General features: G+C 36.9%; 1 protein-coding gene and 2 pseudogenes across 1 annotated transcript; all 3 read left to right on the top strand.

The window, feature by feature from the left end:
* The first annotated feature begins 48,199 nt into the window (after nt 1–48,199).
* On the top strand, nt 48,200–54,050 carry LOC113356549. The gene is made up of 3 exons (XM_026599710.1): nt 48,200–48,548; nt 48,642–48,852; nt 49,134–54,050. The coding sequence occupies exons 1-3, from the start codon at nt 48,357–48,359 to the stop codon at nt 50,738–50,740; spliced, it is 2,010 nt and encodes a 669-aa protein (XP_026455495.1). The 5' UTR covers nt 48,200–48,356; the 3' UTR covers nt 50,741–54,050.
* A 749-nt stretch (nt 54,051–54,799) lies between these two features.
* LOC113361385 lies at nt 54,800–56,333 on the top strand (annotated as a pseudogene).
* Nucleotides 56,334–60,391: 4,058 nt separating this feature from the next.
* Nucleotides 60,392–70,064, top strand: LOC113359639 (annotated as a pseudogene).
* The last annotated feature ends 2,025 nt before the right edge of the window (nt 70,065–72,089 follow it).

Here is a 72,089-nt window from a genome sequence, read left to right as displayed (position 1 = left end):
CATAAAAATAGGGAAAACGCACGGGACCGGGCCCCAGCCGGCCGTCCATGCCTCAGCCGGTCCCACACGCCCTTATTTTAAATTTTTTAATATTATTTGCTTCCTTGATCCCATGGAAACTCTTTCACTTCAAGGAAACTCCTTAATTTCAACAAATTCCTTTATTTCATGATATTTTCATAAATTCATGAAAAATAATATAAAATTAGGAAAAGCGGCCGGCCGGCCATGCCTTGGCCTCAGCGGTCCCACGCTTAAACATTCCTTCATTTCATAATTACTTTCCTTCATCTCATGAAATTTCCTCAGTTTCAGCAAAACCCTGATTTTGTCATATTTTCTCGAATGGTTGCTCAAAGGCACGCCAGAAAATATCAAAATTCTCAGGACTGAGACACGGACGTGTTGACGATGCGAGCATGTTACCTTGACCGACCAAGGTTGGCTCTTTGGCTCGCAATGAGACAGTCCCGCATATTTTCATGATTTGACCTAATTTGCGCAATTGCACGTATTAGGTCCAAAACTCTTCCAAATAATTTTGGAATTTCATGGAGTGATCGTCAGTCGATCCCGTGACCACCCAGGGCCGGTTTCATGACCCCTTGGATGATCCCTCACCTCTTCATAATTAAATAGGTTTTATCACCTAAGGCTCAGACGAGCATTTTTCGAATAAATGGTTAAACCAGCATTTGATCATTCTTTCATCAAAAAATCACCAACTCTTCAAGAGATCTTGGTATTTTGCTCACGCGAGCATATGGAAGTTACATAATAGACCCACGGTCTCATGTAGCCGGTCCTCCTTCGTTCCATGGTTAATTCTCAAATAAACCATCAATTGGTCATCAATTGATCAAATTAGGGTTTCTGAGTCCAAGGATCATAATTCCAGATTCGAACACTAATAACTTTACGATGATCTCATGATCAGTATTCTTATTTATTATGCTCGGTTCAACTACCAGTATACTAATTAATGTTTCATTTTGGTCACGCTACCAATAAATTCATCATACGAGCAACACTTGCTCAGATGAGCAATATTTGCTCAAACCAAGAAATACTGGTTCAACTATCAATATTCAACAATTCATCAGATGAGCAATACTCTCTCACCTCAACGTGAGAATTATACCTCTGTCTCAACAGACACGTTCAATTCATGAGTCTCAGAACATTTTGCAAAATCATGTTCAACTCAGCAAATACATGGACTCGTTGTCCCATAAAGTCATGAAGTCAGCAACTGACTAATTAACCACGAGACATCAATCGTGTCACTTGGGGGGGATATCAACTATGGTTTTGGTCTGGCGGTCTATGGCACGTGTGTTCATATACACGATGAAATGTGAGCAAGTCGTGCAATCAGTTGAAGGAGTTAACAAAGTAGTGGATGGAAAATCGACCAAGTCTCCGCACGATGAGCAACTGGTTTCAAACACGATTTCCATTTCCCCACTCTTTGATTCCATCAACTGTCACACTTCATGGGATCATGGTGTCTACAATTCCAGCAATATAAATAAGTCTCTGAAATCATGATTGAATATACAAGAACAACGATCTCACGTCTCATAGACAACACGAGATTAACTCAATATCTGAGTAATTACTCTCAACAGAGATTCAATCATTCAGAACTTATCTTATTCAGAATTCACAACACACCCACAATCTTTGATTACCATTGATTCCACACATTTCTCAGCTTCCATCCTACAGATCAACCCATCCTCTTTTGTGATCGAATTTACTCTAGAACGGCCATTGTCTTGGTTTAAGCCGGAGTACTAAAGATTGATCTCTAGAATTCAAAGCACTCCCTTATTGCAGTGCATCTGTATGAGGTTGAATATTTCGCTCGGTTCAAGGAGTCCCCTCCGTACGGTCGTCTCCTCAATCCCGTGAAAACCAGCAAATCGTTTTGCCCCATCTACGACATCATAATCATCATTATAATAACATGAAAATGGTTGAACCTCATCTACACAAGTAGTGTTACCAATTCTAACCTCATCATCTTGATAAAAATTGTCCTCATTTTCATGGGTGATATTGGAAAGAATGTATGGGCAATCAAGAGTAATTCGAGCACTTCTTTCTTCCGTCTCTAATTCAATCCTACGTGTTGACTCAGAAAACTCACGTGTTGACTCATTTAACTCACATATTGACTCGGCTAACTTCCTGAGGTTATCTTCTAAAGAAGTTTCACTCATTGTTATAGTTCTTTCGTCCATAACTAAGTCATTTGTGTCTGCTAACTTATGTGTCGACTAAGTAACTTATGCGTTGACTCAAGTATCTAACGTGCCTCATCTAGAGGAGAGGAATTATAAGAATTTTGCTCGTATGACCAGTGGGCATGTGGATAATAATTGGGATCGCCATGGTATGGACCATAACCGTCAAAAGTTTGGCGTTCCCACCCACTATTCACATTATGGTCATAAAAAGAGTGATGTCCATATTGTTCAGTTGGATAATCATTATATTGGCTATTGTTATACCAGTTTGACATCCAGAGTCTCAACACAAAATAAAACCCACTGACAGGGGATTCGTGGGTGGATAGAGTCTTACCTCCCGTACCAGACGGGCGATGAACCGTTGAAGTCGACTCAGGCCACCGACTCCTGTGTCAGTGTACGAACCTGAGGGGCCTAGACATTATCGTAACTGTTTTCCTTCCCTGAAGTAGTTTTATATTTAAAATTTTTACCCTTCCTTAGGGTTTAAAATAATAAAGTCCAATGTCCCAAAAATAAAGTTCAAAAGTGTCCAGAAATAAAAGATTACAAAAATAAAATTCTAATTACAGTTTCTAAAAATAAAAAGAAATAAAATCTAAAAAATAAAATCTAATAAAAATGAAATAACTATATACAAAAATATTTTTCTTCACTCCTTTTGGATTTCTCTTTTCTTTCCTTCTTTGGCTTTGCTTTTCTTTTCAGCACTTCATCTCTTTTTCTTTAGCTCAACTCCAAGTCTGAAAGCAAACAGAAATCCAAAACGCATAAAAAAGAACAAAAATAATAAAAATAAAATCTAAAATAAATCTATAAACAAGTCCGTGTCAGCGGCGCCAAAATTTGATGTGTTCTCAATAATGTTGTAGAAATAGATTCGTTGAGACTTGTAAAAGCAATAGATTTTAGACTTATAAACTTAAAAATAAAGAAAACTTAATGCAAAATTGATTTCAAGATATTAAAAATAACCAAGACACTGACTCCACTATTACACATGAATGAATGATAGTAAATAATACAAAACTCTAATTATCCTTTAAGTCCCTTATTTCTTAATTCACAAATAATCAGGCAAATTCTCAAATATTAATTGTACTCCCTAAGCATAGATTATCAATTGACTAAACAAAGTATAACCTATCAAATTGAATCACAACTGATTAAGAAAATTATGCAAACAATTTAGAACTCTGCAAAACCAGTGATTGAGTGAATTATAAATTATAAATTAGAGTAAATAAAATAATTACAGATTATTCATGCATAAATAGCTTCCTCATTGCCTTGGTTGTGGGAGAATTAGCTCATCATCATGTTGGAAACACACTCAAAAGTCGATTTCATTGCTCAAAGTGTTTACAAATGATGAAAATGGGAGAAAATGATTAAAACCGGGTTTGTAACAATTATATTTGTTACAAACTTAATTGTTACAGAGAACGACAAAATCTAACCGTCGCTGTCACTGTAGCACAACGACTGTCCTTGAGCGTCTTATGTTCTTCGTATGTTCTTCACCAGCAGCAAACTATACCTATGCAACTTGAATTTTTTCGGCTCTGTTATGCTGTAAACTGCTCCCAATTCTCTCTGTCCCCTTTTCTGCTTGCAACCACTCTATTTATACTCCACAGCTCGAGAAAATCCTTGTAGTAACTCCATATATTCTTTCTTTACTTCGTTGCATGGATACGAGATTTTATTTCCATTCTTCTTCTTTATTCTCTTCCCACGCGTCTCTGTAGATGTTAACACACTCCAACACGCTGAATTCCTCTAGAAATATGAGTTAAGCTCATGCTGTCCACACACCAACTTCAGTTATACTCGGGAACACACAAAAATAACCGAGATGTTTTCTTCTCTGTTTCACTAATACTCCACGTACCTCCTCTTCATTTTCTTTCGAAAAAAAAAGACTTACCATCTCTGTTTAGTCGTAACAGGGTGGTATCAATCCAAAACAATCATCAAATCCGACCAAATCATGTCGAATTTCAATGCAGAAAATCTCAAGAAATCCCGTGAATACCCACTGCTCTGTTTTCTTCGGACCGAATCTCCAGCCAATTCTAATCCAAGCCATCGACCATACCAACCCTGTTTAGTCCAAAAACGCCCAAACAAACCAACTGCACTTTCCCGCCAAAAGTACTTTTTATGCTTTGATTTCAGATCGATCCTTGTAGCCAAATTCGTTCCACTAGAAAGACCTTACTAAGCCTGTTTAACCCAAAGGAAGATACCCATTAAATTTCAGCCATTGAGTCTCAGTCGAACAACTCCAAAATCCAAACCCTAATTCTGCCACCATTTTTCTCGCCAAATCTGAAAATTCAAATGAAGAAGAAGGTCGTTACTTATCCAAAGTGCTTGGGTGCCGATAGTAATTAGTGTACCCATTATCAATGAGGTACCCCTTATACAAAATTGGGAGTCCGAATAACACGTGTCCTCTGGGTGCAAAAACCACTTTTCGAGCAACTTTCTCCATAAGAGCTTATTTCCTTGAAAAGACTTAAAACATGTTTATTAGTGATAAATGAGTCCCAGCTAATGTATTTATTGGTGAAAATGCGTCGCACTTTCGTGCTTATCAGCTGGAGGCAATATTTTCTCTCAACTGCATGGAATAGTTAGAGCATTGCTCGGTTGAACCCACAAAGTGTTGGTATGTCTGATGTTTGATACTTCATTACCGGTTCCAACAATCTTAACAATGGAAAAAGATGTTGAAAGACCAGAAAACTTCAATGAAGGATTTTAAGATATTTATTTCTGGGTTAACATAAGCTAAATAAAATTATTTTGCATGATCGAGTTAGGCAGAATTATAACTGAATTATTTAAGGGATAACTTTAAGGTTATAATTTGGGGTATGCTTTAGAGGAAAAGTACCAATCTACGGGAATGATATTTGACGAGAAGTTTCAAGTGTCTGCTGTGATTGAGAAATTATTGTCTTCCGATTCAGAGTACAAACGAAAATTATGCATAAACCAGAGAGAATAGTTTGGTCGTATTGGGTAAAAAGATTCAAGTAGAATAGTTGTTTAGCATCGAGAGAAAGAATGTGTTATCTGCAAGGTACATGATGAACATGCGCATGTGGATGAACACGAATATTTCAAAGCTGACAAAGGTGAGAACATAAAATGCAACTCTAAGCGTGGTTCTCATAAGAAAGGTATGTTGCATAAACCTGAATATAACATTACTTTAATTTAGGGTGATTGTTATGTTTGTAAAATTCTTGGCCATGTGGCAATAAATCGTAGACAACATAAAAACCTTAATAAGTAGAAAGCTAATGCTAATTTAGGTGAAACAATTAACTAGAACGAGTTCAGTGGCATGTTGTTGGAAGTTATTTTAATAACCAATGTGAGAGACTGGTGGGTAGACTCTGGAGCCACCAAGCATGTTTGTAGAAACATAGACCTGTTCACCTCATGTCATAGGATAGGGGATGTCGAGAAAATATATATGGGTAACTACACTGCAACAAAGGTTGCATGAAAGGAAAAGGTCAAGTAGAAGCTCACATATGTAAATACTCTCACATTAAGTGAATTTCTTCATGTTGTGGACATACGCAAGAATCTTGTATCTTGTTCTGTTGTAGATGGTAAAATATATAAGATAATAATTGAATCTGGAAAAACTTATTGTAACTAAGGGCATTGTTTTTTAGGAAAGAGTTATAAGACTTGGTGATACAGGACGTATTTTGGCAAGTCTCATATATTCCAAGATTTGGCTAAATCTTGGATATCTATTAGGTTTGGTATTTTAATTATTAGGATAATTAGTTTTTTTTTTATATTTATCCTGTTTTTATGAGAATAAATATTCTCTTAGGCTAGTTTAGTAATTTTAGTCTTTTATGTTTTACATTTGCAGGCTTAAATAGCCATGTTTATTGTCATTTCTCTTTAGCTGCGGCTCGCTATTATTTGATTAATGAAACTGTTAAGTTTGTTTGGTTAAACACCATTGTTATTATCCTTTAACTCTTGGATTAAAGTCTTTGCTCCTGGATTGGAGTCTTCTATCATCACCTGAAGGAGTGGATTCTCCTTGTCATCATACCGCTTCCGCTTGTGCCATACCACTTAGGGTCTCCATAAGCTTCAACAAAAATTCTGATAAAGTGAACTTAGTCGATTCTTGTGCTTTCTTTTGTTTGCCATTGAATGTTTGGCATCTTAGACTTGGACGTATAACTTTAAGTCAATGTATAAACTGGCTAGCGTAGGATGCGTACCCAAGTTAAGTTTTGAGAATGAACACAATTATGGAATCTGTGTAGAATCAAAATATGTTATAGAACCTTTTAGCAAAAATGTTCAGAGAAGTTATAGATCCTTAGAATTAATTTCTTCATACCTAGCTGACCTGAAATCAACCCAACTGGAGATGGTAAGAATTGATTTGTAACTTTCATAGATAATTGTACGAGGTATTGTCACGCATATTGATCATGTGATGATGACTAGTGGGTTTAAAGTTAATGAATCTGACAAGTGTGCTTATACGAAACTTGTCAAGGATGCCCATGTGATTGTATGCTTGTGTGTTGATGATATGCCTACACTTGATTCAAGCATAAATGTGATTAATTCCACTAAAAGCATGTTGAATGAGAACTTTGACTTAAAAAACTTAGGCCATGTTGACGTGATCTTAGGGATGCGTATTAGAAGATATTCTAATGGTTATAGTCTTAGTCGTTCTCATTATGTTGAACCTGTGCTTAAGAGATACAATATGTTTGATTTTAGTCCATCTTGTACTCCGTACTATCCTTCTTGTAGACTTAAGAAGAATAAGGGTAATTGAGTATCACAACTTGAATACTCAAGAGTTATATATGGAGTCTGATGAATATAATGAACTGTAAGAGACCAGACATTGCTTATAATTTGAGTAAGTTAAGTAGGTATACTTGTAATCCATAGCAGGAGCATTGTAATGCAATTAGTAGAGTATTACGATACCTAAAATTAATACTATATGGCCTTTTGTTTGATTTATAAAAGGTATCCTTCTGCCCTTGAGGGATATTGTGAAGCAAACTAGATAATTGACTCGGAGGAGTCTAAGTTTACGAATGGAAATGTTTTCACTCTAGTAGGTGGGTCTGTTTTTTTAGAAGAGTACAAAAAAGACATGTATTGCTCGGTTCACTATGGAATCTGAGTTTACTGCATTAGATAAATCACGGGAGGAAGCCGAGTGCCAAAGATGATTTTTAGAATACATTCCTCTCTGGTATAGGCATGTGCTAGCTATATCTATACATTTTTTTATTCAAGCTGTAATAATTAAATTTAAGAATAATTGATATCAATTGGCGTTATTTCCATTGATTGGATAAAGTCCAAGGAGAATAGCGCAAACCCCTAATTTGCGAAAGGTTTGTCCAAAGAGATAGTTAGTAATGCATCGAAGGGGATGAGGTTTGAGCTCATCAATTAAACTTTCCATGAAGGATACCCAACCTTGCTGACCGGAGATCCCAAGATCAAGGCTTAGAATAATACAATTAATTTGTGGTGGATAAAGGTAAACGCTATCAAACAATTTCATTCTATGATGACCCTATTATGTAGACGTGATAGTGTGGCTGCATGTGGAAGATGACTTTTAAATAAGCTTTAATGATTTCTATGGTTTTACTTTAAGATTAAAGTGGGGTGTAACAGTAAACACTCTTTGTTAGAGCACTGCTCGGTCGAACTTGCAAGCGTTGCTATCTCAAGCTTATTTGTCAAGTTTAGTTGATCAAAACTATATACTTGATTTCTAGTCTACTTATATATATGTCTCAGATTATGATAAAATGTGTAGTTGAGATTTAGACTTCACGGTGTTCACCAATTGAAGAAGAAGATCTACTGAGGAGCTTGGAGGAACTTCATCAACAAAAGGTATGTGGAGACTAAAACTTATCTATCACTCAGAAGTCTATTATATTCTATCATCTTATGAGACTAAGTCGTATAACTACATAGACTTTTACATTATACACATTTGATATTTCGAGCCGAGTTTATCTCGCTTATCTGTTTCTCGAAATATGTATTTGAAGTTTTTTTCTTTATCTATGTTCATCATATTCTTGACGAGTTTAGTTGGAAATAACTTATTTGTTGGAAACTAAATATTAAGTCAAAAGATGATCATGTGAAAATTACCTTGAACATCTTATATGATTTGTGTGAGACAATCATTTGATGTTAGCTTGGGAAGTTTCGTATTGATCATTCGATCACTTGGAAATTACTTGAAGCTAATGGTATGTGTGAGATTACCATTGTCGTCTTTCAAGGATGTTTCAATGATTGAAACGACAGTTTAGAACAATTACCAATGTCTGGATACAACACGATATGCATACCAGGTATGCGAACTGTATTGTGATAATTCAGGTCTGGAACTCTTGTTTGGCGTACCTAGCATGTGAACGGATTTACCTGACAAGGTACAGAACTCTTGTTTTCGTACCTAGTATGGGGACGGGTTTACCTAAGTTGGGTCCGGAACAGTTTTTCGCGAACCGAGTTTGCGAACGGCTTGACTAGGCCAAGGTCCGGAGCTGCTGTTCGCGTTCCTAGTTTGCGAACACAGTGGTGAAGTTCTAAAATCAGTTATGTATGATTCTCATACTCATGAACTAAATCATTTATGATTTAAGGAATGCAAATTAACTTTGCAAACCGTGGCTTAATGTTCATGAATTGATTCTTGTATAAGAACTTTGTACGATTACGAATCAAACCGATTTCGATTCAATTTGTTCATATATATTTCTATGAGATAGTGAACAATTGAACAACTCTATTTGAAACACAATTATATTCATTTGATTATCTTTTATGATTGATTGATCTTCATATTTGATCTACAAATGTTAGATGAATACGGCTAAGACAAAAGTGTTCATATGTCTAATTTCGGTTAATTGTTATTGAGCCAACTCAATATACACGTTTAGGTACGGTAACCCATATCTAAATATAAGTATATTTCATTTGTATGTAACAAGCTAAGACCATCTAACGTTGGAGATTGATTGCTTAATTTCTAAGCAGACTTAGCTTGAATCTTAAATCAGGAGTTCATCTAACGGTGAATATTGAATCCTTTGTTACTAAGCTATCTTAGCTTTGATTGTAAGCAACCCTGATTCGAAATACTATATAATGGAGAACTCTAAAAACTAGAAAACCTAATCCTGGTGTAGGATCAAAATCTCGCAACAACTATGTTTCAGCGAAATTATCAATGACACAACACTTAAGCGTCGCAAAACAACTCCAGAAATAATAAAATAAACGACGTCAGCTAAGAACAAGAGAAAGGTATGATAGTCCTGCGAAAATTAGAGAGTTTGCGAAAATGAATATTTGTAAGGTTGCGAGAATGTCGCAAACCATATCCGAAAATAAATGACATATTAGCTGTCATCCACTATGTATTTCCTTATAAATAGTCATTCGAGTTGTAAAGAAGAGAGGGATCTTTTTGAGTAAGAATTAAGTAAATAGGAGAGAGAAAGTCCAGAGCAGAGATCATTCTTGACTTCTTTATCTTTTTTGTAAGAACATTCAAAAATTAATCAATAAAATTAAGAGTGTAAACCTAAAAATGAGTTGATCAACAATGAAATCATATGAGGGGTGTAGTGTAGGATTTCCTGCAACTACATAATGGCGCTAGAAACAGGGAACTGAAGATCGAAAGTTGAAGATTGTTGATTGAGAATATTTAAATCAAGAAAGTGATTAAATAAATCAGTGAATCAGTTGGAAGAAAGATGAATATAATTAATGGAAATGGAAAAAGATTGGAGTGTAATATGATAACAAAAAGATTGATTAATGAATTCCATGAAAACATCAAAGGAAGAATACATAAACGAAATTTTGAAGGAAAGAAAGTTATGGCGGTAGAAAAAACATCACCCTTGAAAGATTGGGAAAAGAAAAAAATTACATTCATGGCGGAAGAAATACCAAAAGAAATTTTGAACCACACATCTCCGTTGGTCATTACAGTGCCTGTTACACGAAAAGAGAAGGAGACAACAATAAAATCCACATGAGAATGGATGTTGAACAGAACTTTAATTGATGCAGGAAGTTCAGTTGATATAATATTTTATCACGCATTCCGGGGAATGGGATTTAAAGATGAAGAAATGTCCAGTTCAACATATTTTGTTCACGGCTTCGGAAAATCCACAACAAAACCTAAAGGAGAGATAGTGGTACGAATTCCACTTGGAGAAATCGAAACACATGTAATATTTTGCGTGGTGGATATGGAATCTCCATATAATATGTTATTAGGAAGATCATGCATACATGCGATAAAATCTGTGGTATCAACATTGCATCAATGTATTAAATTCCCCACTCCAAATGGAATAGGTGAAATCACAGGAGATGTTGACAATGCAAAATTATGTCATCAAATTGAGGTAAAACACTATGAAGAACAAGCAAAAAAGAAACAATTTCGCAGAAAATTGGCAAAAGAAGCAAAGAAAGAAGAAGAATTTAGAGTATATATGATAAGGGCAAAAGAAGGCAAAGGAATACCCAGCGAAATCTCGGAAGAAGAGGAAGAACCCATAAAAGAAATAAAAGAACCAACACCAATGGGAGAACCTAAACCCAGTTACATTGCCGCAGAACCAACAAAAGAAATAAATGTTGGGACTGTGGAGGAGCCTCTAATATTGAGAATTTGGATATAGAAGAAGAAGAAAGAACTGTCAACTTGTTGCGAGAATATAAAGATATTTTCGCAGGAAACATGGATGAGATATCAGGAATAGATCCATCAATTGCTTGCCAAAGATTGGAGATTAACAAAAATGTGAGACCATTTAAACAGAGAATAAGAAAAATCGCAACAACTTACCATTCCCAAATAGAAGAAGAATTACAGAAAATGCTGGAGGCAGGAATTATAAGAGAAGCTAAATACCCAGAATGGATAGCGAATATGGTCATTGTACCAAAGAAAAACAAGGGAATCAGGATTTGCATAGATTTCACTGATTTGAACAAAGCTTGCCCCAAAGATAGTTTTTCGTTACCCGATATTCCTCAAATGGTGGAATCTGCAGCGGGAAATGATAGGGTATCATCTTTAGATGGGTACAAAGGGTATAACCAAATTCCTCTCGCTGAAGAAGATCAAGAACATACTGCTTTCTTTGCCCCAAGAGGTTTATATTGTTACACGAAAATGCCATTTGGTTTGCGAAATGCGAGAGCGACATATCAAAGAATGGTAGAGAAGATGTTCGCAAAATGGATACACAAAAAATTAGAAGTATACGTGGACGACATGTTAGTAAAGAGTAAATAAGCTAAAGACCATGTACAAGATTTGAGGGAGATTTTTGAACAAATGCGGCAGTATAACATTAAATTGAATCCTGAGAAGTGTACTATTGGAGTTGCATCGGGAAAATTTTAGGCTACATTGTATCAAAGGAAGGAATACAGGTTGATCCAGAAAAAGTGCAAGCAGTTCGTGACATGCCAACACCAGCAACAATAAAAGATGTACAGAAGTTGAATGGGCTTCTAGCTTCGCTGGGGAGATTCATTTCGCGATCATCAGACAAATGCAAATATTTTTTCGATATACTCAAGAAGGGTGCAAAATTTAAATGGAGTGATGAATGTGAAAAGGCTTTTCAAGGAATCAAAGAACATCTTATGAATACAACTATTTTACAAAAGGCAGAACCAGGAGAAGAATTATTGATTTACCTTGCGACAACGTCGCATGCATTAAGTGTTGTGTTATTGCGAGTAGACGCAGGAGTGGAGAAACCCATTTATTACATTAGCAAAACTTTTAATACTGCTGAGAAGAATTACTCAAAGATTGAAAATTAATCTTAGCATTGGTTATGCATCATTTAAGCTCCGCATATACTTTCAAGCACACAAGATAAAGGTATTAACAAAAGCCAATTGAATCAGTGATGAAGAATTCTAAAAGATCAGGAAGGGTAGAGAGATGGAATGCACAAGTAGGCCACTTTGATATTAAATATGAAATTTTGTCTTCACCAAAATCACAAGTTGTTGCGGATTTCTTGGCAGAATTTCCTTTAGAAGAAGATGAAGCAGTAGAAGAAATGATGGATGTAGAAGAAGAACATGGAGATCCAAAAGATTTATTAACAGAACCAAATAGATGGGAAATATTGGTAGATGGATCATCAAATGGAGAAGGAAATGGAGTTGGAATTGTTTTAATTTCGCCAGAAGGAATAAAGATGGCTTTTTCATTCAGATTGGAATTTGCATCCACTAATAATGAAACAGAATATGAAGCTGTGATACATGCTTAAAATTCGCAATAGAAATGAAACTAGAAAATGCCAGGATCACTAGTGATTCGCAGCTAGTTATTCGCCAAATAAAAGGAGAGTATACTACAAATGAACCATCCTTGAAGAAATACAAGAAAGTTGAAGAATTATCAGCGAAAATCCCAAAGATAAAATGGAGGCACATTTCAAGAAAGGATAATAGACTCGCAGACGCTTTTGCTTTCATCTCAAGCATGATGACAGATCCAACTGCGAGATGCATAAAAATACAAACACTTCTGTCACCATCAATAAATAAAGAAGAGGATGTGGATGTGATGTAATAGATAATGAAAAAGAAGAAAAATAAACAATGTCGCAGACTGGAGAATGGAACTTCATGCATATTGGCGAAAGGAGAAACACCAAGAAATAGATTGGAAACACACAAGTTAAAAACCGAGCAACGAATTATGAATTAAGAGATGGGTTGCTATACCGAAAATCCTTTAGTGGACCATCACTCAGATTGACACGAGAGGAAGGAGAAAAGGTGCTGAAAATGTTACATAGTGGAGATGCTGGCAATCATAGTGGAGGAAGATCTTTGGCACATAGAGCAAAAATGCAAGGTTATTATTGGCCATACATGCATGAAGATGCAAAACAAATATCAAGACGTTGCGAAGATTGTCAGCGACATGGAAAGAAAATACATGCACCAGGAGCACCATTGTCATCTTCAACCAGTGTGTGGCCCTTTGGAAAATGGGGCTTAGACATTGTGGGGCCATTTTTACCAGGAACTGGACAAAGAAGATACTTAATAGTCGCAACAGATTATTTCACAAAATGGACAGAAGTGAAGGCAGTACAACATATTCGCGACAAAGATATCTTTACATTCATATTCGAAAATATCATTTGCAGATTTGGAATTCCTGCACAGTTGGTATCTGATAATGGGAAACAGTTTGAGGGGCAGAATATAGAAATGTTACTTAATGCATTCAAGATAAAATGTGGAAAGTCCACTCCTTTGTATCCACAAGCTAATGGGCAAGTAGAAGCAACAAATAAAACAATTGCAGATATATTAAAGAAGAAATTGGAAGGACATCACAGATCATGGTGCGAACAAGTACATAATGCAGTATGGGCTTATAATACAACTAGAAGAGAAGCTACTGGAATGTCACCTTTTTGTTTAACATACGGAGTTGAAGCGGTGTTACCAACAGAAGTTGTTATTCCGACAACAAAAAGAGAAGCTTGGGAGAAAAATCTTAGTGCGGGTTTAATTTTAAACAAACTTGATGAATTAGAAGAAAGAAGAGAAAAAGCTTTACAACATATGGAGAATTATCAGCGAAGATTAGCTCGAGAATATAATAAACGTGTCAAAATACGAATTTCAACCAGGAGATTTAGTTCTGCGAGAAACACCAATATATCAGCGAGAAAATGGTGGAAAATTAGCAAAAAATGGGATGGACCTTACATCATTAAGGAGATAGTTGGAACAGGAGCTTATAGATTAATGGATCCAGAAGGAAGAGATGTTGGTCATAGATTAGACAGACCATGGAACAGGTTGTATTTAAAAGATATTATCAGTAAGAAGCTTTGAGAAGTTATGAATTCTGAAAGAATAATTGCAGAATTACTCATATCAAAAGAAGATCATGATGTGCGAAATTGTCGCAGAGATAACCACAGAACAATGACATAAAAGAAAGGGGCGAACCTTTATGGCGTACACCCTAGTTCGCGAATAAAATTTCGCAAGAGGCAAATGTAAGACCTAAAGTACGTCATTAGGGGTACCTGTTGCATGGCTCAGGGAAAGGCTACACCGACACCGGAACCTGAGTCATGGAGATTTGGGGGTCAATAAAGCCCATACGGGAGAGGCCTGGATTCTCACTTAAGGATGCTTAGGTTAGGGACTAGGTAATAAGGACTCTCTCAAGGTGCAGAATCTGATCAAGGCGCCGAGGTACACGGTTGAGTCAAGGGTTCCGGGGGCATTTGAAGCGTCCTTGCCATTCTTGACAAGTCTTGGCTTATATTGCACTCGGCCTGAAGAAAACCCCACTTAGGGTGCAGTCTCGTAACCATAAGCCCTATAGGAAAAAGGGATAAGAGGCTGTGAAAACAACTGGTTGTTGTTAAGACTGGATGGGAGGAGCTAACCTTGTATGGTAGAAGTACGCCTCCTTGAAGGGGCAACCAGGGGAGAGATAAGGGCGGCACCCTCCATTAGGGAGCTGATAAGTGTCTTAAGACGCAAATGTGATGAGGCTTTTTATTCTCAAGGATATTAAGTCTTTTCATATTTGTGCAACAATCCTGAAAAGGCAATAATAAAAAAGAAAAGATAAGACGAGATCAATGAGTTTTCGCATGAAAGTGCGAAGACGTCCTGCGATTTCGTCGCAAGACGGCAATGTCATGGGGCTTTATTTTCGCAAGAATATTTAGGCTTGTCATATTGTTGCAACATTCCTGAAGAGGCCATAATACAAAAGAAAAGGTTAAGACAAAATCAATGGGTTTTTGTATGAAAATGCAAGGACGTCCTGCGATTTTGTCGCAATGAAAAGAGATGGCATAATAAGACCTTTAATTAGGAAGGAAAAATAAGACCATATGATAAAACAAATTAATGATAAGCATTCACAAAAAATTATTTTGTGCAAGAAAGATAATGAGAGGCAAGTATGGGAATCGATATACAATAAACATTATCTTTCTTATCAACAAAATATTAAAAGGAAAAATTAACTTCAAAGTTATTGAAAAATGTAGCTCTCAAAAGTGATAAAAAAAAAGACAGCTCAAGAAAACAAAGCTAGAAAAGAAGCTCAAGCTTCAACATTAATATCAATAGCGGGAGATGACAGAAATTCTTCGCCAACATTCTCGCAAGCTTCTCCTTCATTTCGGCTTTGATCTCCGCCATGACTAGAATTTTGATTATCGCCAGCAATTACTTCTTCAGGAGAAATTTCTTTCTCATTCTGATTAACACCAACAGATACTTCTTTAGAAGGAACCGCTTCTTCATCCTCCAGGAAATTATCCTCCGCACCGCTTTCGTAATCATAATCACTATCAGCAGGACGAGGAACTTCATCATCGTCTACTTCTAGAGGATCAATTGATGTAGGAGGAAGAGAGTTGTACAGTAAGATGTCATTTACAAGGACTTCAGCTCAGAGATGAACTTGGCGGAGAAGTGATCTTTGATGATTCCTATCTTGAATATCTTTAAAATAAGCAAGATAATCAAGTCTTTTTTCTGCTCGATCACGAGAACCAGTAAGGGTAGAGACGAGCAAGGCATTCTCTTTGCGAATTTTAGCATACTTAGCTTCCAAGTCAGAAATAGAGGAATGAAGATTCTTCTTAGACTCTGCGAAAATAGAATACAAAATTTTGTTAAAATAAGGAATTCAGAGAGATATGACAAAGAAAAGATAATTAAGGAAGTCAAACTTATGACTACCTTACTTTTGCGAAAAAAGGTGTTGAATCAAGGATAGACAACTATTCTCCCAATGGTCCATTGCGTCATCAAATTTATCTCCAACTAAACCTTTAAGTCGAGACTGAAGATTTTTCTCTTTAGAAACAAGGAAGGCATTTTTCTTCGCAAGAGAAGAATAAGATTCTTCTAATTTGGAATATTGTTCTTTAAGCTGATTTTCCTTCACACTTAAAGCTATTCTACCTTGAATGAGTGTATCTCTTTCAGCGATAGATGATTCTGTTACTTCTTTAAGTTCATTTCTTAAAGAGCGAAGAGATTTCTCTTGGTCAGCACATACTTTTTGGAGAATATTAAGTTGTTACGAAGATATCGCCATCTTGTTTAAATAAATTCGCTTCTCTTGAGATAAGGTTTTATTCTCATCTGATAAAGTTTCCATCCCTAAATTAGATTTGGTTAAAGAATAAGAAAGACAAGATACTTCATTACTTAATAGATCTTGTCTTTGAACTAATTGGGTATTTTCATTGGTAAGATTATTTATTTGATCAAGAGAATATGAATAGAGGTTATCTAATTGGTTATATTGATCCATTAAGACTTCTTTATCAACATGTGCTTCTTCAACAACAGATTCAAATTGATATCTCTCCATTACTCGTTTCTGATTTAATGCTTAACATGCGAAAGAGGGATTTAAAGGATAACTAAACATGGGAAGGATAAAACCATCGAAAAGGAAAATTAAAGACATAGATAAGGAAATCATACCTCTTAATTCATCATTCTTTTTGCGAAGATTGTCGCGATCCAGCAAAACATTCTGAAGTTTCTGATTTTCAAGACGAAGAACATTACATTCCCTTTCTAAAGCTGTCTGCGAAGCAGCTCTGCCAGAACCCAAATGCTTGCTCAGAATCTCGCAAACATTAGATTTGATGGGATCAGTAAAAGACTTCTTGACGTCATCCAGAATTTCATATCAAACTTTGAAAGCAATATATATTCCTTCTAAGGTTTCTTTCGACAAAGGAAGAGACTTGGGTAAAGAACTGGTAGAGGAAGAAGGCTGAGAAACATTCTCAATGGGAAGAGAAGAGGTTTCAGTCACAGAAGGATCCACAAGGGGAGTTTCAATCATAGAAAGGTCAATTGAAGAAATGAAATCAGGGGCAACATTTTCGCGAGTTGGAGATAAAGGTTTATCTTGCGAAGAGATCGCATGATATTTGGAAGAAATGAAATCAGATGCATCATTTTCGCGAATTTGAGATAAAGGTTTATCTTGCGAAGATGTCGCAGGAGATTTGGAAGAAATGAGTAGGTGGAAGGGAACAGAAGTTGGAACAGCTTTAAGGTGGCGAGATTTCTTGAGAGGTTTATTAAGATATTTATCACCCTGCGAATTATAATCCAGATAAGAAACAGAGGCAACAATATTGTTATTAGAAAAAGACAGTGTTTCTTACTACCTTCTCATTCACAGACTTTCTTTTATGTGCAACAACCTTATGCTCTGATTTGGGAATGTTAGGGTTCTGAACTGTAAATCTAGTGGTGGAGCCGCTTTTGATGAAATAACAAGAGTATGGGAATCATATCAATAACATAAACAACATCAAATAAGGCAATAAACAAGATCAATTTCAGATATGTTAATTTCAGTAAAACTCATAAAGAAGAAAAAAAGAATACTAACCTTGATGAATCCATGAAAAATAATAGCAGGAAGATTGTCTTGAAGAAAATTATGAACTATGAAGATCTAGTATGAAGATGAAGAAGAACTTAAAAAGGTTGAAGAAGAAAGAAGAAAAGTTGCAATAAGGGAATTTGCAAAAGAACGATGAAGTTGCAGAGAGAATAAAAGGAAATAAGAAGAGAGTGAAAAGGAATATATATAGAGGGAATTTTTCCTCGAAAAAATAAACACGGTTAATACGGGAAGATATAAGCGGTTAAAAAGTAACGATTACAAAAGACGTGTCGAGAAATAAATGGAAGAAAGAATACGTGTGATAAATGCAGAATATGAAAAGATAAGTAGTTGCGGCATTTCTCACATCATTCTCTACTTCGCAGAAAAGATATGAGAAGAGGCAAGATGTAGGATCAGAATCTCGCAACAACTATGTTTCAGCGAAATTATCAATGACACAACACTTAAGCGTCGCAAAACAACTCCAGAAATAATAAAATAAACGACGTCAGCTAAGAACACGAGAAAGGTATGATAGTCCTGCGAAAATTAGAGAGTTTGCGAAAATGAATATTTGTAAGGTTGCGAGAATGTCGCAAACCATATCCGAAAATAAAGGACAGATTAGCTGTCATCCACTATGTATTTCCTTATAAATAGTCATTCGAGTTGTAAAGAAGAGAGGGATCTTTTTGAGTAAGAATTAAGTAAATAGGAGAGAGAAAGTCCAGAGCAGAGATCATTCTTTACTTCTTTATTTTTCTTGTAAGATCATTCAAAAATTAATCAATAAAATTAAGAGTGTAAACCTAAAAATGAGTTGATCAACAATGAAATCATATGAGGGGTATAGTGTAGGATTTCCTGCAACTACATCTGGCACTTTCTTGTGTCCTAGTTGCAAACTAGATTCGATTCCCCTTTAACCTAGGTTTTTCCAAAACCATTATTATGTTAACAACTTGAAGACTTCATTTGGGATGCGTGAAGCCAGATCCAACTATTTTCTATGTAGTTACATATTCTGATCTTACTTGTTCTATCATACTGAATTTTATCTTCTCTAAGATTTACTCGAGATTTATCTCCGATAGGTAATATATAAAAAGTAATCACAAAAGTTTTTCGTCTCGGACTCTTGTGATTCCGTAATAACTTTTCCTGTTAATCAGTTGGGTTATCGTGAGGTGACTAATATTTCTAGGCTGCTCTTCGGGAGTATAATACCGGATTATTAGTTGGTTCATGTTCACCTTGATTTTCGTATCAAAAGACAGAACAAACAGAATAAAGGATATACATATCTGTGGGAGACAGATTTGTTTATAAGTTTTCGACTTTGGGTCGTAGCAACTCTTAGTAGTGGGTGAGATCAGCTAAGGGAATCAAGTGCGCGAAATACGGCATGGTTCTAGAGGCGTAAGGAACACGACTGTACCTTAATCGGTGTGAGACCTCGTTAAGGCTCAACTACATTCAAGTCCGAAGTTAACTTGTTGTAGGCTAGAGTCTGTAGCGGCTTAATACAGTATGGTGTTCAAATATGAACTAGGTCCTGTGGTTTTTCTGCATTGGTTTCCTCGTTAATAAAACTTTTGGCGTTTGTGTTATTCTTTTCCGCATTATATTTGTTTATATAATTGAAATATCACATGTTGTGCGTATTTTAATCAGTTGATAAATCCGACCTTGTTTTTTGGATATAACTTGATTGACACTTAGGGAATTGGTCTTTGATTGTATTGAGAAAGAGATAAAAACTCTTTGATATAATTCTTGATTGAGTCTTGCTTTTTATGTTGGTGCTCTCGGAATTATATTGGAGTTTAGTCCATGCATATTGTTGAACGAATTATTGGGCGCATTTGCTATACCCCGCTTTTTCAATTGGTATCAGAGAAGGTGATAAGTGCATAATTCATATGATTTTAGTGTCCATTCCATACTTGTTTTAGCTATTATTCTTGCATGTATTCGTATTATTACTCTTGTTTTCTCTTATTTGCCTCTAATAGGTGAATCATCCAAAAAATATCTACAAAGTACTGAAAATATCTAAGAAGAGAAGTATTCCAAGTATCCAAGTGCCAAAGTCCAAGAGAAGTGGAAGAAGTGCGACGAAAAGGAGCAAAACGCTAAAAATCAAGAGAAGGTCCAAATACCGATCTTAACTCATTCAAATTAAGGATTTACCATCACCATCTTGAAGATAATTGAAAGATAAAAAGAATCCAAAAAGAATGAGGTCATTCCGAGTTCGGATGAAGAAGTTGTGGCCAAAACAAGCTTTTATTGAATACCGAAGATAGTAAAGTTCGCGGACGGGTTTACACACTTTAATTCCGAAAATATCTGTTGGAATTTGAAGTTTGCGGACTCGGTTCACGAACTTAGCAAGTGGAAAACGTGTATTAACACCTTGGAAGGCCTAAGGGCACGTTTGGGGTCGTTATTTTGTTATTTCGGGTCGGGTTCTTGAACCGAACTAAATACTTGGAGACCAAGTAATGTAAACCTATAAAAAGGTATTAGGTTATGTAAAACTAAATCAATGATCGAATCTCATATCACAAGTTCTATATCAAAAACCTAGGGTTTACCCTTTTAGGGGGAAACCACCATTATCACCTTCTTTGTAATATGAGTAGCTAAATCCTTTGTTGATTAAGGATGAATTCAATGTTCTAAGCGTGAAGCTTTATTAATAATACAAACCTATTGAGAGTTTTAATAATTATCGTTTGTTTTTACCATATCTAGGGTTTATGAGTGATTATTGGATTGATTTGGAGTGAACGCTAGATTGATCTATTAATTGTTCTATTGCTAGTGGAAGTTAGGAGATAAGTAATTGTCGAATGACTCTCTACACAAGTAGAAATCACGAGACCTTACAGAGGGATTCTGTGGAGGAATCGTGTGTGAAAACAACACCATCAAGTAAACCTTGAGCTAAGATTTTAACTACTGGGATTAACCTAATTCACAAAGCTTAAAGCATTCATTGGGTTACACCTTGAGTGAGCTACTACTTGGTGGTTCAGTTGAATAAAATCTGATATTGGAGAGCTTCCATATCCGTGGTACAAGGAGTTTTGGGAATAACACCGAGCTAGCTGTTATTCCACGGTTGGTGATGAATGGTTCTTACGAACAGTAGATAAGTATATTAATCCAGTTATCGCTTGGTAACGGCGAAGGATTCCTTGATCATATCTTTTCTTTATTGTCTTTTAATTTATACTCTTTAAACCAAATCCCCCCTTTGTTATTTACTTTATCTTGTTGATCAAATAACCTATCAGTTACACAGCTCTCTGTGGGAACGATCTCTTACTACCGCTATATTACCATTTAATTAGTGGGAAATATATTTATTAATTTGTTGTGCCTACGACAGCCCATACAAATTTTGACGCCGCTGCCGGGGAGCAGTCGCTAATTGATTTGTCATTTGTTTGGCTTGTTTTTATTTTCTCTTTTGTTCTTCTGAGTCTTCATGTTTCCTTACGGAAATAACATGTACGAAGCACAAGACCAATCATCATATTATAATGGTAATCAATATGGTTTTCAATCTCATTCATATGACAACTACCAAACATCCTATGGGTATAATCAAAACCAATCTTTTGGCTATGATCAATATCCCACGGAATCTTATGGATATTCTCATACATGTCAACAAACTTATGACGGGCATGTAAGTGAACAATCACAAGGATGGGAGAATAGTGATGCTTCTAACAAGTTTTCTAGTCTGATTGATATGATGCAACAACATATTGATAAAATAGACCTGCATATTCAAAAGATGGATGAGCGCAACCAGGCTAGGGAAACTTCAAGGAGTCAAATTTCTCAACTCAATAAGAATAGATATGAGGAAGAAATTTGGCCTCAAAACCAAAACGATTCTGAAATTCCTATGGATGACGAAGATTCCGATGAAGATGAGCAACCTTTCGAAAGTTCTTGTAACAATGATATAATTATTCCAACTCCGGATCATAATAACGATCATTCGCCTATTCAAAAGGAGGAGACTGGGTATGACATATCTATTGTTATAAATGGTGTAACGTACTCAAACGAAGAAATTAGGAGTTGCATCAATGAACTAGACGTTTTTGGAGAGGATTCCAATTCCAATGACGAGGTTGTTGAAGAGATGGACATTGAGAATGAAACCAAATTTATTGAAGTCGTGGAAGACCCAATTGAGCTAGATAATAATAGTTCTGTAGAGGACCACGATATACTTGAGGTAAATAATTCATTGGAGATAATTAATGAGGATCTGGAACAAGGTTTGTCAAATCCTTTGCATAATTCTATATCTATTGATCCTTTCCATCCAATTGAAGTAGATTCTAAAAAAGTTGTTAACCCAACTTTTAAGAAAATACCTCACTTATGATTGGAGTTGTGTGCTTCAAAAGTTTTAACGAATTATTTTGCTTCTAAATATCCACCACTTGATGTGTTTAATTCAAGAATTGTGCAGGTTCATCAAGCTGAGGAATCTTTTGAAGTTCCCGAATTCTATGTTCTCTATCCACTTTCGAGTGTAGAAAGGACTAAGTGTGGGGGAAACTTCAATAAAGTGATAGATTCAATATATATATCTTGTGCTAACGTTTTTGTGAATCTATTATTTGAATTGCATATTGTTATTTGAAATAATTACCAAATTTTCAGATTGTTGGTGTACGGACGATAACAATAATGTCGGGCTGACGACGTTAAACCAAGCGCTAAATGGGAGGCAACCCATCGGTTTTGTATTTATATCCCTTTTGTTTTTAATTTTCTTATTTTTCATATCATATCTTGAATTCCAATCTTATATTTTACAAAGTCCTATATCTATAATGAAAGTTTTGACGAATTATCGTCAGAAAATTCTGACTGCGCACTTGTTACGAGAATAGCCGTCGAGACTTCATACGAAGGCCGATTTGAGTGGTTGACCCAAACTTTTAAAGAGGACAGACATACCTTTCTTTTACAAAAAGAAAATCTGAATTTGGAGTCTGTTAAGTTGGAGCGATAGGCCTGGACATTTGAGTTTTGGTATTTTTCCAGAACTTTTTCAGATTGCATGTTAGTCAGTCTGGAGGCCATAAAAGTCAGACCATTTATCGAAACACTGTACCCTTTTGACACACTATAGAAAAGACGTAGTCGAACAATTTTTGTTCAGGATGTTTTTCCTATTTACCTACCCATTTGTATAGTTTTCGAGTTTTTCAGGGCTGTTATGTCAGAAATCAGAATTTTCGATTTTGAACATCGAGGACAATGTTGAGTTTAAGTGTGGGGGAGTAGTTAAGCATGTTTGGTATATATAAAATAAATAAATAAAAAAAAATCATACTCTTTGATTTCTTGCATTCTTGAAACTTCATCTTTTGGAGTTAATTATGAGCTATTTAGGATGACACACTAAACCTTTTTAGGTTGAAACAGTTCTTACGGCTATAGATTGAGTTCCACTTTATCATTCCACAATCCTTAAATATATACGTTCATAATTGAATGCGAAACTAATCTATGGTAGTTATTTGAAAGATTCATCCTCGCAATTAATCATTACTGAATCACTTTCTTTTTATTTTTGCAGTTATATGTTTCTCTAAAGTGATTTGGTGGGATCCTGATACTGCCATGGATGTTGTAGCAAGGTAATCATTGGTTGAGTATTTGAAAGCCCCATAGACAATTGTCTTACACTCATAAAAGAGTGAGCCGAAAAAAGAAAAAAAAATATATAAGGCTCCTCTTCATTTATCGACACTAATAAATGACATGTCCGGAATTGCGGACTAGTCATAATCGATGAAAAAAAACCATATCATCATTATATAGCAAGTCAAAAAGACTACTGATGAGGTTCTTGACACTTTGATAGCAGTATGTGTGAAACGTTGTCCCTGTGTCCGTCGCCTAAGCAAGCGTGGAACGCAGAATCCAAGGCAACTATCATGTACTTGCTGAAAAGGAACATGCGCTTAGAGTATCTAATCATGTGGTCGAGTTAAATGGGTGCTTCTCTCAACTATTGCGCTATAAATAAGAATCCTTTGACGACATTCATACAAGTATTGTGGGTAACATCTTTCACTTTAGTCAACATTTGCATACTTCACTTTTCTATTTCCATTATCTTATCTATCCATGTGATTTCAGTATGCGAGTGTTGTGGCAAACGTTGCAACAAGTACGATGAATATCTTAATAGAGTTTTGCAATCAGGTTGAATGTTACACGTAAGTAATTGCTTGTGTGTGATGATTGGAATGCATGTGGGATGTTTTTAGCTAAAGAACATACGCAAGCTAATTATTTGGCTTTCTACTTTGTGTCTATCCTTAGTGGGTCTTCCAAGACGAGAGATTGGAGTAGGTTTTGTGGGTATATCTCTTTTAAGCCCCCACGAGACTATAACTCGTCCACTAGGGACACCTAGGGGTTTAAAGGCCTGTTATTCATGCTAAGAGTAACCATATCCTCACGACATGGAGTTGTTGTATTTGTGATTAGTTTTATTTAGTTTGCTCGAGGACTAGCAAAATCTAAGTGTGGGGGAATTTGATAAGTGCATAATTCATATGATTTTAGTGTCCATTTCATACTTGTTTTAGCTATTATTCTTGCATGTATTCGTATTATTACTCTTGTTTTCTCTTATTTGCCTCTAATAGGTGAATCATCCAAAAAGGAGCTACAAAGTGCTTAAAATAGCTAAGAAGAGAAGTATTCCAAGTATCCAAGTGCCAAAGTCCAAGAGAAGTGGAAGAAGTGCGACGAAAAGGAGCAAAACGCTAAAAAACAAGAGAAGGGCCAAATACCGATCTTAAATCATTCAAATTAAGGATTTCTCATCACCATATTCAAGATCATTGAAAGATAAAAAGAATGCAAAAATAATGAGGTCATTCCGAGTTCGGATGAAGAAGTTGTGGCCAAAACAAGCTTTTATTGAATACCGAAGACAATAAAGTTCGTGGACGGGTTTTCACACTTTAATTCCGAAAATATTTGATGGAACTTGAAGTTTGCGGACTGAGTTCGCGAACTTAGAAAGTTTAAAATGTGTATTAACACCTTGGAAAGCCTAATGGCACGTTTGGGGTCGTTATTTCGTTATCTCGGGTCGGGTTCTTGAACCAAACTAAATACTTGGAGACCAAGTAATGTAAACCTATAAAAAGATATTAGGTTATGTAAAACTAAATCAATAATCGAATCTCATATCACAAGTTCTACATCAAAAACCTAGGGTTTACCCCTTTAAGGGGAAACCACCATTATCATCTTCTTTGTAATATGAATAGCTAAATCCTTTGTTGATTAAGGATGAATTCAATGTTCTAAGCGTGAAGCTTTATTAATAATACAAACCTATTGATAGTTTGTATCACCATCGTTTGTTTTTAATATATATATCTAGGGTTTATGAGTGATTATTGGATTGATTTGGAGTGCATGCTATATTGATCTATTAATTGTTCTATTGCTAGTGGAAGTTAGGATATAAGTAATTGTCGAATGACTCTCTACACAAGTAGAAATCACGAGACCTTACAGAGGGATTCTGTGGAGGAATCGTGTGTGAAAGCAACACCAGTAAGTAAACCTTGAGCTAAGAGTTTAACTACTGGGATTAACCTAATTCACAAAGCTTAAAGCATTCATTGGATTACACCTTGAGTGAGCTAGTACTTGGTGGTTCAGTTGAGTAGAATCTGATATAGGAGAGATTTCGCATCCGTGGTACAAGGAGTTTTGGGGATAACACTGAGCTAGCTGTTATTCCACGGTTGGTGATGAATGATTCTTACGAACAATATATAATTATATTAATCCAGTTATCGCTTGGTAACGGCGAAGGATTCCTTGATCATCTCTTTTCTTTATTGTCTTTTTATTTATACTTTAAACCAAATCCCCCATTTGTTATTTACTTTATCTTGCTGATCAAATAACCTATCTATTACACAACTCTCTGTGGGAACGATCTCTTACTATCGCTATATTACCAGTTAATTAGTGAGAAATATATTTATTAATTTGTTGTGCCTATGACAGACCATACAACAAACAAACACGATAAACCTGATAAGTTTGTGTTTGTTTGATCCTAAAAATTGTCCTAATAGGAAATCATTTTGGGAAACTTGTTCTGAGAATATGTGAGGTAACCAGAAATCCTTAAAGGTTGTAACACCCCGTGTTTTTAGCATGGCGCATGCTAAAAGATGTGCCATTTGCTTGTGATGAAGCTTCATCCAATGCTTCCTTTGTATAGTGAGATGCATTTGCCCCGGGGCCATATTTGGTGCCAAGGAAGGCACATTGCGTAGGCATATCGACAAAAGTCCAATGTTGCATCATCATGATGCATTAGGCCAGTTGGGTAGGTGGCTTCGAGATTGCAGCGTAATCATTGCGTATTATGGAGACTATTGGCCTAGAACTAATATCTCACAATCATTGTGCATCAGGCCAGAGAGGGCTGGCCGAACGAGTATTGCGCAATCATTGTACGCAATCATTGCGGATGAACACAATCATTGCGAAGTAACGCAATCATTGAGAATGAACACAATCATTGCGAAGGAACGCAATCATTGCGGATGAACAATGAAGCATACATGTCAATTTGGTCCCCTTTCCATACTTGTAGAAATTCCATTAAGACATATATAGGGAGGGGTAGTTGTTTGAAGGTTCATATGCGGACTATGTACCAAGTAAGCTTCATAACTTAGCCGGAAGAGTATAAATGATGCCTAAGTCTCATTTATAGTTGCGTAGCCTTTCAAAGAGAGCATTTGATGCTTAGGAATCACTATGCCATATCGCGGACCCGATGATGCATAATCATTGTGCATCTTGACGGAATGGCCTATACGGATGAGGCCATTACCATTATTGCTAGGCCACGGCCTTGCAAACGAGTTTGGCTTAAGGTTCCGGTCCCTTCGAGGATGAACTACGGTCTGTGCTTGATCCCTTTAGAGTAGGGAAGGGTACGTAGGCAGTCGCAATGAGTTGCAGCATTGTCGGTGCAGCACTTTGTTGCTCATATCATCTAATTGAGGGATGATTGCGAGATACTGGCCTCTCATATCATCTAATTGATGGATGATTGCGACATATTGGCCTTTCATATCATCTGGATCGGTAGCTCGACGCAAGAGATGATTGTGGCCAAACTTGATGAGGCAAGTTGCATTCCATTCACTGGATTCTCATACTTTCTATCAAGGCGTTCGACATAGGCTAAAAACCCGAGTGTCGTAATTTAGCTCAAGAGGAGTCCATTTTGATGGAAAACGGCCCAAAGATCAAGACATGTGATCTATAGATCCACATGGTCACCATAGTTTATCCAAATTCCATCGTTTAGGGCCTCAAAAGGCTGTTTTTGTCGTTTTAGGAAAGTTTTTGTTTTCATAATAAACCCTTCGCATAACAAGGGTAAGTTGGAACGATGTGGAAGCTAAGTTAGCTGCATTATGCTCCACGAGAATGCTTGCAAGGGCAAATGGACGTGCATTTTCCTAGCTTGAAGGCCCGGATCGTAGCATCATCATGGCTCATTGATGAGTGCTAAAAAGTGCATATTTCTATATATTTTTCTTGGCATTTAACTCATCTTTTGTGCATTAATTCTACATTTTATCCCATATTCTGTATTTTCATTGTTTTCAAGAATAAATATTTTTATTAATTAATTTTGTATTTTTAGGTACCAAATAAAGACTAGATGAGTTGTGGAGCCAAAAGAGCAAAGACACGGGAGAAAGCCGGTGGAATCTCTAGCGGAAAAGAAGTGAAGAATGTGTTATGGAAGACTCAAGGATAAAAATGGGCTTAAAAAGGAAGAAATTGTTCTTAAAGAAGAAGTGGGCTCAAGATTACCTAAGCCCAAATCCAATTCCTAAGCCCAAATCCATATCCTAAACCCAAAATTCAATACCCAAACCCGTTTTCCTTCTTAACCGTAAGATTGGATCCATTCCATCATCCAACGGTCGCTGCGTCATCATGCATCAGATTTCGATGCACCTTACCAACACTACAGCACCTAACTCCATCTTGAGCCGTTAGTTTCGTTGTATTTTTGCATCCAACGGTCGCTTATAATCTGTCTCCATCTCGCCGTTAGATCCGTTTCAGAAGTTATCATCCCACGGATTCCCTTCGTGAAACATCAAGATTTGATGAGCCCACTCAACACCCAAACAACCAAATACCTATACCCGCAAAACAAACACACCCTTCTTCCCAAAACCATCGACTCCATCTTCTCCATTCCTCTACAGCGACCATCACCTCCACCATGTCCGCTCAACCACCTCCATCACTGTACCCCATCAATCAGCCACCCCCTCCATCACTAAAGGACACCACCATGATACTCTCTAGCTCCTTCTCTCTCAACCCTTTTATCTGTTCAAAAACAGTGAACCTAGAAACTAGGTTTGAGAGAAACAGAGTTAGTGAAATCAAACCACCAATTACGGAAGAGGAGAAGCAATAGAAGAATGGGTCGAGACCATTGATTGATTTCAGAGATTAGGTAAAGGTCAATTTTAGATTTTTTAGTAAACCCTAATTTTACTGATTTGGGGATTTTAGTTTTTTTTGGGCTGTAACTATAAAAGGGTGTTAGGGGTTGTAAAATTCGGCATCTCTGGACTAGCCAGTAGAGAATTGAAACAAATTTATTTTGATGCAATTCCAATTTCAGTTCTTCTTATGCAGTTAACAGTGAATGTGTGCATGTTGTTTTCAATTATCTCGAATGTTGAATGTTGCTTGAATTATCATACTCAATGAATGTTATTGCTAGTTACATGTTTAGCATGAGCTAAACTGCATTAGGCTGAGGCTCAGATGAAGCCTAGTGCATTGTCAAATGGTGAATTGCTAGGATAGTTATCCTGATGTCTGTTTGATTGAGCAAGGGAAGAGATTGATGCTCATAGTGCCGTGATTGATTGTTCTGTCAAAAGACAGTCAATGCTAGGGGCAAACTAGTGAGCAAATTAGTTTTCCTCCCATTATAGATGTATGCATAGGATTTTCAACTCAACCTAGGATCACATTGCTTGGCTAGGACACAAAGGTGGATTCTAAGCCTTAGCTTAGCCACCACCCTTTTACAGTCACTTAAATTCAGTTCTGTTTTGCTTCCTGTTCAGTTTATCTCCTTACCTGTTTTGCTTGTTTAATTTCTTGCAATTTGTAGCTGTTGTGCACTGAAATCAGTGCACAAACCCCCCTGCCCTTGGCTTACAGCCTTGGTTCCCTGCTATTTTTATTTTATATCCTCTGCCATTTAATCTTTGCTGTTTTGCCATCTTGTGTTAACTGCTTTGGTTTGTTAACTGTTTTGGTTCTTTGCATCTGCCATATTACCTTGCCTTGCTCACTGCCATAGTGCTTTGCACCCATTGATAGATTAGGATAATTTCTTGTATGCTCCCACTCCCTGTGGACTGATCCCATTCTTACTTTCTATACTAAAACTTGACCTTGTATACTTGCAAGTTTTGTGTGTCGTTCCCAAGCACACCAAGTTTTTGGCGCCGCTGCCGGGGAGTGGTGCTTGCTGCTGCTGATTTCTTTGCTGTCCTGACCTGCAATCATTGCACTGAGTTGTCTGAGCTTCATCACTATCATTGCAGGTGCCACTGAGTTGCTGCAGAGCTGTGTTGCTGGCCACCTGAGCTGCTGCTGCTGCTGTGCTGGAACCTTGTGCTGCTGTGTTGCTGTTGCTGGAGCTGGTGAACCAAGCCTGCTGCTGCCAAGCCAAGCCTGCTGCTTCATCTGCGAACTGGGCTGGGCTGCTGCATCTCAACAAGTTGCTGGGCTCGTCCAACTGAGGTGGGCTTGTGCCACCATTACTGCTGGGCTTCACCACTTCAACTGAGCTGGGTTTCGTTGCTGTTGCTGCTGCTGGGCTCTGTTCCACCTGTTGTTGCTGGGCTTGAGCGTGAGCTGCTTAGGACGATCCTAAAGCCCAACTGGGCTGTGCAACTAAAAGGGGACCAAAAGCCTATTTTTGGGCTTCCCTCCAAAAATCAAGTAAGCCTAACCCATGAGTTAACCCACTTGGGCCTCATTTAAATTCAAATTCGGGCTTGTAATAATTAATTTAATTATTTATTTGGGATTGTAATAATTTTTATTTTCCTTTATTTCTTTTTTCTTTTTTTTTATTTGGGACTGTAATTATTTTTTTTGTCTTTATTTTTCTTTTATTTTTCTTTCTTTTCTTTTTCTTTTATGGGCTTGTCTTAATTATTATTATTGTTTTTATTTTCTTTTATGGGTTGTGCTAATTTATGCTAGGTTTAGTTCAAAATTTTTCCAAAGCCCAATTTTAAACCAAAAACAAAATCCCTTATTAAAACCAAAACCCACTCAAAACCAAATCATCAAACCCATTTTAAACCAAATATTGGGCCTTGTGGCCAAATTGTTTCCGATTGCTCTGACCAAATGTTAGTTAAGGTACCTACTAGGACATGATTGTGACCTATAGAGACCAAACAAACAGACTTGTTAGAATTAATCAGACGAACCTATCGAAATTCTAAGTTCTGAGGAGACAGTCCAGATCAACCGAAACAATGGGAGAACCCCGTACCCTCAAGGATTATATGTACCCAACTAGAGCCAGTCAACCTTCTTGTATTGTGCTACCCGAGGATAATGGCCATTATGAGCTGAAATCGAGCACAATACAGATGCTTCCTATTTTTAGAGGTGTTGAGAATGAAAACCCGTACCACCACGTGAGAGAATTCGAGGAAATTTGTGGAACTCTGCGTTTCACTCAAATGTCCGACGAAACCCTAAAGTTAAGGCTCTTTCCTTTCTCCCTGAAAGATAAGGCAAAGGCCTGGCTTATGCTTTACAGCCTCAATCCATCATGACATGGGATGACCTCATAAAGGAGTTTTTCAAAAAGTTTTTCCCGAATCACAAGACTGCGACAATTCGTCAAAGTCTGAATAGCTTTGTGCAATTAGAGGGTGAGACCTTAGCTAGATACTTGGAGAGATTCAATGAATTATTGCTCCAATGTCCCCATCATGGTTTTGAAAAATGGAGACTTGTGCAAATTTTGTATGAAGGTCTAGATGTGTCCACCCGAACAACGGTTGAGTCGATGTGTAATGGTCTATTCGTAGACAAAACTGCTGATGCGTCTTGGGACTTCTTGATTGAAGTAGCTGAAAAGACGCAACAGTGGGAATCCATCCGTGAACCCAGAAAGACTACATCCGAAGCGAAGGCTTTTAGGATTGAAGCAGATTTCGAGGGAAGAGCAAACATGGCATCAATAGTTAGGAGATTAGAAGAGTTAGAACTACATAAAAATTCAAAACCTTCCACCACTACTCTCCGAGAACATGTCGCTTCGTCTGTTGTGCCGCTTGTAACGATCCCAACCATCAATTCCAAAATTGTCCCGATTTGCTTGCAGTCCAATCTAGGCTTGAACAGGCACATGCCATGTTTCAAAAACAAGACATAACCCTATTCACAGACCTACAATCCAGGATGGAGAAACCACCCTAACTTTTCATGGTCAAAAGGACCCACTCAGGGAGGACCATCTCAACCCAATCAGAGCTATCAAAACAATCAGGGATATCAGAACAATCAAGGTTATCAACACCCGAGAAACCCTCAACAACAATCAAACTCTCAACAACAATCATATCCTCAACACAATACCGACAAGAGATTATCCCCCTAGAGGAAATGTTCCAGAGTTGTGCAAAGTCAAAAATCTGATCAAAAGATGGTCAAATTGTGAGAGAGAAAAGGGTAAACTTCCGAGCCAACCCCAACAAAATCCAAGAGGTATTTCAAACAGGCCATCCTGCAGGAAACCTCCAGATCAAGTCCATGCCATTACCACCCTCCGAAGTGGTAAAGTCATCGAGAACAACGTGGGCGAACCTAATGAATCTGATACAAATTCCACGCTGTCTCCACAACCCCAGAAAACCAAAGAATCTGAGCAAGTTGGAAAGCCTGACAATTCTACTGCTGTGAATGTCCCTTTGCCAACTCATTCTCCTGTTGCCCCATTTCCTCAAAGATTGATCTATCAACAGAAAAGTACCCATTACAATGAGATGTTAGATCTGTTCAAGAGAGTCAACATCAACATTCCTTTTCTTGAAGCAATCAAGCAAATCCCTGCTTATGCCAAATTCCTCAAAGACTTGTGTACTCAAAAGCGCAAGCTCAATGTGCAAACGTGCTTTCTTAGCTGAGCAGGTGAGTTCCATCATTCTGAACAAAACTCCACCCAAGTTTAGGGATCCAGGATGTCCAACAATTTCTTGCACTATAGGAGAACACACGGTCAATAAAGCGTTATTAGACCTAGGTGCAAGTGTTAACCTACTGCCATATTCTGTTTATGAGCAGTTAGGTCTTGGGGAGTTGCCAACATCTATCACTCTACAACTGGCAGACCGATCTGTCAAGATTCCTCGTGGAGTGGTCGAAGACGTTTTGATCAAGGTTGACAAATTCTATTTTCCCGTAGACTTCATTGTCTTAGACACTCAACCTGTACAAAACCCAGACTGTCACATTCCTGTCATCTTAGGACGTCCTTTCTTGGCTACGTCCAACGCGATCATTAATTGTCGTAATGGAGTGTTGAAACTGTCTTTTGGCAACATGACGGTAGAATTGAATGTGTTCGATATTAGTCAACAACCTGTGAATCTTGATGATGATGATGTGCATGAAGTTAATATGATTGAAGGATTTACAAGATTCGTTGACTAACATTCTATCCGTCGACCCCTTTCAAGCATGTATGGAGAACTTTAACTCAGATTCCTATGATGATGCATACTGTAGTGACGTCCTATCTCTGCTCGAATCTGTACCTCAAATGGACGTCACTGAAAGGAAATATGAAGTGGAACCACCCTTACTCTCTGATTCCAAGCTATTCCATCCATTGTTGAGCCACCCAAGCTTGAATTGAAAACATTGCCTAGTACGTTGAAGTACGCATTCCTAGGTTCTTCTGATACTTTACCTGTCATTATTTCATCATGTTTAGACACGGAACAGGAAAGTAAGCTTTTAGAAGTACTTAAGGAACACAAAGAGGCCTTAGGATGGACCATCTCAGATCTCAAAGGAATTAGTCCCACCATTTGCATGCACCACATTAACCTTGAAGAGAATGCCAAACCATCGAGGGAAATGCAAAGGAGACTTAATCCTAACATGAGAGATGTAGTCAAAGGAGAGATCCTGAAACTACTTGATGCGGGTATCATATACCCAATACCTGATAGCAAATGGGTTAGTCCCATTCAAGTTGTGCCTAAGAAGTCAGGCATTACTGTAGTTCAGAACGACAAGAATGAATTAGTCCCTACTCGTACAACCACAGGATGGCGAGTATGCATCGACTACAGGAAGTTGAACACAGTAACAAGGAAGGATCACTTCCCGCTCCCTTTCATTGACCAAATGCTAGAACGTGTGTCTGGACACAGTCACTACTGTTTTCTAGATGGCTTTTCCGGTTATAACCAAATTCACATTGCTCCGGAAGATCAGGAAAAAACTACATTCACGTGTCCATTTGGGACGTTTGCTTATAGACGTATGCCCTTCGGGTTGTGTAATGCACCTGCTACTTTTCAGCGTTGCATGATGAGCATTTTTTCTGACATGATAGATAGTTTTCTCGAGATCTTTATGGATGATTTCTCTGTTTTTGGTTCCTCGTTTGACGAATGTTTGAAGCATCTTGCCCTGTGATATCCAGATGTAAAGAAAAGAACCTTGTTCTAAATTGGGAAAAATGCCATTTTATGGTGAATTCAGGAATAGTTCTAGGACACATCATCTCAGAAAAAGGAATTGAAGTGGATAAAGCTAAAGTTGACCTCATTCAACATCTACCACAACCTCGCTCTGTGAAGGAGATCAGATCATTTCTAGGTCATGCTGGTTTTTACCGGCGATTCATCAAAGATTTCAGCAAAATCTCCAGACCTCTGTGCAGTCTTCTCTCCAAAGATGTTGCCTTCAATTTCGATGCTGCTTGTGTGAAGGCATGGGAGGAATTAAAAACCCTTCTCACCACCGCTCCTATAGTCCGACCACCCGATTGGAAGCTTCCGTTCGAACTTATGTGTGATGCCTCTGATTATGCTGTTGGTGCTGTTTTAGGACAGCGAGTTGATAGACTACCATATGTGATATACTATGCTAGCAAAACCCTTAATGATGCCCAACTCAATTATTCAACTACCGAGAAGGAATTGCTTGCCGTCGTTTTCGCATTAGACAAGTTTAGATCTTATCTGATAGGGTCTAAGATCATCATATACACAGACCATGCGGCTTTGAAGTATCTTCTTTCCAAGAAGGATGCTAAAGCTCGCCTTATTCGATGGATACTATTATTACAGGAATTCGATCTCGAAATCCGTGATAAGAAAGGTTGTGAGAATGTGGTTGCTGATCATTTGTCTAGATTAACTTTAGAGTCTATTGATGAATTTGAGCTGATTAGAGAATCATTCCCAGATGAACAGCTGATGTCTATCTCAGACCTTCCTTGGTTTGCTGATATTGTTAACTACCTCGCTACAGGTAGGATGCCCTCACGTTGGTCGAGACAAGACCGCTCTAAATTCCTGGCTGAAGTTAAACATTTCCTTTGGGATGACCCATATTTGTTTAAGTACTGCCCAGACCAAATCATTAGGAATGTGTCCCCAACCGAACAGAAAGATGTGATATCTTTCTGTCATGACCAAGCTGTGGAGGCCATTTCAGTGCCAAGAAAACCGCTGCAAAGATCTTGCAGTGGGTTCTATTGGCCATCGTTGTTCAAGGATTGCCATGATTATTGTGTTGCTGTGAACGTTGTCAAAGCTGGAAGCATTTCAAGGAGAAACATGATGCCATTGAATCCTATTTGATTGTTGAGATTTTTGATGTTTGGGGGATCGACTTCATGGGTCCATTTCCCATGTCTGACAGCAAGTTGTACATCTAGTCGCGTTGATTACGTTCAAGTGGGTAGAAGCCATCGCAACCAGAACAAATGACCACAAGGTGGTACTTTCTTTTAAAGGAAAACATATTTTCACGTTTTGGTACCCCTAGAGCTATCATCAGTGACGGTGGTTCACATTTTGCAATAGTACTTGAGTTTTAGTACGCAAGTATGGCATAACTCACAAGGTTGCTACTCCGTACCACCCTCAGACCAGTGGACAAGTGGAAGTGTCTAATAGGGAAATCAAGCACATTCTAGAAAAGACGGTTAACCCGTCTAGGAAAGATTGGTCATAAGATTGAATGATGCTTTGTGGGCCTATAGAACAGCGTATAAGACACCAATTGGCATGTCCCCCTATCGTCTAGTGTATGGAAAGCCGTGCCATCTCCTGTGGAGTTAGAACATCGAGCTTATTGGGCAATCAAGCAACTGAACTTTTCTCTGGACGAAGCTGGAATTCAACGGAAACTTCAACTCAACGAGTTGGAAGAATTGAGAAATGAGGCTTATGACAGTGCCAGGTTATAAGCAGAAGATGAAGATATTTCATGACAAGCGTATTCTACGCAAATCCTTCACTCCTGGTCAGAAAGTCTTGCTGTATGACTCCCGTTACATCTTTTTCCAGGAAAACTGCGTTCCAGATGGAAGGGACCGTACCTAGTACGCACAGTTTTCCTCATGGAGCTGTAGAGCTTGGATGTCTCCAACAAGAACATTTTCAAAGTCAACGGGCAGAGATTAAAACCATTCCTTGAACCATTCCCACCCGACACTGAAACAACCAACCTGGAGGACCCAGTCTATGTGGACTAACTGGTCCACCCTTGTAATAAGTAGCTGCGTTTTTTCCCATTGAAAAACCAAAAGCCTTTTTCCCTAAAAACCAAAAGTTTTCACTCCCGACAAAACCAAATTTTTCCCAAAAAGTCCAATCCCATTAAAAACCAAATTTTCTTGTAGATAATGTGTTAGTTAAATTTCCTTTTGTATATATTTTGTGCTCATCCATTGTGACTCCGAATATGTTGGAGTTTTGCCTTGGATAACGAGAGTTTTAATTCTGCTTTCGCCGAAATCGGGTATTCTCTCTCCTTTTACTCTACTCAGCATGTCCCTTTCCATATGTTGTATTTTAATTCTTTCCATATTTTTAAACATTGAGGACAATGTTTAGTTCAGGTTTGGGGGTATAGAGTAGATACCACGATAATATGCCATAATTGAAAACAAAACTCCATCTTTTTGAAAAAATTGAAAAATTCCAAAAAAATTGAAAAATCAAAATAAAAAAATTAAAAATTGAAAAAACAAAACATAAAAATCGAGCTCATTTACCTTGAAATGTTGACTCTTGTGCAAATATGTAATTATTAGGAGTCTTAGTCTAGATATTTAGGCACCCTGATTCTAGCACAATTCACATAGTGATAAGAAACTTGCACGCGCACGATCTACCAATACATGTATAGCCTCGATCTTCAAGGTGTTCTATCGGAAGTTTTAGTTGCCAATCACTTTAGAATACTGAACGAAACTTGACTAGCTTGTTCTTTGGTTGGTTGGGATAGAAGGTGGAGGTTACATTAAGAAAAACAACCATCGAATTTAACTGGGTGCATCAAAAAGGGCTACCTCTTGCAAAGTGTCATGTAATCTTTTGTTTCCTTTTGTATATGTATCAAAAGTGTTTCTTTATCAAAAAAAAAAAAAAAAAAAAAACGATGTATATATTCAAAAAAATATCAGAAAAATACAAAAAAATCAAGTATTTATCAATTCCATCATCTCTTGTTCCAAAAATAAAAAGAGAGTAGTCAATGTAAATAAGAGTCATGTAAATAGTCATTTTTTGTTTCATTGTAATAAGCAAGGAGGGTGTATGCCATTGATGTACAACGCGAGTAATTGTGAAATACCTCCAACTCATTCACAATTCTCGTAAAGTCCGGACAGCTAGCTAGATTTCGACCTTGGTTCTTAGCCTGAGAAACTATCTCTTGGTGATTAGTAGTCATAACATCCGATCTTTCTTTACACATGTGTAGATACACTTTACACTCTTATCACATGTCTTTATTTGTTATCAGTGCTAGGATTGTGCCTTTGATAGCTAGATTGACATCTCTATTTTGCTGTGAGCTTAAACTGACTTGCACATGTCACATTTGATGGAATATGAGCTTATATTTTGACCTAGAACTTTGTAGGTACGTTCTAAGCAAACCTTCACGAGACTTAACTCGTCCACTAGGGACACTTAGTGGTTTAAAAGGCTTAGTGCATATGCTAAATGCATTCGAGAGACCAGCGACAGTGGTATAGGTAGGATTTCCTTAGTTTTGTTTTACTTGAGGACAAGTAAAATTCAGGTTTGCGGGTATTTGATGAGTGCTAAAAAGTGCATATTTCTATATATTTTTCTTGGCATTTAACTCATCTTTTGTGCATTAATTCTACATTTTATCCCGTATTCTGTATTTTCATTGTTTTCAAGAATAAATATTTTTATTAATTAATTTTGTATTTTTAGGTACCAAATAAAGACTAGATGAGTTGCGGAGCCAAAAGAGCAAAGACACGGGAGAAAGCCGGTGGAATCTCTAGCGGAAAAGAAGTGAAGAATGTGTTATGGAAGACTCAAGGAAAAATGGGCTTAAAAAGGAAGAAATTGTTCTTAAAGAAGAAGTGGGCTCAAGATTACCTAAGCCCAAATCCAATTCCTAAGCCCAAATCCATCTCCTAAACCCAAAATTCAATACCCAAACCCGTTTTCCTTCTTAACCGTAAGATTGGATCCATTCCATCATCCAACGGTCGCTGCGTCATCATGCATCAGATTTCGATGCACCTTACCAACACTACAGCACCTAACTCCATCTTGAGCCGTTAGTTTCGTTGTATTTTTGCATCCAACTGTCGCTCATAATCTGTCTCCATCTCGCCGTTAGATCCGTTTCAGAAGTTATCATCCCACGGATTCCCTTCGCGAAACATCAAGATTTGATGAGCCCGCTCAACACCCAAACAACCAAATACCTATACCCGCAAAACAAACACACCCTTCTTCCCAAAACCATCGACTCCATCTTCTCCATTCCTCTACAGCGACCATCACCTCCACCATGTCCGCTCAACCACCTCCATCACTGTACCCCATCAATCAGCCACCCCCTCCATCACTAAAGGACACCACCATGATATCTAGCTCCTTCTCTCTCAACCCTTTTATCTGTTCAAAAACAGTGAACCTAGAAACTAGGTTTGAGAGAAACAGAGTTAGTGAAATCAAACCACCAATTACGGAAGAGGAGAAGCAATAGAAGAATGGGTCGAGACCATTGATTGATTTCAGAGATTAGGTAAAGGTCAATTTTAGATTTTTTAGTAAACCCTAATTTTACTGATTTGGGGATTTTAGTTTTTTTTGGGCTGTAACTATAAAAGGGTGTTAGGGGTTGTAAAATTCGGCATCTCTGGACTAGCCAGTAGAGAATTGAAACAAATTTATTTTGATGCAATTCCAATTTCAGTTCTTCTTATGCAGTTAACAGTGAATGTGTGCATGTTGTTTTCAATTATCTCGAATGTTGAATGTTGCTTGAATTATCATACTCAATGAATGTTATTGCTAGTTACATGTTTAGCATGAGCTAAACTGCATTAGGCTGAGGCTCAGATGAAGCCTAGTGCATTGTCAAATGGTGAATTGCTAGGATAGTTATCCTGATGTCTGTTTTGATTGAGCAATGGTAAGAGATTGATGCTCATAGTTCCTGTGATTGATTGTTCTGTCAAAAGACAGTCAATGCTAGGGGCAAACTAGTGAGCAAATTAGTTTTCCTCCCATTCTAGATGTATGCATAGGATTTTCAACTCAACCTAGGATCACATTGCTTGGCTAGGACACAAAGGTGGATTCTAAGACCTTAGCTTAGCCACAATCCCTTTTACAGTCACTTAAATTCAGTTCTGTTTTGCTTCCTGTTCAGTTTATCTCCTTACCTGTTTTGCTTGTTTAGTTTCTTGCAATTTGTAGCTGTTGTGCACTGAAATCAGTGCACAAACTCCCCCTGCCCTTGGCTTACATCCTTGGTTCCCTGCTATTTTTATTTTATATCCTCTGCCATTTAATCTTTGCTGTTTTGCCATCTTGTGTTAACTGCTTTGGTTTGTTAACTGTTTTGGTTCTTTGCATCTGCCATATTACCTTGCCTTGCTCACTGCCATAGTGCTTTGCACCCATTGATAGCTTAGGATAATTTCTTGTATGCTCCCACTCCCTGTGGACTGGTCCCATTCTTACTTTCTATACTAAAACTTGACCTTGTATACTTGCAAGTCTTTTGTGTGTCGTTCCCAAGCACACCACACATCGGGGAAGTTACGGCCTGCGGGGCAACGCGCCAAAGGCGTAATTTTCCGGTCCGACACAAAGGTTGTTCATAGTTTATTTTTCACAAGACTTCTGGTCTCTCAAGATAATCTCGAGTCAACTAAGAAAAAAATCTTAGCTGATGAAAAACAATCTAAAGGAAAAGGAATAGGCTCCTCTAAGAAAAGTCGTTGTAGGAAATGTGTGTACAAAATCTCAAGGATATGGAACCTCACTAGATTGTTACTCATTCTATTTGAGGAATTCTATCATGATGGATCTATCGACAAATATCTAGTTACATCTTTTGAAGATACTTTTAAATTCTTCGAGCACCTTTTCGACTAAGGAAAAAGGTTGTCCTGGTGTTAGTTACGATTCTCTCAGGTCATGTATTCATGATTTGAAATCTGGTCATGTCAACAACTCTTGTAAAATCAATAAAAAGATCTATGCTGAGTTTGTTGCATGTTCTAAATATCGGAAAGTTCCACCTCTTAATCATAAGAAAGAGAAGTCAAAAAGATCAATTAAGCCTATGTATCATCATTACTATGATTATACCACTGGTAAATATCACAAATATCAACCTGAGATGGTGCGTAAGAAGTCTCCTGCACATCTAGCCTCTTGATAACAAGATTTGACTCGATCCCATCTGTATATAGCTTGAGATGGGGCAAGTAACAGTTTGATTAGCTGTGTCATTTTGTATTATTTTGGGCTAGTTTTTTTTTTTTGGAGAAGTAAACTATTTTTAGTTTATAAGAAAAAATCTTTGACAAAAAGTTTGTGGCATTTGAATGGATTCAATGTGTTGAGGAAACTCCTATTGTTTTATACCTTCTATGTCAGAGTATTTCTGCCCACCTGAGGTTAAATAATGTTACGTAGTTTTCTACTATCTTATTTACCATACTGTGACGTGATGAAATTATCAATTATTCTTGTGCTCTGAATGTTCTTGAACTGTTCATTGAGCTAAGAATAAAACTGATTACCTTATCACATTGTTTTAAAAATTGTCTCAGTGTGCGAACCTCATGGTTCGGGATTTTGTTTTGGGTTTGTCTTAAACCATCTAGGAATCCTGTTTCTTCATGGGTTACGGTACCAGCACGGGTCCAAGCCCTCTTAAGGGGATATAAAGGTTACGGTCGCGTACCTTTCTTTTTCCTCACCTCGTCCGCGTACGCGAACTGGGGTAATTCTACTGTTCACGTACCAGCTCCATTAAAGACCAAAATTGGAGGTCTAAGAAGTGCAAGGTTTGTCTTCATCTACAAAGAAGCTCATCAAGTAAGACTCTCTTCTTGTTCCTCTCTTAATTTTTTTTTATTTGTTTTCATGGGGAGATTCAATAGTGTTGGTGAGAATTCAAAAAGGTTGCCTAAAAACCTTGCTTCATCTATTCTTATGAGTATGAGCATACCAAGTGACCAAGACTCTGTTAGAATTGTATTCTTCAATGATTCTAGTAGTAACATCTTTGAAAATATTTCTTCTACTGGTTTCATACTAGAGAAGAAATTGGTAAAGGAAGGTGGTCATAAAAGGGATTTGGTGTGTTTTGGAAGATGATTTTTGCAGTATTTAATCTTTTTGATTTCACATATTGCAATTGCTTATGAGATATATATGTGTTTACGTTCGTGAACTGTACTTATCTCATGTATGCTCAAAAGTTAAGTCTATTGTGTCTTTATGCAAATATTGATGAAAGATAGAATGAACTTTTGAAAAATTCTGTAGTAATGCTCTTTCCCTGATCCACTTTTATGTGAAAGTATTGTATGGCTCCATAATTTTTCTTATGATGAGTGTTTCCGATTAATTAATCAATAAGATCTTCTTGTGGTTAATTTATTCGAGTTTATTGGATACAAATCCATGTGGTTTGTTAATGTCCAAAGAAATCATTCTTTTCTCGTAAAAGTAAGGTTGCTCATGTTGCTCTCTTGGGAATGGCATCAAATGGGGGAGAGTTCTTAATTGAACTTGTACTTAATTGCCATATATTTGTGGGGAGTGCCGATGTAATATTGTAGGAGTTATCTTGTACATTTATAAACTCCTTGATGAATACACTAAGTTTCAACTATGTGAAATCATCGAAACAAAGTTGATATGTTCTCTTTTATTCATGAAGTATCTTTTGAAAATTTCATTATGATCCCATATTTTTCGTACCTTTTCCAATTTATATTGACAAAAAGGGGAGAATTATTTGGTAGTTCACACTACATACATATGGTTTACGGATCATTATGTAAGGGGGAGTGGTTTTCATTGTAAGATGGAAGTATTGAATAAGGGGGAGTGATACATATTACCATAGTATTATTTCAAAATTGTGATACAATTGGACTTTAATTATCTATAGTAATATTATGATAATGTATAACAATGATCGAGAATATCTGTTTTCTTATTGTTATGCATACGGATATTCAACAACAATGATGATGAGTTGAACACGTTCAGAATTGTTGGAGTAACGAAGAATTCAAGGAATGTTGAAGAGACAAGGAAATCAAGCATGATAGATGAGAAGCTACAAAGTTTATTTATTTTGTAATCCATTTGTAGTGATAGTTTTGTCACTAAAATTGACAAAGGGGAAGATTGTTAGAGCACTGCTTGGTCGAGCTCGCAACCGTTGCTATCTCAAGCATGTTTGTCAAGTTTAGTTGATCAAAACTATATACTTGATTTCTAGTCTATTATAGCTATATCTCGGATTAGGATAGTTGAGCTTTAGACTTCACGACGTTCACCAATTGAAGAAGAAGATCTACTGAGGAGCTTGGAGGAACTTCATCAACAAAAGGTATGTGGGGACTAAAACTTATCTATTACTCAGAAGTCTACTCTATTATATCTTCTAATGAGACTAATAGAAGCTTTTTTGACCGAGTGTATCTATATACACTTTTATATTATAAACACTTGATATTTTGGCCGAGTTTATCTCGCTTATCTATTTCTCAAAATATATGTTGAAAGCTTTTTTCTTTAGCTATGTTCATCATATTCTTGACGACTTTAGTTGGAAACAATTTATTTGTTGGAAACTAAATATTAAGTCAAAAGATGATCATGTGAAAATTACCTTGAACATCTTATATGATTTGTGTGAGATTGTCATTTGATGTTAGCTTGGGAAGTTTCGTATTGATCATTCGATCATTTGAAAATTATTTGAAGCTAATGGTATGTGTAGGATTACCATTGTCGTCTTCCAAGGATGTTTCGATGATTGAAATGAGAGTTTAGAATAATTACCCATGTCTGGATACAAAATGGTATGCATACCTAGTATGCGAACTGTATTGTGATAATTCAGGTACGGAACTCTTGTTTTCATATCAAGTACGCGAACGGATTTACCTGAGAAGATCCGTAACTCTTGTTTGCGTACCTAGTATGCGAACGGGTTTACCTAAGTTGGATCCGGAACAGTTGTTCGCGAACCGGGTTTGTGAACGACTTGACTAGGCCAAGGTCTGGAGCTGCTGTTCGCGTACCTAGTTTGCGAACACAATGGTGAAATGCTAAAATCGGTTATATATGATTCTCATACTCATGAACTAAAAAATTTATGATTTAAGGAATGCAAATTAACTTTGCAAACCGTGACCTAATGTTCATGACTTGATTCTTGTATAAGTACTTTATACAATTAAAATCAAACTGATTTCGATTTAATTTTTTCATATATATTTCTATGAGATATTGAACAATTGAACAACTCTATTTGAAACACAATTTGATTCGTTTGATTATCTTTCATGATTGATTGATCTTCATATTTGATCTAGAAGTGTTAGATGAATACGGCTAAGACAAAAGTGTTCATATGGCTAACTTCGGTTAACTGTTATTGAGCCAACTCAATATACATGTTGAGGTATGTAACCCATATCTAAATATAAGTATATTTCATTTGTGTGTAACAAGATAAGACCATTTAACGATGGAGATTGATTGCTTAATTTCTAAGCAGACTTAGCTTGAATCTTAAATCAGGAGTTCATCAAACAGTGAATATTGAATGCTTTGTTACTAAGCTATCTTAGCTTTGATTGCAAGCAACCCTGATTTGAAATACTATATAAGGGAAAACTCTAGCAAATGGAAAACCTAATCCTGGCACTTTCCTGTGTCCTAGTTGCAAACTAGAGTCAATTCTCCTTTAACCTAGGTTTTTCCAAAACCATTATTAAGTTAACGACTTGAAGACTTCATCTGGGATTCGTGAAGCCAGATCCAACTATTTTCTCTGTAGTTGCGTATTCTGATCTTACTTGTTCTATCGTATTGAGTTTTATCTTCTCTAAGATTTACTCGAGATTTATCTCTGATAGGTAAGATGTAAAAAGTAATCAAAAAAGTTCTTCGTCTCAGACTCTTGTGATTCCACAATAACTTTTCATATTAATCAGTTGGGTTATTGTGAGGTGACTAATATTTCTAGGCTGCTCTTCAGGAGTGTAAATTTCTAGGATGCTCTTCGGGAGTGTAAGACCGAATTATTAGTTGGTTCCTATTCACCTTGATTTTCGTATCAAAAGACGGAACAAACAGAATAAAGGATAAACATATCTGTGGGAGACATATTTGTTTATAAGTCTTCGACTTTGTATCGTAGAAACTCTTAGTTGTGGGTGAGATCAGTTAAGGGAATCAAGTGCACAGAATTCGGCGTGGTTCTAGAGGCGTAAGGAACGCGACTGTACCTTAATTGGTGTGAGACTTGGTTAGGGCTCAACTACATTCCAGTCCGAAGTTAACTTTTAGTAGGCTAGAGTCTGTAGCGGCTTAATACAGTGTGGTGTTCAAATCTGAACTAGTTCCCGAGGTTTTCTGCATTTGCTGTTTCCTTGTTAGCAAAACTTTTGGTGTCTATGTTATTTATTTTCCGCATTATCTTTGTTTATATAATTAAAATATCACAGGTTGTGCGTAGTTCAATAAGTTAATAAATCAGACCTTGTTTGTTGGATATAACTTGATTGACACTTGGGCATTGGTCTTTGGTACCGTCCAAGTTATTTCTCATATCAATCAGGCTCGGGGATTTCTATCTGTTTAATTTGCTGATAGTATTGAAAAAGAGATAAAAACTCTTTGATATAATTCTTGATTGAGTCTCGTTTTTAAGTTGGTGCTCTCGGAATTATATTGGAGTTTAGTTCATTGCCGAACGAATTATTTGGTGTTGTTGTTATACCCCCACTTTTTCACTCTTGACGGAACTCACCTATCTGAATGATGAAGTGTGATGCTTCCTATGAGAATGAAGCTGATTCTCTAGAGAATTATGAGAAACGGGATACATTCCATGGCCAAAATAGGGCAAAACGGCACGAACTTAGCAGCACCGAGAGAGATATCATGCATGGTTGTTATCGCGGATTACATCAAATAATGACAGTTCAAGACATCAGATTCACTATCCATCAACTAGTTCTAGTAATTTTTCACTAAGAAAAGGTTCAAGACCTCATGGGAACCTCTTGCCTGTGTATAGTGGTATTTCTCGCTTTCTGATTTTTATCAGTATTTCTTTCATGTGTGGGATTTTCGGAGAAAATAAGTTTAATAAAAGAAATCTGGTCTTAGTGTGGTTTGATCTTATGACCTAAGGGTCTAAGGATACTTACTCATTTTTTGAGCGAATGAAATGAACATTTAGTCCCACATTGGGTAAAACTAAAGAGAAATCCACTATATAACTATTCTCTTATAGAGATATACAAACGTGGGTGGAATGGGTGAGCAAACAATACATGTCCCAGCCCATGTAATATGCGCGTATACCATGCACCAAGTCTTGTGTCTACTCTAAATTATTTTTGCGAGTTTCTTTAGGTAATTAATTCCTAAAATATTTTCTTTAATGGTGGGTTTGTTTGCAGAATTCACAATTTCCAGGAATTTATAATCCCACGGGATTACAAACTCTGGGACTCATGTAAATTCCTTGTATATTTGGTAACTCAGTTGAGATTCCTAGGATTCATAAATTTTTCTTGTGTTAAATTTCATGTATTGTTTGGCATTGCCCTAAGAATCTTAAAATTGTATATATATGAGATTTGGAGTAAAAAAAAAGTGGGTGCATAAATTTCCTGATAAGTTTCCCAGCAAATCTTAGGGGGGGAGGGGTCGGACTCCATATGGAGGATTTGCTTTGAAAGTGAATCCCTCGGAAACATAATTTCAGGGATTTGGGCAACCCAACATACCGAGGGAAACGTAATTCCACCAAATCCCATTGGCCCATAAACCCATCTTTAAAATTCTACATCCAAACCCACCATAAGTGTTTTATTTATGGATGAATTCCTTTTCCGTTTTGAACTATTTTACAAGAAACAAAACTTGTTATATAAAAAAGCCCAAACCTAACTTGATTTACGAGCAACCTTCTCTTATAAATATAACTCATAAATATGTTTTACAACAGTTAGAGAAGAGGCTACTATCCCGTTTTTTATTCACCATCTTCTCAATTTGGGGCGCGATATTTGCTCATGTAAATTCCTTGTATATTTGATAACTCGGTTGAGATTCCTAGAATTCATAAATTTTTCTTGTGTTAAATTTCATGTATTATTTGGCATTGCCCTAAGAATCTTAAAATTGTATATATATGGGATTTAGGCAACCAAACATACCGAGGGAAACGTAATTCCACCAAATCCCCTGGGCCCATAAATCCCATCTTTAAAATTCTACATCTAAACCCACCATAAGTGTATTATTTATGGATGAATTCCTTTTCCGTTTTGAACTATCTTACAAGAAACAAAACTTGTTGTATAAAAAATCCCAAACCTAACTTGATTTGCGAGCAACCTTCTCCTATAAATACAACTCATAAATTTGTTTTACAACAGTTAGAGAAGAGGCTACTATCCCGTTTTCTATTCACCATCTTCTCAATTTGGGCGCGATATTTGCTCATTTATTTTCCTTCCCAATCCTTGTTGCTGAAAGTTGGTTAGATTGTATTGTGCTGATATTATCTATACCGGGAAGTTCTATCTTAGACACGTCTCTGCTGATGTGGTATAGCATCTCTCGTTCTTGAGTCGTACTCGAGGACTATTGTGTTAAAGACAATTTGTTGAGTAAGTAGCTCTGCCCTCGTGTGTTAAAATTGTGGTTTTCAATTCAATCGATTTTTTCAGTAATGGTAGATTCATCTAACATTTGTTGTTTCATTGTTACCGGTTCAAACATGAACAAAGAAGGAAAAAGCAAATGAATCGTCACTACAGGCTATTGAAATATTACAGATTGGAATAGAAAACAAATAATTCAGTTATAAGAACTGACTTCTGTAAATGGAAAATGAAATAGTTAGCCAAAAAGAATGAAGCCTAGGTAAAAACGGTTACATATCCAATCAAGATGGATAAGTATGTAATCACAAGACCAGAAAAGGAATGAGACTGACTAACAATAATCAAAACAAATGCTCATCGAGGTATTCTTGTGCATCATTTTTCTCGGGGATGCGGTGTATGTACTCGTGTAGTATCATCCAGTTCACACATCTAAATTACATAGACGATCTACTTGAGCTAGATTCGAAAGATGTAACCATTGGATATTAAAAGGATGATAGTTGTGTACGGTGATGAATCACAAAAGAGTAGATGAATATAAGTTGCCCCTTGTTGTGTTTTATCAAAGGGCATCAACCGTCATATCATTCGCCCCCCTCTCTTTTTCTTTAAATCTCCAACGTCGGTTCCTTTTCCGTACTAAAAAATGTTCATTTATTCCAAACTTTTTCTCTCCACTATATTACTGGATGTCAACATCTACCTTCGTCTCCAAGTTTTCCACATAGAATCTGAGTGTCCATGTTTGCATCGGTAGTTGGTGGTTATTGTTATGCATATCATTATCGAATCGTGATATTCTACAGGGAGGGGCAATTGTTGCTTTTATTATTGAGCGTCAAGACTTGTATCGTAAATGATCCAAATTCTCAATTTTATGATACCACAAAATATTACTGGTGGAAAGACTTTAAGTTTGGATAATCCCTCAATATGGAGTTTTTTAATCGGTAAAGAATACAATGCTGACGAGTTACAAACTCAGGTCAATGATACCATTACCGATGACCTTGAATTGGTCTGATAACGATGTTTAAAGTTTAGGTTTAAGCCCATAGTGAAAAATTGGACAACCCCTCTCATACTGAGTTTCCCGTTCCACTTAGAATCGGAGATGACTTTTTTAATACGAAACCTCATGACATACTTTGTGGATAAATCCTCTTCTATATGATGATACATCATCACCTTTTTATCCACCCATGGGTCTTAGACTACTGCTCTCTCTTCTTTCGGTACTTTTTCTTTGTTTCGCAGTGATAAATAAAAAAAACAAGTACTGCACAGTATCCAAAATGATTCCTCCACCCTAAGATTTATGTATTCCGAAGTTTTACCCTTAAAAGAGCTCGTAATTCATAGATGTAGTGTTTAAATTGTACTCATCAAGATCTACGAATTTAGGTTTAGTACTTTGGTGCACAGGAAGCACTATAGAGTAGTGTACACAGATTCATTTTTAAGGGAGCATAAAGTATTAAACACTCTCTCAAGTCTAAAGTAGGTTGAATAACAGACCCACTGTTGCAGGTCTTCACGCATCCGTTAGACATTAAAAAGATGATAGTTGTATACGGTTATAAATCACTAAAGAGTAGGATATATAAATTGCACCAGGTTGTGTTTTATCAAAGGAATCTTAACCGTCATATCATTGGCTCTCCCTCTCTTTTACTTTAGTCTCCTAAGTCGTTTCCTTTTCCGTACAATAATGTTTAATAAAATCGAAAAGCATTTTGCTCCACTTTTTCTCTGCATTATAAACTGCAGAGGGGTTCCCTTTGTTCAGCATCAAAATCTACCTTCGTCTCGAAGTTTTCCACAGTGAAGCAGATTCTTCAGATATTAATCTTTCTCTCTGAGTATTCCAACTCTTTGTTTTGCTGTGTTTCAGTTTGTTTAAGTTGGTGGTTTACTTGCATGTGAATTTTGGAGGATAATAATGGCGATGACACCCAAAGAACACATAGAAAAGATAAGGAGAGTGAAGTTTTCGATAGGAGCTAAAGAAACAAATCATCTAACTGAAGATAGTTCTTTTTGCTCGGTAACTGAAGATCTTCACCAAGCAGTGAAGAATCTCTCTGCTGAACTTTATGCTAAAGATGTTCATTTCCTCATGGAGATCATTCAGGTACTTGTCTTCAGTTTAGCTTAATAGTTTTCAATCCCTTGAATATGATGTTTTTACAAATGATGATTGATTGACTGAATTTCCATTTGGCAGAATGCGGAAGATAACGAGTATCCAGAAGGAGTTAAACCTTCATTGGAGTTTGTAATGACTACTGCTGATATTACAGCTACTGGTGCCCCTGCAACTCTTTTGGTTTTCAACAATGAAAAGGGGTTTTCCTCAAAAAATATCAATTCTATCTGTAGTGTGGGGAATTCTACTAAGAAGGGCCATAGGCAGTGCGGTTACATCGGAGAGAAAGGTATTTTTACTATGGATTGTTTTAATGGTGCATTATCAGCTTATATTATCAATTTCATCTTTTCATGTCAAGATTGAAAATCATAATAGTTACGCGCAAAATATATTTGAAATTAAATGATCAGCAAGGAAACAGACTTACACCATAAGCCATAAGGCCTTGTGGTTAAGCTGGGAGGCATCCACAAAATGCACCGTAATTCACAATTTCTTTCTAATCTATAACATAATTTACCTGAAAAAATTTGGTTCTACTTTAACGGACGTATGTTTCTGTTGCAGGAATTGGTTTTAAGAGTGTGTTTCTGATCACTGCACAACCTTACATCTATAGTAATGGATATCAGATAATGTTCAGTGAACAACCATGTCCAGACTGCGGAGTAGGGTACATAGTGCCTCAATGGGTGGAGCATCCCACTGTTGCTGAAATACAGAAAACTTACGGGTCTGCTAAGTCTCTTCCCACCACAACCATCATTTTACCTTTAAAGCCGGATAAAGTTCATCCAGTGAAGCAACAACTCTCTAGCATACATCCTGAAGTGCTGTTATTTCTTTCTAAAATCAAAAGGCTTTCAGTTAGGGAAGCTAACAAGAATCCCAAGCTCAATACACTATGTGAAGTCTCAATCTCAAGCGAGACCGAATTCGTTTCTAGGAAGAATGTTGGTGCTGAGTCCTACACTCTTCATCTCTCAGCTGAGGAGAACACTACTTCAACTGAAGGAGAGTGTAGTTATTATATGTGGAGGCAAAGATTTCCCGTTAAGCAGGAATACAAAGTGGAAAGGAGAACGGAGGTTGAGGAATGGGTTATTACTCTGGCGTTTCCTTACTCGCAGCGTCTGAATAGAGGAATGACTTCTCCTGGTATCTATGCATTTCTGCCTACGGAGATGGTCACCAATTTTCCTTTTATCATCCAGGCTGATTTTGTTTTAGCATCATCCAGGGAAACTATTTTACTGGACAACAAATGGAACCAAGGGATTCTTGACTGTGTGCCCTTAGCTTTTACCAGCGCCTTCATTTCTCTTATCAAATCATCTGAAGCAGCTCCACTTTCTACTCTTTCGAGTATGTTTGAGTTCATACCTATAAAGCCTTCCTCGTACCCGAAGTTAGACACCCTAAGGGAGTCAATCAAAATGAAACTGATGGAAGAGAATATTATTCCTTCAGAATCCAACACCGAACAGAAGTTTTTCTACAAGCCTAGGGAAGTAGGAAGAATTCTGCCTGCATTTTGGACCATCTTGATGAACGCACAGAAGCAGGGCGTGAACTTGCATAATTTGTCTTCCCATGGAAAAAAAGCTCTCAGTTCAGCATTTGACAAGTCTAAGTATGATGACATACTGGAGTTTCTGGGAGTGAAAGGAATGGATAGTAAATGGTATGCCAGATGCATTCTGAGTTCCAATCTTGTAAACGGAGTCCGAGATGATTTGTACACAGAGATCCTTCACTTTCTGTCAGAATATTGGGGGTTCTTTATTAATACGAACATGAAGAACATACCTCTCTTGAAATACATTAACGAATATGAATCTGCGTCTTTCTGGAGCATAACCGAAGCAACAACACTGGGTAGGAAACTCTGTCTGTCAAAAGAATCTCGTCATACCTCTTGGCTTATTGTCTGGAACAACCTATTCCGATGTTCTCCAAAATGTTACTTTATGCCAGAATCTACTCAAGAGGCTTTGCAGTCATTTTCAAAGAGAGAGACAGTAAGGAATTGGCTTTTCAGTTTTGGTTTGAGTGGTTTGAGTATCTTTGAGTATGCAGATCTTCTCTTTGATTCCTTGAAGAGCGCTGGTAAAAATCATGTCATCAACTGCGCTTATTTCTTATATCAATCTTTGTCTCGTAACTATTTATAGGAAACTGAAGTTCAAAAATTATGCAAAAAGATGCCATTGGTTGATAAGTATGGTTGTGTTTCTACACAAAGAAATGGGGTACTGGTTCCTGCCATAGGTAGTAACTGGGTTAAATTGATCGGTTCAAATCCGTGGAGGCAAAGCGATTATGTTGAACTAAGCGAGGAATACTCCCATCCTGCTCGTTTTGTTGGTTCACATACAGAGGAGAAACAACTCATGGCATTTCTGACAAAATATGTTGGAGCTTCAGATATCCCCCACATATGTCCTCCTGATGAACATTTTCCAGCTGCTTATTCTCCTTTGACGAAAGAAAACACTTTTCTACTATTAGAATGGATTCAAAACCTCAGATATAGGAGAAATCTGGTCGAAGGGAATTTTTTGAGCTGCATCAAAGAAGGAAGTTGGTTAAGGACGTGTTTAGGTGGCTCAACGAGCTACAGACCTCCATCTCAGTCATTCCTTCTTACCAATGCCACGTCTGGGGGAAGCCTGCTGCAAAATGGGTCTGAGCTGGTTGATATTCCATTGGTTGACCAGCAGTTTTATGGTATTAGAATCAATCAGTACAAGGAAGAGCTGAAATCTATTGGCGTGATGTTCGAGTTTGGTGAAGCATGCAAATTTATGGGTAAGCGTCTCATGGCTGTTGCAGCTAACTCCAATTTAAAAAAGTCCAATGTGTTTTCGATACTTAGATTCATAAGGCTTTTGAGATAGAAGTATTTACCTCTGGATGACTTCATCAAGAGCATCAAAGATGGCAGCTGGTTAAGGACACGGAAAGGTGACTTGTCTCCAGTGGAGTCCATCTTATTTGATTCAGAATGGAAAGTTGCTGCACAAATAAGTAATCTTCCTCTAATCGATAATGATTATTATGGGGAGGATATTTCTGGCTTCAAGGAGGAGCTTGAGTTGCTAGGTGTGAAGGTAGGATTTAAGAAGAATTATCAGATTGTCGCAGACTTCTTCAGAATGCCTGCGTCACTTACAGTGGAAGCAACCTTTTTGATACTGGAATGTGTTCGCCATACCAACTCATCTACACTTGTGAACGTGCTTAAAAATCGAAAATGGTTAAACCCTGGTGCTTTAAAATCTCCAAGTGAATGTTTTCTTCATAATGCCGAATGGGGATGCCTTCTGAAGGTTTTTCATGGATTTCCATCAATTAGTGAAGAACATTACGGACCTTCTATAGTTTCTTATAAGGGCGAGTTAAAAGGACTTGGGGTTGTTGTAGATTTTGATGAAGCAGCCGAAGTTTTTGCTAGTCAGTTTAAGCAGCATGCATCTTCATCATCCATTACCAAGGAGAATGTGCTATCTTTTCTGTCATGTTACAGGCACCTTAAGAAAACCTTACCAATGGAAGTCAACAAGTGCTTACGTGAAGAGAAATGGTTGCAGACTCGTTTAGGCAGAAGATCCCCTAATCATTCTGTATTGTGTAATTCAGACTGGGAAACTCTCTCTCCGATTGTTTCACTTCCTTTAATTGATGACAGAGATAAAGGCTATGGCAGGGAGATTCTAGAATACAGGGAGGAGTTGAAGGCAATTGGAGTGGTTGCTGAATTCAGTTCAGGGATGCAGTTTGTGGTTGCTAGGCTCAATATTCCCTCTAATCCAAGTGTTATAGCTGCACCGAGCGTTCTTTCTCTTATGAATTGCATAAAGATTTTGTTGAAGGTGAACAAGGAGTTACCAAAAGAGTTCCTTAAACGTGTAGATAGAAGATGGTTGAAGACTAGTATGGGTTATACAGATCCGGGAAGTTGCTTGCTGTTTGATTCTAAATGGTCATCATTGTTGCAGCATGAGGATGGGCCTTTTATTGATGATGAGTTTTATTGTTCCAAAATTGCATTGTAGTCTAAAGAGCTCGAGGCCATAGGGGTCACAACAGACGTTCAGCGCGGATGTTCGTTGGTCGCCAGCCATTTAGAGTCTCATTCTCAGTTTACCGTCATTGCTCGGATCTACAAATGTTTGTGTCATTTCCACTGGGAGCCTCAAAAAGGAGATACTAAAGAGCCTATTCGGATCTTCATTCCAAATGGAAGCAACATGGGACGATGGGTTTGCCCGGAAGAATGTGTTCTCTATGACAAGGACAACTTATTTGGCTTGCAGTTGAATGTTTTAGAGAAGCACTATGAGAAGGACTTGCTCAATTATTTCTGCATTTATTTTGGTGTTCGTCAAAATCCTAATGCTGATGATTATTGCGAGCTTTGGAAAAAATGGGAAAGTACTAGGCAAAAGTTAACACCTGTGGAGTGCCGGGCTTTTTGGCTTTATATAGCTAAGTACTGGAACTTGAAGATACAGAAGCTTCTTTCTGAGAAGCTGTTGAAGTTGCCAGTGAGCAGTAAAGACTCGGCTGAGATTCTTTTATTGGACAAAGATGCGGTGTTAATTCCAGATGATTTGCAACTGCGAGATTGTTTAGAGAAGGCTTCTACCGATCCTTTATTTGTTTGGTATCCTAAGCCAAGTTTTCCTTGTGTGACTAAGAGTAAACTGAATGAAATATTTGCTAGTGTTGGTGCTCGGACGATTTCTGAATCTGTGAGCAAAGAAGGATCTTCATGCCTGGATACTGCAGAGCTCAGGGAAATCACTTCGAAAGGTGCATTTATCAAGAAAGGTCTTGTTAGAATCATACTTGCTTTTCTTGCAGATCCTGCTCTTGAAATTGACTTTGAGAAGAGGTGCCAGATGGTTACTTATCTTCTTGATCTCATGGTCTTTGAGACTGAAGAACCGATAACAGCAACTTACGGCCTAAAACTGTCTAGTGGTGGCATTTTAAAAGTTGTCAGCCGAATGATTCGTTGGGAGAGAGAGAACATGAAGCTCTTTACCCAAAAGATAGATGGATCTTCAGCTGGGCATAAGGAAAGTATTGCATATGCGACCTACTTTTCTGAAGTTATTGCCGAGGGACTTCTGTGGGAGAAGGCAGATCAAATCTCTGGTTTATGTGAACTGATCAAGTTGGGTTGGCTATTAGACTTTGAAGAGGAAGCGATTAGTTTCTTGTTAAAGTCCAAAAACTTGCAGCTTTGCTACGAGGATGAAGAGTTCCTGAAGTCTGCATTTGCACCAGAATAATTATCTTCAGTCAGTCATCCTAGTTATCCTTTTACTTGGCTTTGCGTTCTCTATTTAATGTTTTTAGTTGTTTAGACTGTGTTCCGTTTATGATTTTGGAGTAGTAAAACCATTGATATTGGTGTAAGAACACAACTGCTTGAAATTATTATGTTAGCTTTACCAAAGCTCATGTTATGAACTTTTGTGCTTCTAGTTCATGCCTTGATAGTGGTCCATATGCATTGTCCAAAATGAACTATCAAACAATATTGACCGTACAAAATTCTAACGAACGGGTCAAATATTATGCACACTGATTCACTAGTGATGCTTATCAAAGGCTTTAGTACTTTGCGTGGTAAACATGAGTTGATGAACATCATCCATGACGTTTTTCTTAATTTTTACATTTCTTAATAAAGTTTGATCGTTAAGAAACCTACCTAATCGGAGAAATTAGTAACTAGTAATAATAATATATTTCCATTTTGAAGTTTGAACTTTGAAGTGACTAATTATTCCACTGTACGTGAACCCCAAGTCCCAACCATTTAAGCACATTTTAGCTCCCCTCTAGTAGCATACCCAGTATTTAATAAACCAACAGACTTCAGTTTTTTGCTCCTCGAAATTGTTCTCGTTCTCCTCTTACTCTCTAATATACTTTGCCTGTCTGCTATTTATCAATCAATGTCTTCAATGACTTTTACATGGATTTCATCAGCTGTTCTCCTTTTACTAGCTTATATCTTCCATGCATACAAATCCAAATCCAAGCACAAACTAAATCCCTTACCTCCTGGTCCAAAAGGCCTTCCAGTTTTAGGTAACCTTCTCATGATAGGTAACTTCCCTCATCAAGATCTTCATCGTCTATCAACCCAATATGGTTCCATTTTTTACATGCGTCTAGGTTTCGTCCCAACCATTGTTGTTTCTACCCCTCAAGCAGCCGAGCTTTTCCTTAAAACTCATGATCTTACTTTCGCTGGTAGACCCTTTAGTTCAGCAGCTAAATATATTTCATACCAAAAAAACTTAACCATGGCCACATACGGTCCATATTGGCGTAAAATGCCAAAATTATGTACTTTGAAACTACTTACCAGAAAAGAATGAAAGCGGTTAGTAAGGTTTTTGATGGAATGTTGGAAAAGATTATCGACGAACACGTCAAGGTATTCGATAAGGATAACCAGAAAGATTTTGTCGATGTTATGTTGGCTTTTATGCTAGATAAAAAAGCTGATTTTTCTATTGATCGTTCCAGTATCAAAGCGATTGTATTGGTAAGTAATTTGTTTTATTACTACTATGCCAATTTCGCCTACTCATGTACAGGTTATAAATCTTTTTTTGATCGTTTAGTAGGTGCTGACGAGTTTTGAACTCAACAATTGATCGTATTATTTTATGCTTTTCATCCACATCTTTGGTAAAATAACTTGTAGGACAGCTGACGAGTTTTTAACTCAAGAATTGTTCATATTATTTTATGCTTTTCATTCACATCCTTGGTGAAATAATTTGTAGGACAGCGGACGGGTTTTGAACTCAATACTTGATCATATTATTTTATGCTTTTCACCCCTATCTTTGGTAAAATAATTTGTAGGAGAGCTTACGAGTTTTTAACTCAAGAGTTGTTCATATTATTTTATGCTTTTCATCCATATCTTTGGTAAAATAATTTATAGGACATGCTGGTGGGATCAATGGATACTTCATCAACTGCGGTTGAGTGGACAATATCGGCATTATTGGAGAATCCAAGGGTGATGAAGAAACTCCAAGAAGAGTTACAAAGAGTCGTCGGTTTAGACCGACTTGTGGATGAATCTGACTTACCAAACTTGGAATACTTAGATATATGGTTATTAAGGAAAGCATGAGACTCTATCCAGTTGCACCATTACTAGTTCCTCATGAAGCAATGGAAGACTCCATCGTCAATGATTTCTTCATACCCCAAACTTCTCGAATAATAATAAATAGTTGGGCAATTGGTCGTGACCCAGATTCATGGACAGATGCTGAAAAATTTGTCCCAGAAAGATTCATTGAGAACATGATTGATCTTCGCGGGCAAGATTTCCAACTCCTCCCATTCGGATCAGGCAGACGAGGTTGCCCTGGAATTCAGTTGGGTCTCTTAACGGTTCGACTGATTGTTGCTCAGTTGGCTCATTGTTTTGATTGGGAACTTCCAAATGGTATTTTCCCCGATGATCTAGATATGACAGAAGAATTTGGCCTCACAATGCCAAGAGCTAAGAATTTACTTGCTATTCCAAGGTATCATCTTCGCAATTAAATTGGCCATATTAATGTGTTGGCCTTTGTTGTAATAGTGCTTGGTGTTGGTTGATGCTTAGTTTGTGGCATTAATGGAAGCTGAGTTGATCTCTCTGATAAATAATCATTCATTGATGTTGTATCAGTAAGGGTTTAACGCACCAAAATAAGGAAGCTGAGTTTGACATTCTTCAAAATGCCATCACGTTTTTGGATAAAATTAATATTTTATTCATTCTAATTAGGTTCAGGCACAGAGTGCCTTGACATTAAACTTACAATCCAAGGAGAGAAATCATTATACTCCTCTAGACATAGTTTGTGTGACCTAACTTTTTTTGAAATGACATCTGTAAGGAGATTGCCATCCCTTCTAACAAAATAAATTTTCCAGTTACTAAAAGAACTTAAAATAGTTTTGATCTCACTGATGATCTTATTATTTTCCTATCTGACATGAATGTTGTCAGTGGTAACTAAATTAACTACTACTTCTGCATCAGCTATTAGATGAAAGCCGTCTACCTTCAAACTTGTGATCCATTTTAAAGCTTTCAGCATTGCCATGCACTCTCCTGCTTCAGCATCTATCACTCAAGCTGCATAGGTGTCTTTGACCCCAACATGTTATCATGCAACAGAAAAAAAACACCTAGGATAGATCTGGTGCCAATATCATTAGTAAAGTGATCAAATGATAGATCTACATAAATTTTAATCATCCTAGGATCTTCTTGTATGACAACTGACTTAGTAATGAGTGAATTTTCAGTTGCATTTCACTACTCCATATTTTGCGTTTAGTGAACTTTTATTTCAGTCACTAAATGGGGTTGTAACATAAATTAGCCGTTACGAAAAGGGATGTAACAAATTTTCGTAACGAACATGTTGCCGTCACTAATCTGGGGTTGTAACGGCTTTCGTAACCGAAACAAGGCCGTTACGAAATGAAAATTCGTAACCAAGGTCAGACCGTTTCTAAATTTTTACTAGAGTTACAAATATATTGACTAAGTCTACGTTGACCGACTTCAGTTTTCTTGTAAAATTGTAGTAACCTGGAATTTGCCGTTATTACTAAATTTTTACTAGGATTACTAATAGTTTGACCAGGTCAACGTTGACCAACTCCTACTATCCTGGTAAAAATTTAGTAACACGCTACAAATAATTTTTATCTTAAACTTGATTTAAACCAGAATAATTATCTTTCGTCCTCCTAGTTATCCTTTTACTTTGCTTTGCGTTCTCTATTTGATGTTTTAGTTGTTTAGACTGTGTTGTGTTCCGTTTATGATTTTCGAGTAATAAAACCATTGATATTGGTGTAAGAACACAACTACTTGAAACTATAATGTTAGCTTTACCAAAGCTCATGTTATGAACTTTTGTGCTTCTACTTGCTGCATATGTAGCTTGCATTTGCATTATCTTTAATTATTTTTATCTTGAACTAGATTTGAACCTGCTGATACCATGCCAAAGAGCGTTATTAATTTGTAACATCAACGGATTACATAGTTCCCAATTTGTTATCCAAAAATGCTAGGTAAACCTAGTATTTGCCCAAATATGGGTAGGTGTAGCACTCCTCTTAGGATCGTTTACCCAAGAGATTTGCTGCCAGATACACACTTTACGAGGATTATTACTATTTCAACGGTAAATAACACGGTCTCACTGGTACTTTGCTCTTAGAGCTTCTCCAATGAAATGTATGTGAAGATAAATGTCTAAGTCCACATAGAATAGACATTCATTTTCCATAAAATTCTTCTCCAACCCAATTTCTTAAATGAATGTGAGGATGGCATGGCTTAATTTTTGTTAGACATTGTCAAGGTGAATGTCAAGTTTTAGACATTCACCTTGACAATGTCAAGCTATCCTAGTAAGCTTTTCTTAACTAAAATAAATTCCAATATACTAAATAACCATTTTTAGTTATAATAAAATCTTAAAATTACTAAAATTAAAATCTACATTTAATTAAAAAAAAAGTCACAACCAACACTATTGGAGATGAATTATTTTTTCACCCTAAATTGAAGTTAACATTGGGATGAGGATGTCTTGTTTGTTGTTCCACCTAGGAAACACATACAACACCATTGGAGAAGCTCTTAGAGCATCTCCAACAGAAGGTGTAAAAAATCCTATGTGACTTTTTAATTTAGTCCTTTTATTTATGGGGTCTACACATAGAGTAAATATATGACCTCACATCTAAAAACCATCTCCAACAGTAAAGAAATTTTTAAGAAATATAGTGAAAAATATGACGTAGAGGTGGAGCCGGAGGTGTAAATAACACTTTCTTGAACACCTTCATATTTAGTAATTGGTCCCTCCTAATTTGTAGATCCCTACTGTTGGAGATGGATTTATGCCAAATGGGGGTCTAAAATCCTATGTGTCACTTAAAAAAACAATATTCACCTTCTGTTGGAAATGCTCTTAGGGAAGCTGGCGCCGACAACTACGAATAATATATATATATTTGCATTTGTCCAAAATGAAGTAATAGTGACCATACAAAAGTCTAATGAGGGTCAAAATATTATGCATACTGATTCACTAATGATGAATACTATCAAAAGCTTTTACTCCCTCCGTCCCACCATTAAGTGACCTAGTTCAAGTTTGCACAATTTTTAAGGTAAGCAAGGGGAAATGTATTTTTAAGCACTTTTTACAATTATACTCTTATGAATAATAAATAGTGAAATTTTGAAATGATTTATTTCTCAAACTACACCGCGGATGTTCGCAAACTTCGTACCATTGAAAAACATTTTAAAACACCTACTTAACGAATATAAACATGACTATCAAATTATGCATATTTCTTATATTTCTTATAATCAATTGAAAGGATAATTTTAGAAATATCTCCTTGTTTAGTGATATAGGTCACTTAATGGTGGGACAAAATCTAAAAGTAACTAGGTCACTTATTAGTGGGACGGAGGGAATGGTACTTTGCGTGGTAAACATGAGTTGGTGAACATCATCTGTGACGTTTTTCTTAATTTTAACTTTTCTTATTAAAGTTTGATCGTTAAGAAACCTAGCTTAATTGGGGGCCATGCACTAGAGGAAAAAAAAGGTCACCAGAATCTAATTTGGGTCACCCCTTATAAAAATATTTTTTAAATAGCTAAAATGCCCCTAAATGATTAGAGCTAAAATTTAATTAATTGGTGATAATCTTAATTAATTAGTGATAATCTTACTTAATTAGAGTTCAATTTTTTTTCCAGATTTTTTGTCTGCAATTTTTAGCCTAACTTTTTTTTTTTGCCCAGATAGTATGAAAAATCGTCAAGGTATTAAAAAATTTCATTGACGACCCTCAACAGTCGTTAATGTTTAGGCTGTTTAAGTGACGACTCTAAACTGTCGAAGATTCATTAATGGAGGAAATGTACGACAGTTTTGGGTCGTCATAAAAATGATCAATTCCCTGATGACCCTTTGGAAGGATCGTTACTGTTTTGGTTACGCATTTGACGACTTAAACAGTCGTTAATGTTTTAGAAATGTCGTTATAGACTGTCGTTAATCTCTAAAAAGAGTCGTTAGTGTATGACAGTTTAGAGTCGTTATTGTTTTGATCATGATGTTTATGACGACCCTAAACTGTCGTTAATGTCCGCGAAGGATCGTTAATGAGGATCGTTACTTGAAAAAAAATATTAACCAAGAGTAAAATAGTATATTCATCTTCCGATTTTTACACCCCTGAAAAATTTGGGGGCCAAACAAAATTCCATGACCCAATTAGAAACCATGGCCCCCAATTAAGCTAGGTCAAGAAACCTTAGAAATAATGTTCCCAAATTAATAACTAGTAACCATTTTAAAGTTTGAACCGACTTTAATTTTTCTCCCTACTTGACTAACTATTCGGCGGTACGTGAACAGTCCCAACTATTTAAGCACATTTTAGCATACCACCACCCAGTATTTAATAAACCAACCAAATTGTTCTTGTTTCCCCACTCTCTCTCATATAATTTGCTTTCAAATATTTCTCAAAATTCGCCCCTTAAAATATATCCTTATTCAATTTTTAAAAATATCTCTATCTTTTGAAAAGTGAAAGCAACTAGTAGAAGTTGCTTCCAGAAATGGATGCAACTTTATACAAGTTGCTTCCAAAAAGTAGAAACTTTCTCATGTTGACTCAAAAAAAAATAGCTTTTACTCCTCGGAAGTATTTGCACAAGATCAATAAAAATGGAGGATATTTATAATATTCCCACATTTATCTGTCTTCCATATTTTTTACATGCATTTCATCAGCTCCTCATTATACTAGCATATATTATCCATACATACAAATCCAAGTCCAAGCACAAACTAAATCCTTCACCTCCTGGTCCAACAGGCCTTCCAGTTTTAGGTAACCCTCTCATGGTAGGTAGCTTCCCTCATCGAGATCTTCATCGTCAATCAAACCAATATGGTCCCATATTCTACATACGTCTGGGTTTCATTCCAACCATTGTTGTTTCTACCCCTCAAACTGCCGAGCTTTTCCTTAAAACTCATGATCTTACTTCCGCTGGTAGACCCTTTAGGGCAAGGGTTATGAGACCGACTGTTTTAGAGTCTATCCCTTTCAAAACCAAAGATAGTCGAGGTGAAAGAGCACAGATCCCACCACGCGATAGAGTATCAGTAGTCTATACGGCATACAAATGGAGCCCGTTTGAGAATGCAAAGAACATAAGTCAAACAAAAAAAGTTAAAGAATTTTGGTCCCACTATCTAAGGTTACTCACGCGTTTAACCTTGTAGTTTACACCTGGTACGATGTTATTGGATAGAGCAAAATGAATCTCGTGATATCAGGAAGAGATTTACTTTCTAAAATTTTCTATGAATCAAATACGGCAAACCAAAAGCCGTTTTTTCCTCTCCCAACTTTATACGGCAAATTAAGTGACGCTTTTCCTATAATATTTCACACGGCAAATTGTTAGTCGTACAGGGAAGACTTTCACTCACTCGTTCGATCGAAAGAGGAGGTGATTGAGTTTGAGATGAAAGGGAGTTTTCCTCTATCCATAATAGGACCTAATTTGATCAAATTTGATCAACTCTTTCATTTTGAAAGAGACTCTCAACCCGCATATCCCTTGCTTTTAGTTCAACGGCTAAACATATTGCATATAACCAAAAAAACTTATCCTTTGCCAATACGGTCCATATTGGCGTAATGTGCAAAATTTATGTACTTTGAAACTACTTAGTAGCAAAAAAGTAGAGTCATTTAGATCCATGAGAAGTACCGAACTAGGATTATTGGTGACATCTCTAAAACACATGCTGCAACTTCACGTGAAATTGTAAATGTTAGCAACAAGGTTCTAACTCTCAGTACTGATATGTCGTGTTTAATGGTATTTGGGAACAAGTCTCTGAAAAGTGATCGTGATTACAAAGGATTTCAAGATGTGGTTCATGAAGGATTTGTCGGAAATTTTGGCTGAAACGGAGGATGAAGAAAATAATACAAGAATGAAAAGAATGTTGTTACTCAAGCTTCAAGGCCTTGCGATTATTTTCAGCAATTATTTTGACCATTCCCAAATAATTGGCGAGTACAACCGGTCAGCGAAATATTGCTTTCAGGATACAATGAAGCCCTAACAACGTAATTGGATTCAAGAGTTGTACTTCCCTTGACCCAACCAAGAACACACAGTATTTAGATTCTGATGATGCTTAGAGAGAAAAGAAATCAGAGATTTAGATATATTTTTTTTTTCATGTTTGAACGGAAACAAATCATCACTACTTATAGGGGACTCATGCCTATTTGAGATGCCTCTTCATTCTCAAAAGACACCAATAGTGTCTAATGGGAATGGATGTGTCTTTTGTGAACCATCACACCCTTTGGAGATGCCTTTTCATCTCCATAAAAAATAAAATTACATTGCATCTATTAGGCGCAGGACGCTCCCCATCGTAGTGGCAAACCAAAAACGAAAACCATTTTATTTTCTATATTATTGAAAATATCCAACAATCTCCTCCTATTTTCAATAATTAAAAAAACTTGAAAATAAAGCAAAGTAAAACTTACAAAATCGAAGTGGCTGCATCACTCAAGTGACTGCCTACGTACCCGAGTGAGATCAAGCCAACGTAGTTCAAGCTTAATTGGGAAATAAGCTTTATCGTTGAAATCAATACATAAATGATATGTATCTTTTGGATTTGAACCTTCACTTAGTGTAAGAAATTCAAAGCCTTATTGGGGTTCAGTGGTGAAACCAGTCTTGAACCAAGTACCCCATGTGATAAAACCGGAATCTCCACACATACTGATTTCATAGATTTATGTGTTCTGTAGCCAGCACATTAATGGCCCTGTGCTTATCCTGAATGATGAGTCACTGAGCGGTCTTTTTCTCTTAGGAAACGGACTGATTTCCATACTCATATAGGTAAGTCTCGAAGGTATTTCTGCGAGACACCTTGTGATAAAAGTTAGACTTATTAAGGATTTTCATCCATCCTTTTTTCTTGCAGAATCACTGCACTAAACAAAAATGAGAAGTTTTTACTTAGTGCACCATAATCACTTCCATAACTTGTTGGTACCAGATTGAACCTTGTTTATCTTTTTCAAAACATAGGTTGGTTTTCTGCTATGGGTGATAGAACTTCCTTCACAGAACTTAGTTTCATTTCTGTATATTTTATTGAAAACAATTCCTTTGGGAGACTCTTCATGATAAGTCTGCCGAATTTTTCTCCGTTTCAATGGCTAAATGCAATTACTCCTTTCTTGAGTAATTGACTTACCGTTCAATGTACATGACTTGTATGTCTTGACTTTTCATTATAAGTCTTTGTTAGAGACGTTATAGATCATAACCTGATTCACAATTAATCAAGACCGCTTGAGATGGCTTCTTCCAGAATTGGGATCTCTACAAGTTAGGTTCTAAGCCATTCCTCCTCATTAATTGCATCTACTCATGCAATCAATTCTGAAAACATTATTAAAAATGTTCCTATTTGATTTTACAAAATAATTGTAACCTCTCTAGTGATCCTAATTAACATTTACGGTTAATTCACAAAATAGTCATTTAAGACTTGCATACACTAGAGGCATATAAAACTTGTAGGCAACTTGCTTGCTATTTCAACAAACACATTATTACGATGAGTAACTCCTCTACTCATGCCCAATCATCTGCAAATTTATACCCAAGTACATAGACCATGTCTATTTAACATGTAACACTATTCAATGCAAATGTTCAAGATCTATACATCGGTAATATCGTAACACCTCATCATCAGACATTTGGTCGCGCGCCCAATCTTCCAATATGTTACATATTCACCCGGAATTCCACTTTCCTTTTCGATGTCATTTAAGACAATTCCAATTTCCAAGATCCGGATCCTATAATTCTTTTTGCAAGAATTATACTCATCATATAATTTGTTATGTCAACAACAATTATAGATGATTTTGGTTATAAAATAAACCACCAACTATTAAAAAAAATTTATACGACAGTTTCATATAAATTCTCCCCCATTTCATGATAATTCTCAAATGCATGTACGCAAGTAAATGTCATGACACGCATTGTCGTTTAAAAACTTCTTATGCATTATTTTCTTCACATTAAATGACATAGATGTCCTAATGGGAGGATATCTTATGTCTCCTGATTATGAAAATCTACAGTGACACGAATTTTCTAGTGCATGCATATACTAGTAGTCTTCATGTGATCTGCAACTGTTCTTCGCAAGTGACTTTACAGTAAACCATTCCTATATAAAAGAAGCCTTACCAAGATGCGTGGATTAATGAAATCCCACTCAAAAGAGCATATGCAAAATAATACAACCTGACATCTTGGTGAATGCACCCATATGAGATCATGGATCTATGAATTGATCCCAATGACTTAATCTCATACTAGCTGTTCAGTTTACTTGGACGATAATGGCATCAAATCATTTTCTCCATTCGTCCATTGATCACAAAATAATTCCAAAATAGGAAATCGTCAAATCCAAGAACACAGACGAAACTCTTATAATTTGCTTTTGGATTTGGCCTTTACTGAAAACACACGGACCACTATTATGATAATAAGGTCAAGTAACCTTCCATGTAAAAACATATATACTAGCATCCAAAACAAATTAGTTTTAACCTCTCAAAATTGAATAACTAATCAACCGCTAGTAATATTTTCTGACCTAAACATATATCCAAACCTATAGTCTACAAACCAGTTTAATCATGGTTTCAAACTCAAAAATGGGATGATTCGATATCAACAGTACATACTATTACTATATCATTTTATAAAGTAAGTTGTACTATAACCGTTTTCTTGCCGTTGTCAAACAATCCCAACTCTTTGATTAGAAATCTTTTCAATCTCTTTATATATCGTTGACGTCACCTGGAAGAGCCACAACGACATTCTCCACATTTCCCTTTCATGCATCTTCTAGTTTAATTTCAGTGTCTCTTTTACTGCGAGATCAGTCAAAACTCCGTCCTCCGTTATCGAAGAATTCCTTCTTTAAACCCGGAACACAAAACAATCTCCCAATCGACAGAGAGGAGTCACACTTGGTAGTTTCTTCAGTTTCGTTTTCTTCCTCTTTTCTTCGTTGCGGAAAGGAAACAGTGTAGCCTAGCCTAAATTAAAAGCCCAACTTCTGATATAGTATCATGAAGCCCAATAATCCGAAAGAAAACCCTTTCGCCCTGAAAAGTACGACCATGAACTTTCTTAAAACAACAGAGTTTTCTATTCATGATCCGCCAGAAAACATTCTCACAATTCAACCATCTTGAAACATCTAAATTTACACCCTCCGTAGACGAAAGATAATTGCTGAAAACTGTTGGAATTTTTGGTTGAAACGGAGGATGAAGAAAACAATACAAGAATGAAAAGAATGTTGTTACTCAAGCTTCAAGGGCTTGCGATTCTTTTCAGCAATTATTTCGACCATTCCCAAATAATTGGCGAGTACAACCGGTCAGCGAAATATTGCTTGCAGGATACAATGAAGCCCTAACAACGTAATTGGATTCAAGAGTTGTACTTCCCTTGACCCGACCAAGAACACACAGTATTTAGATTCTGATGATGCTTAGAGAGAAAAGAAATCAGAGATTTAGATATTTTTTTTTCATGTTTGAATGGAAACAAATCATCACTACTTATAGGGGACTCATGCCTATTTGAGATGCCTCTTCATTTTCAAAAGACACCAATCGTGTCTAATGGGAATGGATGTGTCTTTTGTGAACCATCACACCCTTTGGAGATGCCTTTTCATCTCCAAAAAAAATTAAAATTACATTGCATCTATTAGGCGCAGGACGCTCCCATCGTAGTGGCAAACCAAAAACGAAAACCATTTTATTTTCTATATTATTGAAAATATCCAACAGGATTGAAACTTGGTGCACTTTTTAATATTGCCGACTATATTCCTTATATTGGTTGGCTTGATGTTCAAGGGCTAGAGAAACGAATGAAGGAGGTTAGTAAAGTTTTTGATGAAATGTTGGAAAAGATTATCGACCAACATGCCAAGGTATTCGACAAGGATAACCACAAAGATTTTGTCGTTGTTATGTTGGATTTTATGCAAGATAAAGAAGCCGATTTTTCTATTGATCGTTATAATAACAAAGCCATTGTATTGGTAAGTGATTTTCTTTTTTACTAGTATGCCAATTTGGCCTACTCATGTATGGGTTATAAATTGTTTTTGATCGTTCAGTAAGGGCTGACGAGTTTTGAACTCAAATATTGATCTTTGGTAAAATAATTTGTAGGACATGCTGGTAGGATCAATGGATACTTCATCAACTGCGGTTGAGTGGATAATATCGGCACTATTGAAAAATCCAAGGGTGATGAAGAAACTCCAAGAAGAGTTACAAAGAGTCGTCGGTTTAGACCGACTTGTGGATGAATCTGACTTACCAAACTTGGAATACTTAGATATGGTTATTAAGGAAAGCATGATACTTTCTATCCAGTTGTACCACTACTAGTTCCTCATGAAGCAATGGAAGATTCCATCGTCAATGGTTTCTTCGTAGAGCTGCACATGAGCCGGTACAGTGTGGTTTTCTGTTGGAACCGGTACCTGTACACGGAGTTGACCGGTTCTTCAATTTGAGGACATGTACTTGTACATGTACCTGGACTTGTACCTGTCCCGGTAAGACCGGTCCGGTTCCACTCCGGTACCGGTTTTTTACCTGAATTTTGAAACACACAGTAATAATATATAATATGTATGACAGTAAAGTAACAAGTAACAACCTAAGAGTCTAAGACTAAGTTCAACATTACAAAGTTCAAAATAACAAAGGTTTAAAACATCACAGCATCAGTCTATCACACTTTAAGTTCATAGTTCAACATTAAAACATAGTACTAAAAACAACATTTCCATAAGTCTGCGACAAGAAATGAAATGAAATCCTTGCAAAGGATGGGGGACTTCTCGAACAATGGCACTGGATGCACTGACACAGAGTTTACATCAAGCTTCTTTTAGCAGAGAATCCCATATGGCTGCAACATGGAACAAAAAAGTAAAACAAGAAAGTAAGCAAGCAATACAAGAAAACTTGAAAAGTAAGTTCTATTAAATAGAATAAAACCTAATATATTACCTGCCTCATCTTCAACAACATCATCAGGTATATAGTCACATAGAAGATCAAGAGCAATGGGCTTTTGAAGAAAGCTTTGTGTACAGAGCAATGCTTCGACTGTCCTTGTAGACATAGAAGCTCTACATGGAGTCAGCACGCGCTTCCCGGTGCTAAAACCTGATTCAGAGGCCACTGAAGACACAGGCATGGCTAATATATCTCTTTCCATGTATGAAAGTATCTTATACCTGCTTGCATTAGCCTGCCACCAAGCCAATATGTCAAAATGGTCAGGTTGACCTATTTCACGCATTCCACCTTCAATCACATCTGTCAAATACCTGTCGATCTCAGTTGTTCTTGCCTCTTCAACACAACTTGGGGTGTCCCAATGTTGTTTCTTCCTTGATTGAATTCTAGCAAACAGACCAAAAGATTGCACACTAACTGGATAAGCAACAGTATGACAACATTCTTCAAATGCTCAATAGCCACTTTGTTTGCGCTGACATTGTCTAGAGTGACACCGAATACATCTTGTAGACCCCAATCCTTCAAACAATCCACCAACTTCTCACCGATTGCATTACCAGTATGACCTTAAACTTGGCAGAACATGAGTATTCTCTTTTGTAGCTTCCAGTTCTGATCAACATAATGAACGATTACACAAATATAGTTATAATTATTTGGTGATGTCCATGTGTCCGTTGTCAAAGATACCCTCTGCTTAGATGTCAAGAAATAAGTTTTTAGGCTATTCTTCTCTTCTACATACATCTTCAATACATCCCTATAAATTGTCATACGCCCTGGAACCTTGAATCTAGGCTCTGCCACCTGCATCATTTCCACAAAACCTGACCCTTCTACTGCTCTAAAAGCTATTTCATTCCTGATTATCCACTCAACAAGATCCCTTCTTAACTTTTCATAGTTGTAAGAATGAGCAACAAGTTTACCATCTTCACCTGGTTTTGGGGGTGGCATCAACAGAGTTTGTTGTCCCTTGTCTTTCTATACCTTCCTGTTTGGATTTTTAAGGCATATCTTCAAATGCTTATGTAATCCAGAAGTTCCACGTACGTCATTGTCAACAACATACAATCCCTTGCAATGATGACATTCAGCTTGAACGTCACTTATCCTGGTCATCTCCAACCAAACTTTAGATCTCACTTTACCATGCTTCTTTTTGCTGTCACCAACTTCAGTTGTACTTGTTGGCGTAGGTTCAGTTCCATCATCTGTGTTAGATGCAGCTTGAGAGGATGATCCAACTTCAGTTGTATTTGGAGTTTGATTTGAACTTGGTGTAGGAACAGTTTCTTTTGGTCTTACACTAACAACAATGCTATTACTGGAATCATCTGGTGCTTTGCGCTTCCCCATTTAGCACCTCAAAGGCCTGCAAGAGAAGTAAAGAACATTATATGCAGTATATTAGCCTTATAGACTTCAAAACATCATATCTGACTAACAAAATTAATCAAAGATGCAATGCAAGTTAAGTAAACAGAACTAACAAAATTAACCACAAATTCATTCATGAGCAGAAGCTGCAGAACATCATCAGTAGTAGTAGTGACCTTAGCATTAGTGACCTTAGCTCTTACTACGACAATTCCACATACAACTACATCAAAACATCATATCTGACTTTCCATTCATATATTCATGATTCATGAACTGAAACACATGGATTTACTCAATACAAACATCAACAAAATCAAACCTAAAGTGCCTATATATATGGAGAGAAATAAGACTAACATAGTGTTGTCTATTGTGGAGAGTTTCAGTGACAATGCTCTATGTACAACACACAATTGCATACTAAATAGAAAGGCATTTCATATTCAATGAAAGCAATTAAAAAACAATGTTCAAAACCTCTATCAAAATTGAGGGTTGAACTGCAATATAATTCAATACAGTTTTAAAATATGAACCAATCAACATCTAGAAACTGTATGTATGAAATTGAAAATAGAAAATTGCCTATAGATAAATTTAAATGGGTGAAGAAGCCTCACCAGTAACGAGAGCAATCCAGATGGGAGCTGCTTCAAGAATACAACCCTTTTACCCTTGAACCTTCCAGCTAAGATAATCAAAACTGTTCCAGGAGTAATACTTTCCCTAATTTTTACCATAAACGAAAAACAAGTCAGATCCTAATTCAACCAACATGCAACAACTACCCATTTAACTCAACCAACACAACACAAAATAAAAACCCTAATTCAATCTCAAATCAAACCCTAATTCAATTTCAAATCAAACCCTAATTCAATCTTAGATTCTTAATAGTAACAAAACAATTGTTACTCCTAGTTTAAATCGATTTTAAATCCCAATATCACACAATTCAAAGTTTCAAACCCTAGTTTATTCTATAATCGATTTCAAATCCCATGAGAGTTACAAGTAACTTACAAATCTAATAAGAAGAAGAAGAAGAAGAAGAGCAAGTATCCTTAACGAATCGATGATGGTGGTGACTGCACTGACTGGTGAATGATAGTGATTCTAGTGAACGACTGCTGCTCTTCAGAGAAGAAAAAAAAAAGAAAACTGAAATGAAAGTCGATAGAAATTAGAGATAGTGCTATACCTAGGAGGGAGAGGGACGGTCAGGATGTAAGATTCCCAAAAAAATCTACGACTACAATTAACCGGGACATATGGGCCGGGACAGGCCGGGACTCACCCCAGAACCAGTACCAGTACCGGCCTACTCCGGTTCTCAGTTTTAAGAACCGGTACCTGTCCCGTCTACTCCGGTTCCGGCTCGGTACGAGTCCGGGTTTTCCGGTTCCGGGCCGGTACAGGTAAAATGGACCGGGTCTTGTGCAGCTCTATTTCTTCGTACCCAAAACTTCTCGAATAATAATAAATAGTTGGGAAATTGGACGTGACCCGAATTCGTGGGTGGATCCTGAAAAATTTAACCCAGAAAGATTCATTGAGAACAAGATTGATCTGCGAGGACAAGATTTCCAACTACTCCCATTCGGTTCAGGTAGGCGAGGTTGCCCCGGAATTAAATTGGGTCTCTTAGCGGTTCGATTGATTGTTGCTCAGTTGGTTCACTGCTTTGATTGGGAACTACCAAATGGTATGTTTCCTGATGATTTGGATATGACTAAAGAATTTGGCGTCACAATGCCAAGAGCTAAAAATCTACTTGCTATCCTTAGATATCGTCTTGGAAATTAAATTTTGTTACAACCGTGCATGGTATTAGTTGGTGCTTAGTGCGTGGTGTTAACAGAGTGCAAGTCTGTAAGCGTGCATGTTACCCATGTTAGTTTCAGTCGTCAGTCTCTCTATAAATAAAATTAAATAAAAATAAATAACAATTCATAACTGCTATATCAGCAAGGATTGAACACCAAAATAAGAAACATGCACCACACCATTTTTCCAGAATAGCAACTAAAATTTGCAACAGCTCTTACGCAGTTGCGAATTTGCAACTGTTTAGAGATGTTGCCAATTTCAACTACTGATTACACCCGGCGTGCCAACCACTTAGTGTGAAAAGTATCACTAGCTTCCACATGTGCGATTAGTTTAAGTGCTGGGAACAGATTAACTTAACTCCACGTGTCCGATAAAACCAATTTTTCACTTTCTAACTCGCCCTAATTTTCATTGAGCGGGATTTCTCCCTCTCTTTTCATCTGTACGACTCACTCTCATCCACAGAAGTTCTCCATATACTCCACAGAAGCTCTCTCTTCCTCCATTATTTCCAGATTTGAAAACTTCTCTGAAGAAAAGTTCTCTCTCCCTACATTAAACAGAAGCTCTGCAAATGTGAGTCATTTAGGTCAGTTTCATCTTTGCAGTTCTTATCACCATTCAGTTGTTCCATCTTTGCAGTTGGAAGTATATCTGCGAGATTTGGGTGTTTCTGTTTCGATCTAGGTATAATTTCTTCTTTCTGTTTCTCTTATGGTTTCGATTTCATAAATTTTAGGTTTAATTTAGGGTCTTACTTTTGTCAAATCTTCTTGTTTCTGATTTAAATTTTATGTTTATTTTTGTGAAATCTGGTTGTATTAAATTTAGTTTACTGTGAGATGGTGTTTGTTGATTTTATTCAGGGTTAATTTTATCTTGGGTTTTACTTTTCCAATTTCATTTTTAGGGTTATTTGTGTGAAATCTGGATGTGTATTAGATCCATTTTACTGTGAGATGTGGGTGTTTGCTAGTTTTATTTCAGTTCATAGTATGATATGTTTGAAGTTAAATTTTAGTTCATAGTATCCTGCAGTATGCTAGCTAAAAAATTGAAGCTTTAACTAATTTGTTTGAAGTTAAATTTCAGTTCATAGTATGATATGTTTTTGTTGTACCTATGTCAAAGAAGTTAAATTTCTAATATTATCAGAGGGGGAAAGAATAGGTTTTCTGTTATTTTTATTTTGGGTTTACATTATCATGTTTAATTTGGTTCAAGGGGAAAAGGGGTTGGTATAACAATATAGAATTAAGACTAAGAGGGGGATATCTGTAACTTGGTTATTGTGGGTGTTTTTACGAAGTTCAGGTTTGAATTGTTCGGTTAATTGTTTTTATTGTGGGTTCATGTAGTTTTGTTTTTCAATAAGTATCTCATAAGCCATAATTCTATAATGGTCTTGCTGGCTGTTGCACACTCAGCGGTATGGTTCTGAACCACATTGCATTCTTATTTATATGGCTGTATATACTCTTGCATACTATTTTATGCGAATTCATTATCTGTTTTGTTTCACATGGTATAGTATAACATAGTATGATATATTTGAGTTGTACCTACCTGACATATATATCTTTTTTTAGGATCAGCAGTGTAGGGTAATGGAATGTGATAAGGGATGGATGAGTTGTCGACGTAAATCTTCTCAATACACACGAGGTGTACGGTTATTCATAGAGTTTGTACATAAATATGGTGGTGATAGTACATTATTCTCATGCTCTTGTAGACTTTGCAAGAATAGTAAAGGATTAGAGCCGCTTAGTGAAATTTCAGTTCATTTACTAAGACATGGTATTGATTTGACATATATAGTGTGGCGTTTTCATGGGGAAAGCTTACTAGAAGCTGAGAGGGTAGGAGGTATAGCTTCCAGTGTAGGAGAAGATGCAACAACGACTGTAGGAGAAGATGTAGCTGACAATGTAGGAGGAGATGTAGCTAAAAATGTAGGAGCAAATATTGCTGCTAATTTAGGAGGAGATGTAGCTG

Source organism: Papaver somniferum, chromosome 3, assembly GCF_003573695.1.
Source record: "Papaver somniferum cultivar HN1 chromosome 3, ASM357369v1, whole genome shotgun sequence".
Classification (NCBI taxonomy): Eukaryota; Viridiplantae; Streptophyta; class Magnoliopsida; order Ranunculales; family Papaveraceae; genus Papaver; species Papaver somniferum.
This window is presented reverse-complemented; position numbering and strand designations above follow the sequence as displayed.

What these genes read in the sequence shown, in the direction of transcription:
- LOC113356549 (XM_026599710.1), top strand. Translation starts at nt 48,357, where the DNA reads ATGGCGATGACACCCAAAGAACACATAGAAAAGATAAGGAGAGTGAAG. An exon ending in TCCTCATGGAGATCATTCAG is followed by an intron (nt 48,549 to 48,641) that starts GTACTTGTCTTC and finishes TCCATTTGGCAG; the next exon opens with AATGCGGAAGATAACGAGTA. An exon ending in CGGTTACATCGGAGAGAAAG is followed by an intron (nt 48,853 to 49,133) that starts GTATTTTTACTA and finishes TTTCTGTTGCAG; the next exon opens with GAATTGGTTTTAAGAGTGTG.